The sequence below is a fragment of the Miscanthus floridulus genome, chromosome 8 (assembly GCF_019320115.1).
Source record: "Miscanthus floridulus cultivar M001 chromosome 8, ASM1932011v1, whole genome shotgun sequence".
Lineage (NCBI taxonomy): Eukaryota > Viridiplantae > Streptophyta > Magnoliopsida > Poales > Poaceae > Miscanthus > Miscanthus floridulus.
The window spans coordinates 60,869,164-60,941,252 of record NC_089587.1 but is presented as its reverse complement, the minus strand read 5'-3'; the positions used below and the strand labels follow the sequence as shown (position 1 = coordinate 60,941,252).

The 72,089-nt window shown below is 42.8% G+C and overlaps 3 protein-coding genes and 1 long non-coding RNA gene across 15 annotated transcripts; 2 read left to right on the top strand and 2 right to left on the bottom strand.

Moving 5' to 3' along the window:
- Positions 1-21,886: 21,886 nt before the first annotated feature.
- LOC136469179 (uncharacterized) lies at positions 21,887-25,494 on the bottom strand. The gene is made up of 3 exons (XM_066467479.1): positions 25,042-25,494; positions 24,410-24,961; positions 21,887-21,970 (listed from the first exon to the last, which is right to left on the bottom strand). Exons 1-3 carry the CDS (start codon positions 25,492-25,494, stop codon positions 21,887-21,889), a joined length of 1,089 nt encoding a protein of 362 aa, XP_066323576.1.
- Positions 25,495-28,004: 2,510 nt separating this feature from the next.
- On the bottom strand, positions 28,005-58,720 carry LOC136476493 (uncharacterized). 9 transcript variants are annotated; one of them, XM_066474352.1, is made up of 11 exons: positions 58,242-58,720; positions 57,385-57,694; positions 57,218-57,253; positions 57,012-57,066; positions 56,650-56,725; positions 56,490-56,575; positions 56,237-56,399; positions 55,673-55,760; positions 55,117-55,264; positions 47,986-48,333; positions 47,681-47,795 (listed from the first exon to the last, which is right to left on the bottom strand). In XM_066474352.1, the coding sequence occupies exons 1-8, from the start codon at positions 58,286-58,288 to the stop codon at positions 55,715-55,717; spliced, it is 819 nt and encodes a 272-aa protein (XP_066330449.1). In that variant the 5' UTR covers positions 58,289-58,720; the 3' UTR covers positions 47,681-47,795; positions 47,986-48,333; positions 55,117-55,264; positions 55,673-55,714. The 9 variants fall into 9 exon arrangements, with proteins under 9 accessions (XP_066330451.1, XP_066330452.1, XP_066330449.1 ...); XM_066474357.1 differs by having other exon boundaries at positions 55,117-55,195; XM_066474354.1 differs by lacking the exons at positions 47,681-47,795; positions 47,986-48,333 and adding an exon at positions 28,005-28,210.
- Positions 35,263-54,703, top strand: LOC136476494 (uncharacterized). 4 transcript variants are annotated; one of them, XR_010763600.1, is made up of 8 exons: positions 35,263-35,407; positions 35,524-35,654; positions 39,008-39,106; positions 39,272-41,172; positions 41,286-41,329; positions 46,028-46,132; positions 47,491-47,537; positions 47,669-47,920. It is a non-coding gene; the product is annotated as an uncharacterized lncRNA (long non-coding RNA). The 4 variants fall into 4 exon arrangements; XR_010763601.1 differs by lacking the exon at positions 47,669-47,920 and adding an exon at positions 45,586-45,685 and having other exon boundaries at positions 47,491-47,549; XR_010763602.1 differs by lacking the exons at positions 47,491-47,537; positions 47,669-47,920 and adding an exon at positions 46,347-46,836.
- On the top strand, positions 41,410-43,338 carry LOC136475404 (uncharacterized). Its single transcript, XM_066472903.1, has 3 exons — positions 41,410-41,431; positions 41,552-42,644; positions 42,730-43,338. The coding sequence occupies exons 1-2, from the start codon at positions 41,410-41,412 to the stop codon at positions 42,565-42,567; spliced, it is 1,038 nt and encodes a 345-aa protein (XP_066329000.1). The 3' UTR covers positions 42,568-42,644; positions 42,730-43,338.
- Positions 58,721-72,089: the final 13,369 nt, after the last annotated feature.

Sequence of the window (72,089 nt, the reverse complement as noted above, 5' to 3'; positions counted from 1 at the left end):
TAATGTTTTGTTAATATTCGTTTCTCCCTGCCAGGAATATAATCTGCACATGCTAAAGGACAACGATGGCAACACATATGTAATTAAGCTGTGGATTTATTTGTTTGTGCTCATGGTTTCTGCCTGGAGATTTGATGTCTTATTAACGCAAAACGGCATTTTGTTATGCACGGCAGGAGGATGAGGACGTTGCAGATGATGACAAGGCTCATACTACCGCTGTCAAGCAAGGACTGGTGATGCCAATTCAGAGAACAGCAAGGCTGCCTTGGGTGAGTTACCGAAGGACAGCAAAGATCCAACAGAAGAAACATGTGCGTTCACTTTTATCTATACACTGACTTCTCTGTCCCTCTACTTCCGCTCTTGTTTCAGCTGTTTACTACGGCAGGATGAGTGAGCTCTAAAGAGTGCGGATGAAGAGCACAAAATGCAAAACCAGGCTACAAATCCGTATACAACAAGACTTACTGCTGAAAAAGTAACAATGATAAATGCGGTTAGTGCTATTATAGTAACTTGTACAAGACCGGCTATGTTGCATGGAGCAGAATGTTGACCTACAAAGATTCGACATGTTCAACAACTGAGTGTTGCAGAAATACGTATGTTACGATGGATTTGCGGCCGCACAAGAATGAACCGAGTTCGGAACGATGATATACGTGATCGCCTAGAGGTAGCACCAATTGAAGAAAAGCTTGTCCAATGGCCATGTCCAAAGGAGACCTCCAGAGGCATCAGTGCATTGTGAGTCCTAAGCCAAACTAATAATGAGGAGAGATAGAGAAAGACCGAAATTGACATGGGGGAGACAATAAAAAGAGATTTGAAAGTTTAGGATATATCTAGAGATCTATGTTTGAATTGGAGTACTTGGAAAGCAGCTATTGAAGTGTCTGAACCGTGACTTGAGCTCTGGGTGGGTTTCAACTCTATCATACCCCATCTTGCTTACTGAAAGGCTATGTTTTGTAGTAGTAGTAGTATAGTAACTTGTACAAGTCTTTACCCAGTTTGTTCCATTAGGAAGTTGTTAATTTTACTGTCAGTTTCTGCTTTTTTTACTGCTTTGTATCAGAAAATGCTTGTTCTGATTGAGATATTGATACTGCTGTACAAGACATGAATGAATGTCTTGTGTCAGTTTAGACCTTGACATCTAAAATATCTCAAAGTATGTGATGTTCAGTAATAAGATTGAAGTGCTCGTCTAGTTTCAGTAAAAACAAACTAGCACCTTGAACAATATCGGGCCTATTAAATGATGATGGATTAATAGTAAAGTGTGAACTGTTGTCAAGTTGTAGTATTTCATAGCATTATTCAAATTTTAAATTTAGAAATCTTAATACCTGTTTACTTCAGTATCCTTCTGAGCTAAAACGTTGCATTTTGACACTTGTGAACAGTGAACTGCTACTTTCTGGAAATCCGCACATCTTCTGAACTGCGGCTTTCTGAAACTTTGCATCTGAAAAATCTTATGTTCACGGCCAATGCAGAAAAGACAAGTAATAAGAATGACACTTGTAAACTGCAGCTTTCAGAATTTTTACGCTTTACACTTGTGAAACTGAATACTCTGAAGCTGTACTGACACTCGATGTTTTGCGGATGCCTCGCCCCGAACACGTCGGCACCGCCGCCAGTATTCATCGCCCTTTTGTCTGGGCTTGTTTGACTTATATAACTGATTTGATGTGAGAGAAAAATATTGTTGACTGATAAATCATGATTTATAAGCTAAATACGACCGAGCGAACAGCCTGCATCCTGGCTTCCTTTAAAACATGCTTGTAGCTCTGATCCAGTTATGCTCAGGCTGTCATTTTTCTGTAATGCGATGCGTAACAATTGTCAGTCTGTTCGTTTGGTCGTAAACGATCGTGGATTATAAGCTAAAACAGTATTTTTCTCTCACACCAAACCAGCCAGCAGTAATAATCCACGATCGTATACTATCGTATCAGCACGAGCCGAACAGGCTATGTATAACTAGAATTGAAAGCTAATTTTTTTTCTGCTACTAAAAATGATAGAATAATGCAGCCAGTGATTTACGGAACTTTGAAGCAATGGTGGATCAGGCATTGGCACGTGTATCTCATAAAAAATACATTGAAAAAAAGAGAAAATTATGTGGCAATTTTTTTTTTTTGACAACAGAAATTCTGTGGCTAAGCCACAGGCTATACTACATCATACGAAGGTCACTCAATTCGCAGAGGATGCTGGAGACCAGAAAGTCCGCCCGTAGCATTCTGAGCTGAGATGGCGGATGACGTTGCGAATCTTTATACTTTATTATAGCGTAAAATGCAACTGAAGTCTTCTCCTGTACAATGTCTTTGATCAAGATGGTACATCATCAGTGCCCTTATACTTAAGTATCTGCCAAAACAAACAAAGATGGCCCGTCCTCTCGGGCATGTACTAAAGGATATCAACTTTTTTGAGTACTTTACTCCTGTCACCGCCAGTCTCACACCCCTAGTATATAATAATCCTTCATAAATGGAATGCAGCAAACCTCACATGTCCGCAATAAAAAGGACAAATAATGAATGCTTCCCTGAATAAATAGATTTCTAAAGTTATCTTAAGTTAAGCATTTTAAACTTTCAACATGTTCGCTTGTTGGTTTCAGCCAGGCTTATTCAATCAGCCAATAATGTTTTCCTCTCACAACAAACCAGCGCCAGCCAGCCCAAACCAGCTCAGAAACCAACCAGCGAACCCGCCGTTTGACCGAATTTTCAGAAAAAAAAACATTAAAATTTATGATATCAAATTAGTATCATTAGATTTACCATAAAATATATTTTTCATAAGGCACTCATTTTATATCATAGATGTTGTTTTTTTTCTATAAAGTCAGTTTCACTAGCACGGATTCTAGTAATTGATTTATTCGGAGACGGAGGGAGTACTTAGTTGTGCATCCTTTATGGAGGGCCTAAACGGTTCCAACCTCCTAGCATAGCTTTAGTATTGAAATTTCATAACCTATCAAATCAGAAAGCCGATGAATGCATATAAGGAAGGCTCAATGACACTGTCAAATGAGCCCTAATCACCCAAGTCCAGTCCTGCAGCGCAATAGCCTATTCGGTTGTTCCAGTTTTTCTCGATCTCGCTCCCTCGTCTGCAGTGTACATCGCGTTCGTTTTCTGCCCTCATCCGAGGCTTCCGAGCCGAGCTGGCTTTGGTTTGCATGCAGCATGCCGCCGGGGTCTGGTACGGTATTCTCAAGATAATATTATATCATAATAATCTACAAAAGCACCAAAAAGAATACTAATTCATTCCACCAGGGACGAAGTTAGGAAAAAATTTAGGAGGAACGCCAATTAGCAAGAAAAGTGGTTCAGCAAATCTCAGCCTCTCCTACTTCTACATCTATAGCTGAAACTTCAGACGACGGCTCTATGGGGCTTCGCTTGCTCGCGAGCGGTAGGGGGGCTGGAGCCCCCTAGCCCCACCGCTGGCTCCGTGCCTGCATTCCACTGGACAATAGATTAATCAAACGAATTCCGGATAGATTATTTCAATACATCAGTTCAGTATCTTTTCACCTGGTATCTCGTGAATACTAAGCTACTCCAAAAGAAACAAAGTGGCTGAATTATGGCACATTCAGGTCTACAAAAGTTTGTTATGAAAACCCTCAACAACAGCTCATCTTAGTCCATCGCATTGTTGCCAGTTCATTGAAGATCCTACAGCATCTCTCAGTATACAAGGAAACTGGCCATTTTAACTAGAAAAAAGGTAATAAATTCAGAAAAGAATTCATTCATGACATTCAGTTTCAGATAAACCGAACTCAGTTTCAATGTTGAGCTACATTCAGTTTCGACATGGATACTGAATTCAGAAAACTAAAACTATGTTGAGCTAAATTCAGTTTCAAAGCCTTGCACAATGTTAAGCTACTTGCGGCTTGGAGGGCTGAATGACATTGAGCCGCAAGTAGCTGGGCCAAATCAGTCAAATACTGAATGCCTTCCAATCCAAGGCTATGCAAAATATTTTGAAAAGTACGGATCCGTTCGCTTCGCTGAAAAAATAAGCTAAAATACTGTTTCGACTAATTTATTTTGAAAAAAAATATTATTTGAATAAAAAAATAAGCTAAAAATATAGATTATAAGACGGAGCTGCATGTGCTCTGTAGCTTAGCATGGAGGAGTATGGCCTCGTTTAGATTAAGATTAGGAATTAGTATTTGACACTGTAGTACTTTCGTTTGTATTTGATAATTATTGTCTAATCATGACCTAACTAGGCTCAAAAGATTCGTCTCGTAATTTACAATCAAACTGTATAATTAATTATTTTCTTTATCTACATTTAATACTCCATACATATGTCCAGAAGTTTAATGTGACAAAAAAAAATAAAAAAATTTACAATCTAAACAAGTACTAGATTTAGGATCAAAAGGGCCAGATGGTATCACGCCTGTCACGACGTGACCCCATTCCATGCTGCCTACGGTGCAATAAAAAATTAATTTAATAATACTAGTAAGTAGGTAAGTACAACGACATGACGCCATCCTATTCTATACACAGTGCAATTAAGAATTACTCCCTCTCTCCTATATTATTTGTCGTTTTTTATTTTCGTGCCACAAGTTTAATTCGATTTGTAAAAAATACGTACAACATTTATATCTTCAAATAAATTTATTAAAAAATAAGATTCAAAGATCTTTTCAATGATATTAATTATGTACCATAAATATTAATATTTTATAATATATATTTTATTAAAGTTGTTTCTCGAAAAACGAAAGCGACAGATATTTTGAGACGATGAGAGTAATTTTACATTGCTAGTCAGCAGAACAATGTGACGTCATTCTAGTGCAACCTAGAATTAATTTAATAATGCAAGCCAGCAGAACAACGTGACGCCATCCCATGCTGCCCAGTGCCCACGGCGCATCCAAGAATTAGGCCTCGTTTGGGACGGCTTCAACTGGCTTCGGCTTATCTGACAAAAACACTGTAGCAACACTGTAGCAAAAAGCCGATTTTTTCTCTCCTACTTTTTTCTCTCACTGTAGCAAAAACACTGTAGCGCGCGGGGAGAAGCCAGGAAAACTGGCTTGTGCGGCTTTGATGAACAGTGACGGCGTCAGTGAGAGGGGGAGGGGAGGAGAGAGAAAACCGGCTTTTGCTACAGTGTTGCTACAGTATTTTTGTCAGATGAGCCGGAGCCGCTTGAAGCCGTCCCAAACAGGCCCTTAATTTAACATTGCTAATTAACAGAACGACGTGACGCCATCCCTCACGTCATCCCATGCTGCCCACAGCAAAACCAAGAATTAATTTAGGCCCCGTTTATATCCAAAATTTTTTGGATTCTGGCTACCGTAGCACTTTCATTTGTATTTGGCAATTAGTGTTTAATTATGGACTAATTATATTCAAAAGTTTCGTCTTGCGATTTCTCACCCAACTGTGTAATTAGTTTTTTTTCGTCTACATTTAGTACTCCATGCATGTGCCACAAGATTCGATGTGATGGATACTGCACAAAATTTTTTGAAATCTAAACAGGTCCTTAGGTGATGCCATCGCATGCTGCCTACAGTGCAACCAAGAATTAATTTAACAATGCTAGTCCGCAGAGTGACTGAGGTGCTAATTGACTAGAGGGTGAATAGCCTAATAAAAATTTCTATAAGACATTAGAGTAACTTATTAGTCAACTAAATGACGATAACGTCTTTTGCTCTAGCTCTACTTATGTTGCAAGCCACCTACTGTAATACTAGTATATTATGATCTCTGTGGCATACACAAGAGCTATGTCACTAATTCTACACTAGTGAGCTAGCAAGGTAAGATAACTAATTATAACTAGCTACTTGCTAAGCTACACTACCAAGGAACGACTAGCACTACACAAGAGTATATGAATGTAAATACAAGGAGTGACGGAAGGGTTATGCCGCCATGGCAAGTGACAATCAATCAATATATGAATATCGAAAGAATACCGGGAGATATCCAATGAGACAAGGGACACACGATTTTTCTCCCGAGGTTCACGTGCTTGTCGGCACGCTAGTCCCCATTGTATCGACCACACACTTGGTAGTTCGGTGGCTAATTGGTGTTCCACAAATCTAGCCCAACACTTGGGCGCCACAAGAACTCACCTACAAATGAGGGTAACTCAATGACATGAGCAATTTACTAGAGCTACCTTGTGGCTCTTCGTCGAGAAAGGGGCAAGACCCCTCACAAGTCACCGAAACCGGCCACGAACAATCTCTAACTTGTGTTAGACCTCCACCGTAGCTCCAAGCCATCTAGGTGGCGGCAACCACCAAGAATAACAAGCAAACCCGCTGCTCAACGATCTCTACTGCCACTAGATGCTCAAACTCTAAGCAAATGCAACTAGGATGTCTCCCAATCTCACTTTGGATGATCAAATCACAAGCTAGATGAGTGGGAGGTGTGGGAGTATGCTCACAAGGTGTATCAACAAGTTCAAGAGCCAAGAGAGTGAGCAAAAACCGGCCAACACGTTTTTATAGAGACCCCAAGTCTCAACTAGCCATTGCCAACATCTCCCACTGTCTGCGCACCGACTGAACGCGCTGGCCGGACACACCGAGTCCGGTTAGGCTCCGAGTCCGGTCACTCTCAGTCATCCATGCGTCAACGCTTTGAACCTCGTTCGTCCGATTCCAACGGTCATCTCGCGCCCGCGCATGTGTTAAGTTGTGACCAGACACGTGCACTCGAGGAGTCCGATCGACTCCAGAGAGCATCCAGAGAGCTCCCGGAGCGACTGGACACGTCCTATCGCCATTGACTGGATGCACCCAGAGTCCGGTCCGCTCTGCCTCCACGAGCCCATGCTATGTCATCATGACCAGACGCGGCACCATCGAGTCTGGTGAAAGCTCTAGTTTGGTTTTGGTAAATTGATGAAACCCTAAGTGCTAACCTAGTTCATCAAGTGATCATGAGATAGGTAGCACACTTCAAGTAGAGAAGCAAATGAAGATCATAACATGACAATGGTGATAGCATGGAGATGATCAAGGGCTTACACTTGAAGAGAAGAAAGAGAAAAACAAAAAGCTCAAGGCAAAGGTATAACTTGTAGGAGCTATTTTGTTTTGGTGATCAAGACACTTAGAGAGTGTGATCACATTTAGGTTTGATAGCCGTACTATTAAGAGGGGTGAAACTCATATTGGAATGCAGTTATCAAAGTGCCACTAGATGCTCTAACTCATTGCATATGCATTTAGGATCTAGTGGAGTGCTAACACCCTTGATAATATTTGTGTAAATATGCTACCACATGTGCACAAGGTGTTTGTAGGGTTGAGATGGATTCGGCGCTTTCGGGAAAATGAAATGTCTATTTTCTATTGCGCCGGATGCAAAATTCTTGGGGGTTGGCACACTTGAGCAAGGGTGAAGAAGTTAGAGTTGAAATGGACTTGATCGAAATGATGCTGGCGTCGGTCTACTGACCGGACGCTGGGTCACTCAGCGACCGGACGCTGAAAGGCTGTGTCCGGTCGAGCTGTTAGATGGCACAGTGGCTAGGGTTGAGCACCGGACGCTGGCTGCGTCCGGTCAAGGTGGACCGGACACGTCCGGTCGAAAAAACATGCCTCGGGGAGCTTACTGGAAACGACCGGACGCTGGGGCTTCAGCGTCCGGTCAGTTTTATCGGAGCGTCCGGTCAGCTTCGCAGCCGTTGAAATCTGACGAACAGCGTTTGAAGCTGGTGACGCGTGGCGTCCATCGGGCGACCGGACGCTGAGGGCCAGCGTCCGGTTAGTATGACCGGAGCGTCCGGTCAGAGCGCGTTTTGCCTAGTGAAGGGGTATAACGGCTCTATTTGATGGGGGCTCTATTTATAGCCCCATGGCCGGCTCAAGGGCTAACTCTTGCACATTTTCATTGACATAGCAACCTTGTGAGCCTAGCCAAAGGACTCCCACTCATCTACATCATCGATTCATCATCATAGTGAGATTGGGAGTGATCCAAGTGCATTGCTTGAGTAATTGCATCTAGAGGCACTTAGTGATCGTGTTTCGCTGCGGGTTTCGCTTGTTACTCTTGGTGGTTGCCGCCACCTAGACGGCTTGGAGCAGCGAGGATCGTCGAGCGGAGGTGGTGATTGTCTCCGGCTCCGATCATGGTGATTGTGAGGGGTTCTTGACCTTTCCTCAGCGGAGCGCCAAAAGGTACTCTAGTGGATTGCTCGTGGCTTGTGTGATCCTCATCTTGTGTTGGTTGTGCGGCACCCTATTGAGGGTTTGGCGTGTGAAGCCAATTAGCGCATGAACCTCCAAGTGAGTGAATCGCCACAACGGGGACTAGCTTGCCGGTAAGCAAGTGAACCTCGGTAAAAAATCATTGTGTTCATCATTGACTCCGAGGTGATTGGTCATCATTGTTATTCATCTTCGTGATTGATTGGTTCATTCATCTACACGGCGGTATAACCCTCTTGATCACTCTCTTTACTTTACCGCAAACTAGTTGACAAGCTCTTTAGTGTAGCTAGTTGTGAGAGCTTGCATGCTTGGTTGGTGTGGCTCTTTAGTTAGCCTTTGAGAGCACACTAACATAGGGTAGTGTCATTGCTCTTATATGAATTGACACTATTTAAACTAGAATTTTGGTAGGTGGCTTGCATTTTTGAGTAGGCTAGCGCAACACTCGCTTCGCCTCATAATTGTCTAACCATTTGGTTAAGTGTTGTTGTAGAAATTTTTATTAGGCTATTCACCCCCCTCTAGCCATTAGGACCTTTCATCTGGTTGCGCCTTAGTGCCAGAGTCCGGTCGCATGGTCCGTGCTGCTCCTACCTTGGTCAACTGATCGGACTCGCCGGCCAGAGTCTGATCGCTTTAATAGCAACGTCCGGTCAAGGCGCACCTTCTTTTTTCTTTTTCTATCTCTTCAACCACTTCACCCTTGCTTCCAAGTTGCTAACCACAAGGTGTATAACTCATGTGCACGTGTGTTAGCATTTTTCAAAGCATTTTTCAATGGTTAAGTTAGCTCACACTAGGTCCTAATGCATATGCATAGAATTCATTCACCTAGTGGCACTTAGATAACCATCTTTGCAATGAGATCACCTCTCTTAATAGTACGGCTATCTATCCTAAACACATTCACACCCTCTATGGTGTCTTGAGTGCCAAAACAAAAGATCCTATCAAGTTATACCTTTGCCTTGATCTTTCTTTTGATTTTCTCTTTCTTCTTTTCCAAATGTGGAGCACTTGATCCATCTTTTGGTCATCACCTTCACTATGACCATCATCTAGCTCCACCACTTGGTGTGTACCAACCTAGCTTGCATATCACTCATGACAAAGGTCAGTACACTTAGGTTTCATCAATTATCCAAAACCAAACTAGGGATTTTAATCTCCTTCTTTTTGGTAATTGATGACAACCCTTCATAAAGATATGTTTTCAATTAAAACTTGAACTTGAATTGCTTGTCCAAGCATTTGATCATGAAAAGAATTGGACAACCACTTCAAATTTGATTTGGTAGTATTAGCTCCCCCTACATATGTGCTATCTTGAGTTTGGTACTTAGCCCTACACATATGTATGGATTTGAGTTGTGGGAGAGTTACTACTACCAAATGATGCTAAGATGTAAGAGATGGACCTTTGAAGCGTGATACCAATCGGAGTGCACCATTTACATTATCCTTAGCACCATCATTAGCTAGATATCCACAAATACTAGAAACCTCGTGAGATCAATATTATAAGCAAGGTTCTAGCTTTACTTGTGAAAAAATGGCATACCTAGCTAAATCCTATGCATGCTAGTATTTCATTTCATCATTCAAATCCTTATTACTAGCATACACCACATAAGCATGGATATTGAATTGAAATTTTACAATGCAAGCAAGCACATGAGAAATGCACATTCAAATGCAACAACTTTATTCATGGGCTTGCCCCCCCTACTTATGTGCTTAAATTTTAATTGATCCCCTTCTATTGTCATTATCATGTTCTTCCCTTATCTTTGTGACTTTCTCTCCCCCTTTGTCATCTATTTCTACAAAAGATTTGCACCAAATTTTAGGTAGAGTTAGTCAAATTGAGTTCAACGGGGATAAAGTAAGGTGAGGAACATTTTCACATTGGTTAAATTTTAGGTAGAGTTAGTCAAATTGAGTTCAACGAGGATAAAGTAAGGTGAGGAACATGTTCACATTGGTTCAATCTAGACCACTTGCATAAGATGAAGTACACGGTTTGATCCAAGGACAAGCTTTTTCACACATCTTGCAATGGTTATCTTGCCCATGTTGGTTAAACACCTTAATGCTCATGTTCTAGATCAAACACTAGGATTTGCAAGCCCATAAACATGTCATATGCTACCACTAGATCATAGCAAACATAGAAGCAATAGTGGCATCATATAAGCATCAAATTCATTTGATTTTCATGAATGCTCCTCAATACCACTTGATATGACTAAATGCACTAAACATGTCCTTAGTAAAGCATGGATGCATATGTCAACCAACTTTACCTTGCGTTGTTGGAGGAGAGGCATGTCATATAAGTGGGGGTTGCAAAACTTATAAAACCTCTGGAATGATGGTTGAGCAAAAGAACTTGAGACATAGTGCTTGACTTGATTGTTTTGTCTTTCAACTGCTCAAGATCCAAGTGAAGGCCAATAAGCCCCATGGTTGAAGGTAATATGAGTAAGTTTAAAAGTTGAATTGATTTATTTTAATCCAGAGGAGATTTTTTTATTGAACACGTGTGTACTTTTGAGGTGTGAAAGCATTGTAGCAACTCCTGATCCTTGCTTAAGAATAGTTTTGCTTGGGACTAGCAAAGGTTAAGCTTAGGGGAGCTTGTTAACGGTTGATAACGTTGTCGATGCAGGACCCACAGGATACCCCGCAAGGAAGAGAGAAGATCTAGTCTAACTAGGATTCTTCCCATGTAATCTTAGTAGTAGTATTATTCTATAATCCTACTAAGAACTCTCATTGTAAACCGACTAGGATTCTGACCTCCTGACTATATAAGGGAGGGTAGGGTTCCTAGAGATAGGACTTTTGAACAACATTTTACAATCAATCCAATGCAAAGGCTAAGGCCGACTAGACGTAGGGCTATTACTCGATCTACGATCGAGGGCCCGAACCAGGATAAATCGACTATCTCTTGCGTTTACCGTCGAGTTTAGCATACACCGAAGCCTGAACATACTACCCCAGGTACCCCTATGGTAGGCTATCGGTGGTCAAACATCGATAGCTAGCGCGCCAAGTAGGGGCTTTCGGCGACTTTGCATCTGAGAGCTCGACGAACCTCGACAACATGATTTTTTCAAAGGGATCAACCTTCATCTTCGGTTCGTGGATCTGCGAGGCAAGCGACGATGGCAAGCTCTAAGGCCGTCTCCTCGAAGATTCGGATCATCATGAAGATCATTCTATTTCGGCAACTACGACAGAGCAACTTGCCAAAAGATTCGCGCAGCTCGTGATGTCCGATCAGGCTCAGATTTCATGACCTTGCGCATCCGACTCAAACTCAGCTTTCGCATCCAAAACAGAGTCTTACTCGAGTTCTTCCGAGAAACCGAGTTCTTTTCCGATGGGGCTTAAGAACGCAGCCTTGGTCTATCAAGAACACAACTTGGAGTACACTCAGAGTACTTTAAAGAAGATGGATCCTTTTTCGTTCGGGCTCAGCAACATGGCAATGTCTTATCAGGCACAGCTCGAAAGATCTCTTAATCCAGTGCTTGGAATACCACTGATAGGAGCTCAGGAAGGTCTCGTACTAACCGTAACATCTCAAAACTGCATCATCCACTGGCCAGGTTCTATTCCTGAAGATAGCAGTACCCGGCTAGTTGACACAACAACAACAATAGCTCTACCCTACCAAGAAGGAGACTCGATCTGCAACCTTGAAGCCTCTACTGAAGTTATCAACAACTCTAACAGTATAGAAACCAATGCCGATGACAGAACAACTCACGCACGAGAAGTATTCATGATTCGCTATCCTCGATCACCATTGGCCCCCCCTAGAAGCACCCGACATCAGGTCATCAGATGAATCTGAGTCCAACATATCACCCCTTATCCAAGGGCACTATGGTGAGACCGAAAATAAAAAACAAGCCAGAGAAAGAAAAAACAAATTGAAACAAGGACGCCAATGTCGTGCTAGGCAACGCAAGGAAGCATGGATCAGATATGAGTCAGATCTAGCTGAGTACGATAAAAAAAAATTAGAACAAGAAGTCAAAGAAAGACGCGCGGCAAATACACCCTACGATAAGATCCGAGAAGCACTAGAAGAACTCAAAGTAATCTCACATCCTAGTGAAAAATAGGAACAACTCTGGGACTATCTCCGGTCAACAGCCCTAAGAACGCACGACGGAAGAACACGTTCAAAACTACCTACCAGATCGACATCTCATGCACAAGAAGATCAAAATCAAAGGAAGTCCGCTTTTGAGAGACTTGCTCCAAGTGGAAGTCACAACGGGGAAAGTAGAAGAGACCATAGTCAAAACCACCGAGTCGAACAACCAAGAAAGATCAGAAGCAGAGTACCCATTTAGACAGCCACGCAGAACTACTCTCGACAAGACGACAGTTGGCTGGAAGGAGGTGGCGAATCAGAATACAAAGAAGCCGGAGCGCATGATAGATTCTCCTGTTTTGTGAATAGACTCGCTTCAATACGACTACCTCACAAGTTCAAGCCGTCCAACCACTCTAAGTATGATGGCAAGACCGAACCAAGGCAGTGTCTCAGGATCTACTCACAATCAATCGAACTAGCCAAAGGAGACGACAACATCAAGACCTTATTCTTCCCAATGGCCCTGGAGACCATGCCCCTCCAATGGTTCGACAAATTGAATCCAGGGTCGATCAGAAATTAGGAAGACTTACAAAGATCTTTTTGTGAAAATTTCGCGGGTATCATTACACACCCAATCACCCACGCAGAGTTAAAAGGACTCAAGTAGAAAGGAGGCGAAAGTCTTAGAAATTACTATCGACGATTTGGCGAACTACGAGCTCAAGTACATGACATCACTGAATGAGGAGTAATTGAATCTTTCTCTCACGGAATCATGGCTAGGTGGCAATTTCAGGACTTCTGCAAAGAAAACCCGAGAAACAATGAAGAATTTAGACGCACAGTGGAAAGAATGATTACTGCAGAGGAGAAGACACGAGAAAGGTTCCTGGATAGAAACAACCAAGACGACCCGGACAAGCGAAATCATCAAAACAACAGACATTAAGAAAGAAAGCGTGGACCAGACAGCACTGTAGCGACAGCTAACAAAGCAAGGAAGTTTTCCAAACCTAGGAGGTATGATGACATTGAAAACATGCAGTGTATCTGGCACCCTAAATCAAATCATACAACCGGAGAGTGCTACACCTTCAAAGATCGATACACGAGAAAAAATAATAAGGGGAACAATAAAGAAGGCAATCAGAAAAAGATGAAGATAAGCACGAAGACAAAGGATTCCAAAAATCTAGGGGGACAGTAGCAGTAATCTTCGTCGGGGCCCTAGATTCCAGAAGCAAACATCAAGAAAAGTTAGCTCTATGAACCATCATGGCAGCGGAACCGGCTACTCCAAGATATCTCAATTGGTCACAGTATCCAATCTAGTTTTTAAGAGAAGACCAATGGACTAGCGTAGGAAACACGGGCCATTACCCACTAGTTCTAGATCCAACTATCACCGGTACGACTATCACAAAAGTACTAATCGATGGGGGACCCGGACTCAACATCATATTTTTGGAAACACTAAGGAAGATGGGACTACAACTCACCGGGATGATTACACCAACAAGCACGCCTTTTTATGGCATAGTACCCGGCAAGGCAGCAATGCCACTTGGACAAATCACTCTACCGGTTACTTTTGGGACTCCCTCGAACTACCATACAGAGTTCATCAAGTTTAAAGTTGTAGACTTCGATTCATTATATCATGCAATCCTTGGGCGCCCAGCACTAGCAAAATTCATGACAATACCACATTATCCATACCTATTGCTTAAGATGCCAGGGCCTAATGGCGTTCTTTCTCTGAGAAGTGATTTGAAGCGCGCTTTTAACTGTGATGTTCAGGCAATCCAAATTGCAGCAAAAGCACAAACCGCCAGTGGAAGAAAAGAGATAGCTACTATTGCCGTAGAAATAAGCCTAGAAGAACTAGAGATACCGGCTAAAAAGCCCAGCATCCTTGCACCACCAAAAGAAGCCGACGTCAAGCAAATCGACTTGGGCACTGGTGATCCCTCCAAAACGGCAACCATCAGCGCACACCTCTTGGCAAAATAGGAACTCGCGCTCACCAACTTTCTTCGGGACAACAAATATATCTTCACCTAGAAGCCGGCCGACATGTCAGGTGTCCCAAGGGAGTTGGCTGAGCACGGAATCGATGTCAACGAAGGCTCCAAGCCTATGAAGCAACGGCTACGACAGTTTTCACCCGACAAGAAGGCAACAATTAAAAAAGAAATCACAAAGCTAATGGCAGCAGGATTCATTAGGGAAATCCTTCATCCAGATTGGCTAGCAAACCCAGTTCTAGTACAGAAAAAAAACACGGACGAATGGTGCATGTGTGTTGACTACACAGATCTCAACAAGCACTACCCGAAAGATCCGTTCGGACTACCACGCATTGATCAGATAGTTGATTCAACAGCAGGATCTGCCCTATTATCCTTCCTTGATTGCTATTCAGGATATCACCAGATCACATTAAAGGAACAAGACCAGAGCAAGACATCTTTCATCACTCCATTCGGTGCCTACTGCTACAAAACCATGTTATTTGGACTCAAGAACGCTGGAGCCACTTACCAAAGAGCTATCCAAACATGCCTTGGTGAACAGATCGGCGAAAATGTATAAGCATACGTGGATGACGTAGCAGTAAAAACAAAGAACCCAGATACACTAGTTAAAGACTTAAAGCAAACCTTCGAAAACCTGAAAAGGTGGAGATGGAAATTGAACCCAAACAAGTGTGTATTCAGAGTTCCATCAGGACAACTACTCAGATTCTTGGTCAGTCATCGAGGAATCGAAGCCAGCGCCAAGCAAATTTGAGCCCTAACAGAGATGGGCCCTCCTCGAAGTGTCAAAGATGTGTAGAAACTAACAGACTGCATGGCAGCCCTCAATCATTTCATATCAAGACTCGGCGAAAAAGGGCTATCTTTCTTTAAACTACTAAAGAAGACAGACAAGTTTGAGTGGATAGAAGAAGCTGACGAGGCTTTCAAAAGACTTAAAGAATACCTCACCTCCTCGCCCGTCCTCACACCTCCAAAGAAAGACGAAGACATGATGCTGTATATTGCGGCTACTTCTACTATGATCAACACAGCAATTGTCGTGGAAAGAGAAGAAGGGGGCGTATATAAAGTACAACGCCCATATACTACATCAGTGAAGTACTGTTAGAATAAAAAATCCGGTACCCGCATGTGCAAAAACTACTCTACGCCCTACTGATCAGTTCACGCAAGCTTTGCCACTATTTTAAAAGCCACAAGATTACCGTGGTGATAGATTTCCCACTCGGAGACATCCTACACAATAAAGACGCAACAGGGCGCATATCTAAGTGGACAGTTGAACTTGGTGCTCTCAATATCAATTTCACACCACGGAAGGCAATTAAATCTCAAGCCCTTACTGATTTTATTGCCGAGTGGATAGAAATTCAACAACCTATGTCAAATACCGTCCTTGACCATTGGAAGATTACTTTGATGGATCACTCAAGCTAGGTGGCACCAGCGTAGGCGTCCTCTTTATTTCTCTAGATGGAAAACAACTCAAATATGTCCTTCAGATATTATGGCAAGCTGCAAACAATGAAGCAGAATATGAAGCTCTCATCCACGGACTCAAAGTGGTAATTACCCTCGGAATCAAGCGATTACTTGTATATGGCGATTCGGCAGTAGTCATCAACCAAGTCAATAAAGATTGGGACTGCACCAAAGAAAACATGAGCGCTTATTGTGCTGAAATAAGAAAGCTCGAAAAACATTTTCAAGGATTAGAAATTCTACATGTCCTGTGTGACTCCAATATTGCAGCAGACGTCCTCGCCAAACTTGGATCAGACAAGACGAAGGTCCCACCAGGTGTGTTCATAGAGGAGCTATCAACTCCCTCTATCAAACAACCCAGTGAGATAACCCCTGAAATCCTAGCTAAAGACACCCAGATTTTGGTAATCACCACCTTATGGACCTAAGTTTTTATTGATTACATCAAAGATAATAAGTTGCCAGCGGATAAAGAGGAAGCTACCCGAGTTGTTCACAGAAGCAAGAACTACGTCCTAGTAGGAGACAAGCTCTACAGAAGAGCCGCATCATCAGGAGTACTCCTAAAATGCGTCTCATTTGAAGAGGGCAAAGAGATCCTAGATGAAATACACTCAGGTTGCTATGGAAATCATGCCGCCTCAAGAACACTGATCGACAAAGCATTCCGTACCGGATTCTACTGGCCAACCGCTTTGAAAGACGTAGAAGAACTCATCAGAAAATGCAAAGGTTGTCAGATGTTCGCAAGACAAGCTCATGTACCAGCTCACAATCTCATCTACATCCCACCCACTTGGCCTTTCTACTGCTGGGGGCTGGATCAAGTTAGACCTCTCAAGAAAGCAAAGCGAGGCTTTGAGTACATCTTTGTAGCAATTGACAAGTTCACAAAGTGGATTGAATACAAACCACTCGCAAAATATAGCGCAGCCAAAGCAGTCGAGTTCATCCAAGACATTATGCACCGCTTCGGCATGCCTAATCGAATCATCACAGATTTGGGTTCTCCCTTCACAGCTACAGAATTCCAAAGTTGGGCACAGGATTGTGGTTTCGGCATAGATTACGCATCAGTCGCACATCCAGAAGCCAACAGGCAGGTAGAAAGGGCTAATGGACTCATACTAGCCAGATAAAAACCAAGATTGTATGAAGAACTAGTGGACTATGGATCCAAATGGATTGAAGAATTACCCAAAGTAGTATGGGGGCTACGAACTCAAGTAAGCAGAGCCACCGGATATTCGCCTTTCTTCCTGGTTTACGGATCAGAAGTTGTATTACCTGCTGACTTGATTTGGACATCACCAAGAATAGAACAATATGATGGAGAAGCAGAACACACCTGAAGATTAGAACTCGACAGTACAGAAGAAGTTAGAATAAACGCTACCCTTCAATCAGCAAGATACCTCCAAGGTTTAAGACGCCACTACAACAAGAGTACACAGCCTCGATCACTCCAAATCGGAGACTTAGTACTAAGAAGAATATAAAAAACTGACGGACGCCATAAACTACTCAGTCCATGGGAAGGTCCTTTTATTGTCATAAAAGTCACCGGACCGGGTACGTACAAGCTGATAACCGAAGATGGAAAAGAAGTCAACAATACATGGCACATCAGCCAACTAAGAAGATTCTACGCATGAAAACAACTCAAGGAAGAATATATATACAAGCCACAAGAGATCAACATTCAAGATCAATAGAGATGATGTTCCTTGACAACATATGTATTATTATGATTTTCATTCAAGATCAATAAAGATGGTGTTCATTGGCAACATGTCCTATTATGGCTTTCCCTGAGTAGATTTCACGAACCAAAAAGCAACACGGCTAATAATATGCCTGAGCATACCAGCCAAGAGCAAAAAAGTTGAAAGGATGCTTGAGCCTGCCGATGAGGGTAGCTAACAAGCTAACACCCGAACCAAAAAACAACACGGCTAATAATATGCCTAAGCATACTGGCCGAGAGCAAAAAAGCTGAAAAGATGCTTGAGCCCGCCGATGAGGGTAGCTAACAAGCTAACACCCGAACCAAAAAGCGACATGGCTAATAATATGCCTGAGCATACCGGCCGAGAGCAAAAAAGCTAAAAAGATGCTTGAGCCCACCGATGAGGGTAGCTAATAAGCTAACACCCGAACCAAAAAGCAAAACGGCTAATAGTATGCCTGAGCATTCCGGCCAAGAGCAAAATAGCTCGAAAGATGCTTGAGCCCGCCGATGAGGGTACCTAATAAGCTAACACCCGCTAGTCCTAAGACTTTCCAGTACCAACAAGATCAAGAAAGGTTGTCAACACAACAATCTACATATGCCGAGTTGTTTACATAGCGCAGACAAAAGCCAGACAAACACTCAATGAAACAAGAAAGTTTGTCAAGACAATGATCTACATATACCGAGTTGTTCATATGGCACAGACGAAAAGCCAGACAAGCACTCGACGAAACAAGAAAGTTTGTCAAGACAACGATCTACATATACCGAGTTGTTTACACGGCACAAATGAAAGCCAGACAAGCACTCGACGAAACAAGAAAGTTTGTCAAGACAACGATCTACATATACCGAGTTGTTTACAGGGCACAAACGAAAGCCAAACAAGCACTTGGCAAATCAAGAAAGTTTGTTAAGATAATGATCTACACATATCGAGTTGTTCACCCGGCATAGACGAAAGCCAGACAAACGACCACTAGGAAAATGCTGATCACTTGGCCAACTCATTCAAAGAATAAACAAGGAGTCCAGGCAAAGAAGACATCAACAAAAAATAAAGAGTCTCCATTCAATCTTCAAGTATAGTGTTCTATTACAGAAGCTGGAATACAAAGGTCGATTACATCAAGTGTCGTCATCAGGAGAAGAAATATCAAGGTTAAGATTATCTACAATCTTCCAGGCTAAATCTTCGACCTCAGGCTCCAACTTCTCAACAGCATCCATATACTCTTGACTCTCGGCCTCATCAGCAACCTTGGACAAAGGAAATTCTAGAGAAAGAACCCGGACCTGGGCAAGAATATTCCTGGTACATAAGCGGGTGCACCTCTTCACAAACTCCTGGAAACGGGTCGAAACTTGGGGAATAAATTGAGCCCAAGGTTGACCATCATCTGCCAGAGTCCAGAGAAGGTCGGCTACTAACCGAAAAGATTTCCACAAGGCATTCCAGTTCTCAGTAGTCGTCGCCAACTTACCAGTCAAGTCTTGAACAGTTTTTTGGGCCTGCACAAGATTGCTGTCAGCTCCACACCTAATCAACTTAGCAAGCACGAGTTCTTCTTCAGCTCGAGTAATTACCTCCTTAGCCTTGTTGTGGTTAGTGCGGACGAGTGTCTTCATCTCCTCAATACCCTCCGAGAGCTTCTGCTTTTCAACTCAGAGAGCTAGGCTAGGCAACAAAAACAAGTCAGCGGAAAGGGAAGTCAGAATACAAAAGGAAACAAACAGAACCCGTAATACCTTTGCACTCGTTCTTCATGGACTCCACTGTAGCATCCTTCTGCTTCTCTGCCTCTACCACCCGGGCACGAAGAGCCTTCTCCTCCTTTTGGTGCATTTGGCGCTCAGTCTCCATCTCGGCTCGGTAGAGATCAAGCTCTGCCTTTAGGGTGCTTACCTCAGAAGACAACTTTTTCTCATTTTCGGATGAGAAAAAGGAGCCAGTATGATCCCGAGAAAAAGACTGAACAAAGAGAGAGAGAGAGAGAGAGAGAGAAAAGGCATAAAGAACAAAACAAAGACAAACATCCAAAGAAAGAACTCCAGAAAAACTTACCTGGAGCTTTTCACCAAAGGAAGTCGAAAGGGCCCCCCAAGCAGCAGTCAACTCTGACAAACGATGAGTGGCATCGAACTGCAGCAACACATCGTCATCCAAGCGCTGACTGCTGGTTCCAAGGAGAGCAGAGGGAGAAGCCGGCGCAGGCAAAGAGGGCAAAACCAGGGCCGTATCATGGGAAGCCCCAGCTACCTCCTCAGAAGTACCCACCGCCGTGGCCATGGTCACCTTCGGAGCAATAGGATCAGCGGCAGCAGGGGAACCAGCTTCCCACATAGCCACCTCGCCGACCGAGCATTCCAAGTCCCGAGACTCAGCGCGCAGAGGCAGGTCAGAGGACTGAGAAGAAGTCAGCGAAGGGTTAAGGGAAGGCGAGGGTCTACAAGATGATAAGAAAAATCGACGATAAGAATATGAGTCAGGGAAAAACAAAAAGAGAAGCAAAGAAGCATAGCAAGGAATCACTTACTCAGCTATATTCTTCTTCATAAAACCAAAAGAAGACCTTATAGGAGGAACTATGGCAGCAAAAACGTCACCGCCACTCGGCGATAGGAGCGGCGTAGCCGGTACCAGAGCCCCAGAAGAACTCGGTATCGGAGCTACATAAGAACTTGGTGCCAGAGCCCTAGAAGAACTGGTACCCGACGACCGCTTACTACAAAGAAATCAAGACCAAAGTCAAAACAAAGGAGGGGTTCAGCAATAGGAAAACAAGAAAAGAACTCACCGACACATAACAAGGGCCGCATCATCATCCTCTTCTTCCTCACTCTCGACCAAGGTCGCCAAAGCACCAGCTGAAAAAGGACAAAAGATCTCGGTTAAAGACAAAAACAAACAACAAAAGGACAGAGCGTATTAATATGCTCACCTAAGAGCATGCTAGCTATAACTGGAGTACCTGGACGAGTACTCGGTCGGCAAGACTTCTTGGCAGAAGACAAACCAGAAGAACTTTCAGCTCGCCCCCTCTTGCCGATAGTACGAGGAGCTCAAGGAACTGGACGAGGAATATACTCAACATATACATCAAGGTTGGTGGAAGAAACACCAAGAAACATTATGGCGGTTAGAGACTTACTGGTCAAGGATGCCCCAGCAAGACTATCCCCAGTTCCCACAATGGTAGGGCAGTCATCAAGGGGGATCAGGTCAACAAAGTTACGCCTCAATTCCTACAAAAAGAATAAAACAACAAGACAAGGAAGATTAAGCAACAAATGGATAACAGCAAAAGAAATACAAAAAGTACCCTCACAAAGAGAAAACAACTTACAACTAGAGATAGGTTGTTTGCACAGTACTCGAAGACAGTAAACGGAACGACGCTTGCTCCTTTCAGCATCTTCTGAAGACGCTCGAGTACCTCCTCGTCAATCAACTCAAGGGCAGGGACCATGCGAGAAGGATCCTCAGCCCTAGAGTACTCAAAACCAAAGTTCTCTTGCTCCTTCAGAGGCTGAACACGACAGCAAAGAAAACTCAAGACGATACCGAAGCCGGTCAAGCCCTGCTATTTCAGAGTACTTATCCTCTCAAGAAACAGCTGGATCGCCTAGAGCTCGTCCAACGTCAGAGTATTCTTTTCCCATCGGTCATTAACCGAGGGACCAGATCCAGAATGAACAGCAAGAGGAGGAATCAAACTAGCGACATAAAACCAGTCGGCACGCCAATCCCTCACAGAATCACCCAGGTCATAGTCAAAGAATTTACTTTTAAGACCCTAGTGAAACTGAATCCCGTAGCCGCCAAGAACATTGGTGTCTTCGTGGTGGGGTTATGGCTTCAGACGAAAGAAGTAACGAAAGAGAGAAAGAGAAGGAGGAATTCCAAGGAAAGTTTCACAAAGATGAACAAAGACAGAAAGATAAAGAACGACATTGGGAGCAAGATGGTTCAAGCTAACTCCAAAATAATTGAGAAATCGATGAAGGAAGGCAGAAGCAGGGAGGCAAAGTCCAGCACAGATAAAGGAGATGAAAAGAATAATCTCACCAGGACTTGGAGCAGGGACCCGATGCTCACCTGGAGCCCTCCATTCAGCAATGTCCTTGTTCTGGATCAGACCATCGCCAACAAGCTCGCGAAGCTGGTCTTCAGTCGTTGTTAGAGCCGACCAAACCTTCTAGGCAGCCCTCATGGCCATGAACTCTTAGTTCTCGATCACGGAAAGTGATGACTCCTCGTCCACAAAGGCTACCTGGGACTTGCTCGCGGCTTTCTTCCTACCCATGTACTAGCGGAAGCAAAAAGGCACTAGGGAAAGATGAGGCTCAGACGGTGGCACTCAAATGACGACAACAATGGCGGTGGTGGATTTCTGAAAACCAGGGTTTCAAGGCAAAAGCGGAGCAGTGAAGAAGAAGATGATGAAAGGCCTTTAAATAGATTTTACAGCAGTAAAACGCGGCCGGCCCATCGGGCCCGTTAAAACACGGTGTGAGAACGCAACGGTCCATTTACTGACACAGCTAAAATGACGGAAGGCACAAATCCACACAACAGTACAGTTCAACAGGTAGATTTCGGACTTATCCATCCAGCAAAACGGCAGAGTTACCATATTGCCGCAAAAAGAACTCATCAGCCATGAAGCAACGGAAGGTTACCTCACAAGGAACATAACAACCCGGTCCTAACATAAAGAATTCGGGAATCTCATAGACAACCAGGACATCAGCAGAATAAAGAATGACAACTCAGAAGACAAGATTCTTTCTATTATAAATAATTTAAAAAAATAGAAGATTACACATCTTACAAGACCCAACGAACTCGATACTACGACAAGCAAGGTAGCAAAGAGGAACCTAGACATAGCTAGGCTCTGGAACGACTACATGTTCCAAATTGCTACTCGGTAGAACAAACCGTACTCGGCTACACTGTTTTCTTCAAAGGACAGACACAGTGCATCTAAGGTGGAAGTCAGCAAAACGGCGGAACAACATGGAGCAGAGAAAGCTAGTAGGCATCTGTCTACCCAAGTCCGATGTGATGCTGGATATGGTGTTGATCTGTACCGGACAGTCTTAGGGTAGATGACGAGGATCAACCCAGAACTGCCAGATGAAGGAACGAAGCCCACATCATAAGACTTCCTCCAACTACCGCCACGTACCTCCTGGTACATTGCTGCTGCGGGATTAGTCTACCTTTAATCCCTATCACAAGACTTCCTCCGGCTACGACAAGATATACAAGAACTATAAAATACGCCCGGGGGCTGCTCTACTTCACAAACTACCATATTCATGACTACAGAGACTTCAGAACAAACAACAAAATGCTCAATGAATCAAAATAGCACTCCAGGAGGGTATTTATAGACCGAAGGAGCGGTGCACATGGACCAGGAGCACCAACGAAACAAGCCTAACAAAGGACACAGTGAAAAGACAACTCAATAATGGAGGACTCAGGCGCGAAGGAGCAGTACTCAAGAACGAGCATATTCAGAAGAATATACCAATACTATACAACTCGTGAACAAACAACATTTACTATCAACCACCACCATACAACTACATCTGACATCAGCAGACTATCAGAGAACATGCCAAGATCCTGTATCCGAATTCTTTTTGGATAAAAGAACCTAGATATATGCTCGGGGGCTGCAATAAAAAAGGCTTCCAGTCATTTGAACAACTCAGATTCAAGGCTCGGGGGCTACACTCAGTGAGTGCACTTTTTCCTTCAAAAAAGCGTACATCACGCAGAAGACTTCCTCAAGACAGCAGTTTTCAAACAACATAAGATTCAAGACCCTCCAACCTTTTGATCCAAATAGCAAGAGGCTCAGGGGCTACACTCAGTAAGTGCACTTTTTCCTTAAAAAAAAGCGCACATCACTCAGAAGACTTCTCCAAGACAGACCACTTTAAGGCCACACGACAAGAACCCGGACCTATCTATATCCGAGCTCTTTTTGACAAAGAACCCGGGTATATGCTCAGGAGCCCTTCGACGAAGATTCAGAGCGATTTAAAGAGAATACCCTCCAACTTCTTATGCCAAACAGCAAGAGGCTCGGGGGCTGCACCCAAATGGGAGTACTTTTGTCTTCAAAAAGGTACACACCACGCGAAGATCTCACGAAGCGCTACACGGTTTTGCTCAAGAAAGCACTTAGACGACGCTTGTTCCTGCTCGACAAGACCTGAAGGAACAAGACGAGGCTTCCAGAGTTCAACCATGAAGTGCTCGGGGGCTTGTCGATGTGGGACCCATAGGATACCCCGCAAGGAAGAGAGAAGATCTAGTCTAACTAGAATTCTTCCCATGTAATCTTAGTAATAGTATTATTCTGTAATCCTACTAGGAACTCTCATTGTAAACCAACTAGGATTCTGACCTCCTAACTATATAAGGGAGGGCAGGGTTCCTAGAGACAGGACTTTTGAACACCACTTTACAATTAATCCAACGCAAAGGCTAAGGCCGACTAGATGTAGGGCTATTACTTGATCTATGATCGAGGGCCCGAACTAGGATAAATCGACTATCTCTTGCGTTAACCATCGAGTTCAGCATACGCCGAAGCTCGAACATACTGCCCCGGGTACCCCCATGGCAGGCTATCGGTGGTCAAACATCGATAGCCCTTAGCCATGAAGCATGATGGAGAGTCAAAGATGGAAGGCTTGTTGTTGATTGCAATGCTTGCTAGTGCCTTCTTCTTGTTGGTCTTCCTCTCATCATCACTATCATCATCTTCACTTAAGGATGCATCACTATCCCAAGTGGCCACAGATGAGTTGCCCTTCTTCTTGAAGGTGACTTTCTTCTCCTTTTCCTTCTTGTCCTTATTCTTCTTCTTCTTGTTGTCATCATCATTATCATTGTCACTATTGTAGGGACAATCCACTACAATGTGATCCTTGCTCTTAAACTTGTAGCATCTTCTCTCATATCCTTTGTTCTTGAAATGATCTCTTCTCTTCTTTGCACCATAGCCCTTCTTCATGAACTTGCCAAACTTGCGCACAAAGAGGGCTAGCTCTTCTTCTTCTTCATCATCAAGAGTGGCATGATCTTCCTCTTCACTTGATTCATCCTTCTTCTTCTTGCCCTTGTTCTTGGATGATGATGTGGCTTTGAATGCCACACTCTTCTTCTTCTTCTTCTCATCCTTCTTGACCTCCTTATCACTATCATCATTGTATTGCTCTTTGGTCATGACATCTCCAAGCACCAATTTGGAGTCACATTGTTCAAGCCACCTCTAAAGATGATTGTGCGCAATGTCTTGAATCTCTTAGGCAAGCAACTCAAGAACTGGTGTGTGAAATCTTCATCTTGCACCTTCTCACCCAAAGCCTTAAGATCATTGATGATGACTTGCAATCTATAGAACATCTCTAGAATAGACTCATCATCCTTCATCTTGAAGTTGGATAGCTTGTCCTTGAGCATGTATAACTTGGCGCTCTTTACCATTGAAGTGCCTTCATATGTTTCTTCTAATCTTGTCCACACTTCACTTGCCTTCTCAAAATCTTTGATTTGCTCAAACACCTTTGGATCAATGCCATTGTATATGGTGTTGAGAGCCATAGTGTTACATTGCTTGTTGATGGACTCATTTGGTGTTGGATTGGTAGGATCAAAAATCACAAAGTCATGCTCTACCACATCCCATACTCTATCATTGATTGAACCCAAGTACATCTTCATCTTTGTCTTCCAATAATCAAATGATGTGCCATCAAAGAACAGTGGTTTGCCTCTAACATGGTTGAACACAATTTGAGCCATTATTGACACTGAAGGTTGTTAAGCCTTGATTAAACGGTGACCACAGCTTCGATACCACTTGAAAGGTCCTAAATGGCTAGAGGGGGGTAAATAGCCTAATAAAAATTTCTACAAGACACTAGAGCAACTTGTTAGTCAACTAAATGGCAATAACGTTTTTTCTCTAGCTCTACTTGTGTTTCAAGCCACCTATCGCAATACTAATATATTATGATCTCTATGGCACACACAAGAGCTATGTCACTAATTCTACACTAGTGAGCTAGCAAGATAAGACAACTAATTACAACTAGCTAGATGCTAAGCTACACTACTAAGGAATGACTAGCACTACACAAGAGTATATGAATGTAAATACAAGGAGTGAAAGAAGGGTTATACCGCCATGGCAAGTGACAATCAATCAATATATGAATACTAAAAGAACACCGAGAGATATCCAATGAGACAAGGGACACACAATTTTTTCCCGAGGTTCACATGCTTGCCGGCACACTAGTCCCCGTTGTGTCGACCACATACTTGGTAGCTCGGTGGCTAATAGGTGTTTCACAAACCTGGCCCAACACATGGGCGCCATAAGAACTCACCTACAAGTGAGGGTAACTCAATGACACGAGTAATTTACTAGAGCTACCTTGTGGCTCTTCACCGGGGAAGGTGCAAGACCCTCACAAGTCATCGAAGCCGGCCATGAACAATCTCTAACTTGTGCCAGACCTCCACCGTAGCTCCAAGCCATCTAGGTGTCTGCAACCACCAAGAGTAACAAGCAAACCCACTGCTCAACGATCTCTAGTGCCACTAGATGCTCAAACTCTAAGCAAATGCAACTAGGATCTCTCCCAATCTCACTTTGGATGATCAAATCACAAGCTACATGAGTGGGAGGTGTGGGAGTATGCTTACAAGGTGTATCAACAAGTTCAAGAGCCAAGAGAGTGAGCAAGAGCTGGCCATCACATTTTATAGAGACCCCAAGTCTCAACTAGCCATTGCCAACATCTCCCACTGTCTGCGCACCGACCGAACGCGTCGAGTCCGGTCAGGCTCCGAGTCTAGTTGCTCTCAGCCGTTCACACATCAACACTTTGAACCTCGTCCATCCAATTCCAATGGTCATCTCACGCCACGGTGTGTTGAGTTGTGACTTGATGCGCCTCATAACCAACCGAAGACGTGCACTCGGGGAGTCCGGTCGACTCCAGAGAGCATCTAGAAAGCTCCCGGAGCGACCGGACGCGTCCAATCGCCACTGACCGGACGCACCCAGAGTCTGGTCTATTCTACCTCCGCATGCCCACGCTGTGTCATCACAACCGGATGTGGCACCATCGAGTCTGGTCGCGCCCTGGTGCAAAAGTCTAGTCACACGCTCCGCGCTGCTCCTACCTTGGTCAACTGATCGAACTCGACAGCTAGAGTCCGATCGCTGCAACAGCAGCGTCCGATCAAGGCGCACCTTCTCTTTTTCTTTTTCTATCTCTTCAACCACTTCACCCTTGCTTCCAAGTTGCTAACCACAAGGTATATGTTGGCGGTTCTTATCGATAAAATATAACCGCCAATTTAAGTCCAAAAAGGAGGAAACTAGCATGATTTACACATATACATATATTATTGACATAGTTCCACTTGTATTGGAGAATTACTATTTTGCAAGACTTATACATGAAATACAAGGGAATTATGATCAAAAGGCGCCATTGGATGAAGCGTAAAGCAGACTCGGTCCAAGAAATAAGAAGGAAGACCCATCCACCTTGAATATCTGGGCCAAACACCACCATGGTAGCAACCTAGGCCCAGCTAGGAGTCTACTAGAGAAAATCGATGGTGAGGCAGCCCAGCCAGGGGGTGCAGCCGCACCGCCCCTAGCTCCGCTCTAGCCCAATCTTCTCTGGTGGTTGCATGCCTCCATGCAAAGGTGGTTTAGGGGTGTTACCATTTTTATCTCAGCCAAACCGACCTTAGCCTTATATAAGTAGGAGGGTAGAGGTACACACACACCACATTTGAGTCTACACATCTCTTGAGCAACACCTCTCTCTCTTTTACTTTTAGTAGAATTTAGAGCAAGGCAAAGCTACCTTGGAGGGCTTGACTCCTTGGAGAAGAATATTGGTATGAATAAGATGAATCATTTCTCCAAAGTCATGTCTTTAACTTATACATATAGTTATGCTTATGAACTAGAGTATAGTTCATATGATATGATCTTGGCATATGAGCTAGTATATAGTTTCTATGTTATGATCTTACCATATAGAAGCTTATGCTTAAACATTCATATCATGTATATCAGAATGGATATAGCTAAGGTGATGTGCCGGTTCATCGTGTCTTCAGGTATGCCCAAGTCTATTGCTTGTCGATCCGTAGGGTCAGAGTCTCAGGGGGACTTGGGTAGTTTCTCTATATGCGAGCATGGTGCTCGGGTATATAGAAGCAGGTGAATGCATTGTCCTACTCCACGGTTGAGGAATAGGCGGCATGTGGTGACAGCCATGTCCGTCCTTCATAATTCCCCACGTTCGGGTAGGGTGTATGAGTTTAAACTGTCACATGAGGTTGTGTCGGCACGAAAACGTGTATCGTGCCGGGCACATGAGCAAGTCGGAAGGGTCCACTCGATGGAGCTGGAGATCCGCCTGGATTCAACTCAGGGATAATCGATCCTATGTACTCCTCCCAAGACGTGCCAGTCAATTTGACCCTGTAATTAACAAGGAGAAAAAGTTTATCAGTAATTTAGGGCAGAACATGCCAGTCTATGCCCAGACAGAAAGTGATGAAAACCAAAGTTGTATAACTCATCAAGATCTATAACTTTTATTTTGGTCATTTCTTCATCTGACAAGGTGATAGTAAACATTGTTCACAAATCAATGTCTCTCGTATAATTCATAAAACTATGAGTGATATGTGAATTTATGAACAATGTTTACTAATACTTTGTTAAATGAAGAAGTGACAAAAATAAAAGTTGTAGATAGTGATGAGTTCAACAACTTTTATGTTCACGACTTTTATAGTTGAAATCATTTAAGGTTTCAAAATCTTGTTTGAAGTTGCCATTTATTGAAATTCAAAATTTGAACTGTTCAAATTTTGTCAAATGAAAAGATGACCAAAATAAAAGTTGTAGATAGTGATGTGTTCAACAACTTTTATGTTCATGACTTTCTTATTTGAAACCATTTAAAATTTGAAAATCTTATTTGAAGTTGACATTTACTAAAATTCAAAATTTGAACGGTTCACATTTGGTCAAATGAAAAGATGAACAAATATAAGTTGTACATCTTGATGAGTTCTACAACTTTGATATTCATGAGTTTTTCAGCTGAAATCATTTTGTGTTTCAAAATCTTGTTTGAAGTTGTCATTTTCGGAAATTCAAATTTTGAAACGTTCAAAGTTCATCACATGAAAAGATGACCAAAATAAAAGTTATACATCTTGATGAGTTGTACAACTTTTATATTCATGACTTTTTCAGTTGAAATCATACTCTTTCAAAATATTGTTTCAAGTTGTAATTGTTTGAATTTCAAATTTTGAATCGTTCAAATAAAGTCACATGACAAGATGACAAAAATAAAAGTTGTACATATTGATGAGTTATAAAACTTTTATGTTTACAACATTTTTGTTTTAGGTCATTTAATGTCCTAAAATTATAGTTGAAGTTTTAAATTTCAAAATTTTAATTTTTGATTTTTTTTGTTTTCTATATTGTTTTGAATATCAGTAAATTGTTTTTATATATTTGTGCATATATGGAATAATACAAAATATTATATACATTTACTTTGTGTTTTTGTGATATAAAAAATACAGAATCAATAATTTAATAAAATGAAAAATATTTATAGGGCGACTAGATCAGGAACCGCCCCTACAAATACATTTGTAGGGGTGGCTAGATCATGAACCGCCCCTACAAATCACAAGTAGGGTTTAAACTCTTTTAAATAGGTAAAAATTAATCCTTGCTAGAAAAAGATCAAATACTTGTTAATGGTGATGATGTTCATGAAATATTGTTGCTTGAGTGCTTTGCATGAACCTAGTTTAAATGTAACACCCTCGGTGTTACGCCTTAATCAAAACACTAAACCATGTCATGAGGATCATGTTTATGTATTATTGCATGTGGTCCATGACGTGGTTATTTAAAGAATGAATTTTTGTGATGCATTGGTAGAAGTGTTAGCCCTAAAAATTTTACAGTAGGCTCATGGTAATATTAGATGCTCTCTGTAATTTTTGTAGCCTCTGAATAGCTAAATTATTAAGGTAACTAATATACCCTAATTGAAAGCATATTAAATCATTTAAGAATTTAGTTGCGAAACTATTCTTGTTAATAAAATGATATTTAGTTGGTATGTGATCAGTAGAGCTAGTTTGTTAGCATGATAAGCGTGTTCTTATTTTAAGAGTTGTTGTTGTCTAGATATTAATTGTTGCATCATCACCATCGCATGCATATAGAGAATGAGTCAACGAAGGTGGTGGTCCTCAACAAACCTGAATACGAGGAAATCATTGAGGAGTACGAGGAAGAGGTCCTCATGCCAGAGGAGGTTCCAGAACTGTCGCTGACTGACCACACTGACACCCCGCCTGCCCAAGGCAAGCCCCGGTGCATAACCCCTACTTTCTGCACTATATTTTATGTGATATGCATTACGTTTAAGGAGTTGAATAAAAACCACTTGCATATATACCCTTTTTCCATGAGTCTTACTAGTATGATATGATCGTGTATATTGCCATGCTATAGGACTCCGGTAGAAGTCGAGGGATTGCCTGTCACTCCCGAGAAATAGGATTATAAATTGTTATTATTACAATCTTATTACTATCACATGAATTATATATGGATAATAAATGGAGACCGGGCGGGACTGTACTGTGGACTTTGGATGGACTTGGACTTGGTTAGGCAATAGAGCGAGGCTCTGGTTGAGTTGTCCCGCCTGTGTTGATTAAAGACCGTCCGTTACTGTGAATGGTAGTCAGGTTACTCTATTATCCTAAGCACATACTTGCTTATGGGAGCGGAAAGACTTGTTACTCTCTTGTCATGGGTTCTGGCTCTTTTCGGACCAACTTTTAGGGGTGGGCATTAGGTGGAGGTCTAAGCACCATACCGAGACTAAGTCTCAGGTGTTGGGGGCTTGGAGTCCAAGTTTGGACGAGGACCTAGACCCCTTGACAGGAGTGAGACGAGTTGGTTCCATTTGTGCCTGGGGTACAAACGGGGCATGTGTTTCGGGGTACCCAGCTAGGATGCATTGATTCATGAATCGCCACATGATGCGGTACGACTAGGCTATGGTCTAGCACCGTAGTAAGAACTGGAACATGAAAGATGGTAAAATGGTCCTGATTGCTTATCACATGCTTGAAAGTAACATAGGTGCTTACTTAGAATGGTTAGCTAATGAACTAAAATGACTGCTAAAACTTTGAATATAAGGATGCACTATTAGTAATGCTTCCTGCAACTCAATAAACCAGCAAGCCAAATGAGCCTTGCATATCCTTAGTCTTTATTTTTCTCCTGTCGAGTAAGTCTTGCTGAGTACAATCGAGTACTTAGGGTTTTATTCCCCCCTATTGCAGGTTAAAGGTGGATGCTAGAGCTGACTCTTATGTGTGGAAACCTCCTAGTGGGCTCAGAGAGGATTTCTTTTACGTTGCGAGCGTAGTGTTTATTTATAACCCTTACTAAATATTTTTATAAAGAAAAAGTTTTATAATCTGCTATCATATCTTGTATATAAATGTTCACCAGGTCATGAAATAGATTTTATTTCCGCTATAATTCTGATCATATGTTTATTTTTCGCTATAAGATAAAACTTGGGGACCTAAAAGGTATAAACTCTTTTGCATGAAAACTGTTTTAATTCCGCTGTTGCATTCAACTTGTGTAATACTCTGATATTGTAATAAAGTGATGTAAGAAATAGTTAAAAATGTTGCAAGCTTTATACTCTCATTTATGTTCCTGATGGAAAAATATGGAGTTTTGAGTTCTCCCTCGGGGTGTGCTCGACAGAATTTGTCCGATTTAGTGCACTCACTTGGGTACTTAGCCTCTAATGAAAGACGAGTACCCTTGGGAGTGTATTAATTCAAAAGGTTTTGCCACAATCTGGTACCATCAGCATCCATCTACAAAAATTAGTCAATGCACTCAGTTATTTTTGTTGTTGGGTATGCAATGTTGGCCTCAAAAAGTGCTCCATGTTCAGGATAACATAAAAAGTGGACACATAGGCCACAACCTTGGCTGCTTGTTCAGCCACAAGCCTCCCAAAGGATTGAACCATACATCATCGACAGTTAGCACAACACCTCCTCTAAGCTACAGTGCTAAAATGAACTCTATACATGCAGTCAAAATCAAGCAGCCAGAATCATCGGCAAGATGGTGCTAGAACATGTATGACCAATGAGCACGAACAGTACACAATCTCAGCTATGGTGCTACAGTAAACCCTAGCTCATGAATCGCAACAATAGTGTGACGGATCTAGCACCACAAATCTGACCATTTTCATCATTTCCCCAAACGACTAGCCTCAAGGCCGCCCAAAATCCAACGAAATCGATAGCAAATCGAGCACCGCAACAAGCCCATAGCGGAACACAAAGAAGAAAGGCCGAGATTTCACCTTGCTTTGAGCGTCGAGAAGGGGATCTGAAGACGAGGGTCGGAGGCAGGAAGAGAAAGTAGAAAAGGCGATGACGAGCAGACAGCGGCCAACCACCGTCCACCACACTCGTCGGTGATGTCTAGGAAACAAACACGGCCACCAACACCAGCCCTTGGGGGAGCAGCGACCTCTTGGCAAGGAAGAAGAAGAAGAAGAAGAACAAGCTCCGGATCATGTCACCGCTAGCGAGATGGACGAGGGAGAAGCCACGTGCTTGAGAGCCGGAGCCACCTACGACCGCGCCGCCACCACCGACCACCGAGAGCTTGAGAAGAGGAGGGAAGCGGGGACTGGAGAGAGCGGCGGAGAGGACTGAGAGCGAGTGTGGGAGAGCAAACCCTAGTGTCACAACGGTGGTTATAAGGGGCGACGAAAATTTCACTTGGAGCGTGTGCCCACAAGAGCCAAGGGTCACCAATGGAAATGGACCGCGGGCCAGCGACAGGACCGCGCGCGGCCGAGCCCGTGAGAAACCCAGGCTGCAGGCTCAAGGGTGCTTTAAGCACCGCGCGACCTAGGCCCCCAATGCGTCCAGGCTAACAAACAGTACTACAGAAATCTTAATGGAGGCGGGCAACTCAACTACCTCCAATCAAATGCCTCGGTAAATCACGAACTACTGAGGCGGTTGGTATGCCCGCCACCATTAATAAAAAAAATCCAGCAAGCTCGTCGATGAGGCCCGTTGAGCCCATCCGCGCGTGCGCCGCCGTATTCACGCGTGAGCCGTCGCCGCTCGCTGGATCCGCTGCACCGGTGCCGGATCTGCCGCTCTAGAGTCGTACCTCCGCCACGAGCCGTTATCGGTGCCGGATCCACCACTCCTGCCCCACGCCGCCGGGATCCGACTCGCCGAAGCCTGGAGAACCTCGGGTAAGCTAGATCTGAGGAGCGCCACAGCCATGCTTGGATGGGTTGTCACCCTCCACCGGATCCGCATGGTGGAGGCCGCCTCGCCCGCGCTGCTACCGACCCTCGAGCTGGCGCCGTGCATGCTGCACGTAGAGGTGGAGGAGCATCGACGCCGGAGGAGGTATGCCATAGCCTCGCCCGCGCCACCGGGCCGCCTCGCCCGCGCCTACACCCACGCCGCCGCCTTGCTCCGAGAGGGGTAGAGAGAGAGGGGGGCCGCGCCACGCCGCATGGGAGAAGAGGGTCGCGCCACATAGGACTACGGGAGAGACGAGAGAGAGAGTGGGTGAGGATGAGAGAAAACCCTAAGTGACCGTATTTATATTCGGAGCACGATATTGGGCCAACATAGGCCAAGCAAACATCTAATGGGCTCGACCTTATTAACCGAGGCGGGCCTCTTTAAGAGATCCGCCTCCATAAATGGTCTGATTTTTGGAGGCGGACTTCTTTAAAAGGCCCGCCTCCATAAATAGATTTTGCGAGGCAGGCAATTGTAAATGCCTCCATAAATAAAATGATCGCCTCTGTTAATCGTCGGGTATTTTATGAGGCGGTTAATTTTTGTGACCGTCTCGGTTAATAAAAGGGCACCGTCTCATAAAATCTTGTGTAGTAGTGAAACACGGCCTCCTGTAGCTTGTGGGCCTATCCTAGATAGTCGTCCAGGGAAACAAACACGCCCTCCCCGTCCCCGTCCCTGTTCTTATTTCTTCCCTCTCTCCTCTTCTCTTTTCTTAGAGTATCTCCAAGAGTTTGTAAAACACTCTCCTAATCTAGAATTTTTAGTAAGATTGAAAAAAAATCCATCTCCAAAACTCCTAATCCCAACTACTAATCTTTTAGGACTTGCAAAATATCGACGCCACACGCGCAAAGATAGGCGCACTCGCGTCGTGCGGATACTGCTCGATGTGCCCGCGTTCCCATCCAATGAGCATGTCACATCTAGATGCGTGCCAACCAGGGCCATGCATGCATGCCTTGTCATCGTGGTCATGGACGCGCGCATGGCCGGCGCAGGTAGCTGTAGCCTATAGTAAAGATGGCAACGGGTAATATTCGTGCGGATAGTGGCTTCGCACGCCCGCGCCCGTGAGAAAAATCTCATGCCCGCACCCGCGCCCGCCACCCACCACGGACAGCAACATGTGCCCGTGCCTGCTATCCACGGGCATGCCCGCATACTCGCCAAAACTTGCGGCGTGGAAGACGATGGTAGCCTACGAGGCAGAGACGGTGGCCCTGCGCGGCGGGGAAGACGATGGCGGCCTACACGGCAGGGTCGGAGCAGGGAGGCGGCCGGCGTCGTGGAATGAAGGAGCAGGAGGCATCGGTCCATCGAAGGAGCAGAGAGTGGAGGAGGCGTCGGGTAGGGGACTACGCGGGAGTAGGGAGGCTGGGGCCAGAGGCACGACGCGCGCGAGCTCGATGCGGGGTCGATGGGGAGGCGTTGATGCGGGGTCGTAGTCTTGCCGATGCGGACTCACGAGTCGCGTGTGGGCGGTGGCGGCGCTGGTGGGGAAATGGGGAGTGGGGACTGGAAAGTTGAGATGGAAACCCTAAAACTGAAGTATATATATCGCTTCTGCTATGGCCCAAATGCCAGTGCGGATTTGGCGGGTTTGCAGGTGCGAGCATGGTATTTTTTTTGCCCGTGTAGGTTTGCCCGTTGGGCACAACTCTCTACCCATGCCCATGCCCGCAGGCACAGATTCACGCCCGTATCCGCGTCCGCCGGGTCGGGTGCCCGCGGGTACGCGGGTTTTTTCCGCCCGTTGCCATCTTTAGCCTGTAGAGAGACTTCGAGCGATGGAGGCAGGAAGGCAAAAAAGGAAGCAGAGGTGGTTGTCTTTGGTTTTCTCGATCTGGGTGTCGGGCAGCTGGTGTAGGGCTGGTGTTCATCGCCCTCACACGAAAGAACGCCACGCGCCGCTAGAAATTTTCCCGTGGACCAATATTTTGATAAGTTAGCAGTAAAATATGAGAAATTATTGAAGATGGTCTTATTTATTACTTTTAATATTTTTGGCGAGTTAAAAAACTCTTTAATTTTAAAAAAAAATATTAAGTACTCTTAGAGATGCTCTTATCAAAAAGAAAAAAGAAAAAGAAAGATATGGGCAGCTTGGCGAGCTAAAATCCCGGCGTGGGATGGCGTGCGTGGCGCGGCCCACCGCAACGCGCTGCAGGGAAAGCAAGCGACGGCGGCAATCACAGGAGTGGCGCGGCGGCACGTGGAGAGATGGCCCTGTGGCGGCGATGTTAGTTCTGGCTACCTTCCCACCATCCTTATCTCTATCTCTTCTCCCAGATCCGGAGTTTGCTCTACGTCTCAGATCTGAGCCACACGTGCTCCGTGGTTTGGGTTTGCTCTCAGACGAGGCTTCTTGGCGGCGCCAGGGGGTGGTTCCTCGACAGCACACGGCGGTGGGGGGCCACGGCTCTGCAACGGCGCGGGCGGTGGCACTGGAGATTGAAATCGTTGGGGGTGATGGATCAACTACAAAGGTATTTCACAACACCGTCAAATGCACTGAGCATTTCTATATATGTGAGCTTCAGGAATTTATTCTGTCAAAAAAAAAACATTTGTTGCTGAATGCTGGGCATCCATCATCCATTTTATTTGTCAATCTATTGAGGCTTCTCCAGTTTAACTTACTCATTTCCAGTTACCACCTCACCTGAGCCTCACTTAATTATTCATATTGGCAATCCATATCTCTTTGTAAAATGAGAATTAACATTTGAAAGTCTTAAATTAATAAATTTTCTATACCTTATTAATATGTTGGAACAAAATGGTAATTGCTTGTGACTAGAGGGATTTTGGTGGGATTTCACTGTTGTAGTCAAATATTTTTCTGTATGAGGTTTCTTGCTTCCCTATAGTTAATCAATGTGCTGTCAGGGTATGGGCGGGGAAGAAAGTGGGTCAAAAACCAGTTAGGCCCCGTTTAGTTCCCAAAAAATTTTGCATAGTAACCGTCATATCAAATCTTGCGGCACATGCATGGAGTACTAAATGTAGACGAAAAAAAAACTAATTACACAGTTGGTCAAGAAATCGCGAGACGAAACTTTTAAACCTAATTAGTCCATAATTAGACACTAATTACCAAATACAAACGAAATGCTACAGTGAGTCAAAATCCAAAAAATTTTGGATCTAAACGCACCCTTAGCCACTTTGATTTTTGCAGCTAGATTGAATTACAGAGTTTGGCTTTCTGTGGGGCAGCAGCTTCCTTAGATGTGCCCTTCACAATTGATGCTGAAGGACTAACATCTGGTGTTACTTTTTTTATTTTTTTGCTTGCATTATTTCCTGTTCTCAGTGCATGTGATTAATAAATTATAATTAATGTGGCATTGATCCTACACTATTCTCTATTTTATATCTGATATAATAATCCTTTCACTAATGGATGATTATTAGTTATATCTGAAATCCATGCCATGCATTCAGCATTTCTTCTTATTAAGCTTGGTGGCCACCGATGGTTTCCATGTTGGTATATTTTCTCACCATCAGCAGTTTCACGTCCCTAATTCAGCACACGCTGTTTCACAGGTTTTGTGGCACTCCTAGGTTGGCTGGAACAAGAAAATGTTATCAAATCATCTAGCGGTCCAATTAATCACGACTAATCTAACTAATCGTAGTGCATAACTGATTGCCATTCGTATTGAGCAACGTTTTCTGGCAATCTCTGCTTATTAGGGTGTCCTCTACTCAAAATCTTGCTCATACGCCTCGCAAGATTAAACATCCGGAAGACTCCTTCTGACTGCAACTTCTTGTGCTCATCCAGTTGCAAAATATCTGGATCCAGCTCCCCTTCTCTCTCTTTCCTACATGCGGCCATGCGTGCTTGTCCGGCTATTCGTTGTCACCTCTCCTCAGTGGTCTACAATCCCGTTGTCACTTGGCTACATCCCTCTTGGGCAATCCATGTGCTTACTTGCATCGATCCGTTTTCATGGCACACCTCTCCTCTCTGCCTCCATCTCTCTCAGCATGGGTCATATTCTCGTCGCAGGCAGCTGGACCCCTCCACCATGCTCTCAGCGCGTCCCCCCTTGATCTCTGTAGCACCTCTCCAAGGCTCCAATCTCTCCACAGGTTTGTGTTCCACTTCCACACAAAGAACATTCCCCTCCCCCCTCATCTCACCGTTCATCTCAGTATCTTACTTCCCACCGATTGATGAATTGCTGTCGTCTCACCAACCATTGAGGGGAGGTGAAGACACTGGGCAGTAGTTGAGTGTTGTTGATGGTAACACCGTGAGAGCCAGGATCAATAGAGGCTTCAAGGGAATAATTGAAAAAAGGTCATATTCGCCCTTATCACACTTGCTTGTATCATGTGGGACGTAATTTCATACAAACTCATTTGTTTCAGCTACAAGCTGACTTCCCTTTTTTTCTTAAAAAATCCTAGACTCTGGTATTTGATTTAGGTTCAATAGTTAGACTACAGTTCTATATGTTGATAGCAACACTCAATTCTTGACACGATTAGATTATCTAGATAGCTCTCAAACATATATATATTGTCGCATGTAGGGATGGCAATGGGTACCCCCTACCGCAACCGCAGCCTGATGGTTTTTTACCCCATTAGGGCATGGGTGTTGGCTAATTTCCTTGCTCATGTGTATGTTAATTAATGGGTAAAAATCCTTACCCATCAGGTTTGTGGGACACTACCCAAACCTATAAACCCATGACTATGTGTATACACTATATGCACCTGTAGTTTAGCTATTCCTAAGGCCACCTAGCGCCATATAAAAAGGCGCTACTTATGTATTGATTTTTTTTTGTTATATTTATTACATATTTGTAGATTCATTTATTTATAATCTGTTCGTACAATCATAGTTTAGGAAGATGAGCTAGCTCAGCTGGTCAAGCCCTCGTCTAGGTGAATTTGGGTGCCTATTTTCCTCTTAAAATAAAATGCAACCTAGTTCCTCTTAGGTTGGTCTAGTTTTTTTCATATAGTCATAGTTTGATGCATATGACATATTTCTTTTTGGATATGGGCAAACCCATGGGTACCCACTACCCACTGGCGGAGCCAGAACAATGGCCAAGGGGGGGCTAGATTGAACACTTAGGCTGATTTCCACTGTCATTAATAGTTTTTGTCCCGATCAACATCAATAGCCACCTTAAATCTTCATAGTTTTGTGCAAATCAAGGGGGGGCCAGGGCCCAGGTTGGCCTGAACGTGGCTCCGCCACTGCCACTACCCGCATGGGCATGGGTATGGGTTTCTTTGTGGGTGCAAAAATTGGTGTGGGGTAAAGGAGGCCAGCATGATAGGGAATGTTCACTAGCAGCGTGTCTGTGCGCTGCAGCACTAAATGTCGATGCAGCTAACAGGTGGTGTCATTTGCTTGTGTTGAACAGTCCAGGTGCCTATTGTGGCCTCCATTGGGAGGTGACAGCAGTTGGCAAGCCATAGGCAATCATTAGCTATGAGTAATAATCCAGCAGATGCTGGACTTTACGGATTGGCTTCCTAATTTTATTATAGGTTGCTAGCTTCCAAGAATTATGCTTAGCAGTTTCCTCCTCTTTGCATGGCCATTTTTTCCATGCCGGGTTAGTGGGTTATATTTGCAGCTCCCAGGTTCTTGCTTTTTTTTTATCAATTATCACATCACTCTATAAAATGATAGGCTTACAAGATTACATGCTCCTAAAATTTTACTGTTCATGACTGACTTGTGGTTCCGAATTTCATTTATGTAAATTGATGTCCACATGTTGCAACATGGGTGTCACAAGGTTAATGCTAGCATATTTTGCTGGGCTTTGTTTGATCAGTGGTATTCCATGCGTAGGTTCTAATGTGTACAGCCATGTTGCAGTGAAGTTTTGTTTCGGAAATGTTTGTCTTCAATTGAAGAATGTTTTTGATGCCCTGAAATAGAAGAGCAGAGGTTGATAAAGTTTTCTGATTTATTTTACGTTAATTAATAGAAGGTGTTATAAATTCTTTTTTTTAGGATTATTTGTAAATTCAACTGCCAACAGATTGATGGTTTCCTGCTATTTGATGGAGTAGGAAGGATCCTGATGATGCCATTTCTTTCTTTGATTTCCAGTTTGTCTGAAGCATACTGACAAGTCAATCAAGGTGACTCAGGTGACATCATATTTTTATCAATATGCTAAGTTGCTAACTACAGTGAAATTACTTCAAACACCTGATTCACTATCTTATCTGATACATTAATGCCATGTTTGGAAATCCAGTACATCAGCAAGCCAAAGCAAGTGAAGTACTATACAATATAATAAATAGCTATTTTTTGTTCACTCTGTTGTGTAAATAGTCATTGTATCACCTTGTTCTAGTATGAAGTGTGGATACTTCGCAAAACTCATGACCGGTATCGCCTAGGACACCCCACTGATGGGATACCTTCAAACCCTATCATGAAATGTTGGTTTGTATCCTCTCATCCCCATCAGCACAGACGCAGCTGCCTCTGTCGTCCCTCTGAGCTGCGCCCGCCGTTGGCGCTGCCAGCGCCAGCCTCCTCTTCTGCCGGCCACCTCCACATGTACCTCCTCCCTCTGCACTCGCTGCGGCCACCTCTGCCAGGCCACCTCCTGTTCCCCGCACGAGGGAGCTGCTCCTTCCCCTTCTGTGTTTTGAGTTTGTCTTTCCTTGTCCTTAGTCTCGTTTGCTGTTTCTTGTCAGATCCAATGACAGCTCGTTATTGTTTTATCAGTGTCGTAGTGTCAGTGTCGTTAATCTAGCTATGGTTTGAACGTTATGCCTGGCTTGATGACCTGAACTTGAACGTTATGACTTGATGGCCTGAACATTATGCCTTGAACATTGCTATGTAATATTTATGGTCTATATTAATTTTGTGGTCTATTTTTTTTTATATATCAGTGTATCCATGTTTTTGGAGAAATGGCGTATAGGTGTATCACATACCGGTTATCCATACCCACGTATTATATCCTAATTCCTACGGAACAGTATGGTTGGGCAGAGCAGAGCATATTTTAACAGGGCATCCTGAATGTTGTTACTACTACTATTTGGTTATGCGAAGTTTTTTCAGAAGGTAACCTAAAGTAATTTTTTCTTCTGACTTCAAATATTGGAGTATGACTATGGCAATCTGAACATGGTGATTATATGTTGCTTGCTTATACCTTTTTCTTTACCTTTGTTTTTTTTCTCGAATACACAGGTTTTCTTTACCTTTGGGTCCTGTGTCAAAAAAGACAAGCATTTGTACACAAATTCCTTCCCGTATGTCAATAGGAGATTCCAAGCTAATGCATTTTGTCCCTCAATTCCTAATTCATCCCACCTCAATTTGTTACTTTGATTGGTTTTTCAGCTTAGGTATCAAATTTGTGGATTGGTCTATATACTGGTATTTTTTGGGTCTTTATTTATGATCACTGCATGTCCGTTTGCTCATTATCCATTCCTTATTTGTAAATATTCACATCAGTATATTAATGTGGAATAATATTAGAGACCTAACTGGCTAACTGGCTATCATGATTGACACAATCTTGTAGATCAATTGTGCTACCCTGCAGGGCCGGAGCTTGGTTAAGACCAATCTGGGCCATTACCACTATCTAAACAGTAATTTCGGACTGTTCATGGTTGTTTAGTGCTCCATTAACATAGGCTTCCCCTACCCTCAAAAAGCTGATTTTTTGTGAGACAAAAATACTATAGATTTTAGCTGATAAGCCGGCTGATAAGTTAGTGAACAGGCCTCTGCCACTACTACTACCAAGGAACACATGCAGTATATGTAAGCATGATCCATTAAACAGTGCATGTCAAATATGTGCATACACACCTAGCGTGCAAACAATCCCAAAACACAAATATCTTGGCATACCACATGATTTTCGGCAAGGAATTTGTAATTTGAATGCATGCTTTTCCAGTGCAGTTCAAAGCACCCTCTGACATGAACCTACAGTAGAAGGAAACAACACCACCAGCTGTATACAGGTGTGCTCTTATCATATCTTAACATTGTTGCTTCTTAGACAAATTGTTGTCACACAGTAACATCATAGTTAACTCATTTCCCTTCCTCTTTCATATGTATAATTATTTGACAGACAAAGAAGATCGTGAAGAAGCCTATGAGAAGCAATTCAAAAAGGTAAAATGCACATCTACCTCGATCTTTTACCAACATGCATATAACCCCTCCTCATGCCATTCCTGTTGTCTATAATGGCAATGGCAACCATCCCTTGCATAAGTACATTTTATGTACTGCCTAACAACACCTACATGCAACTTTATTGCTTCTATTTACCTATACAAGCCGGAGGTGCACGCCCGACAGAGAGTTGCGCCACGTCGCCCTGAAATCCTTCAGCCGTTCGATTCCCGATCGATGCTCCGTATTCGCTCCACCGCCCGCTACAGTACGCCGCCCCCTCCCCCCTCCGCAAAAATATCTCCGTCTCTCCCCCTCCTCGTCCTAGATCGAAAAAAAACTCTTCCTTCGTCTCCCTCTCTCGGTCTCTCCCGAGGCCGCGCCCCTTCCTCACGCTACCCGCGCCTCCGCCGCTTCCGCCCCGTCGTCCCTTCCTCTCTCCCTCCCTCTCCCTGCCCATCTCGGCGGCGGCCGGCCCTCGGCGCGGCGGCGCCCACCCTCCTCCTCCTCCTCCTCCTCGCCCCTCCCTCCTCGCGCCGCAAGGGCGGGGCGACGGCGGCACCTGCCAGGGTGCTGCGCCGGTGCAGCGGGTCACCGCGGCGCCCTGCGTCGGCCCTCGCGGCAGCCGTCCTGGGCGACACATCGGCCTAGGTGGCTGGCGCCCGTTGCTTCCGCGATGCCGACCTAGGGTTCTGCGCGGCCGGCTGAGGCGCCGGTGGAGGCAACCCGGCCATGCCCCAGCGCGGCGCGCGGGCCCCGCCGCGACAGGACGGCCGCGGGCAAGCTCAAACCCTAGGTTCCGCGGTCACCGTACTGTGGGGCCCGTCCGCTGTCGCCTTGCTCAGCTCCCGACGGAGGCGGGATCCGTTGCCGTCTCCACGCGCCGGGGGGCCTGCGTCTTCTCCGCCTCACCGCCGTTTCACCGTGCCTCCGCCGACCGCACCCCCGGCATGCGGTGCCACGGCATCCGTCGGCTGCCAGCGCCGGCGGATCCCTGCTGCGTGCGGCCATGTAGGTGGCGCCACCCTGTGCGAGCGCACCGGCTCGAGCTCACCCGGTGTCTGTGCCCCCGAAACGGCCGTGTGCACGACAGCGGTGTTGTAGCAGGGCGCCGTCAGTGCCCGCGGCTCCTCCGCAGGGGCTGGTGCAGGTGGTCTACACGGCTCCACTGTTTCCTCGTGTTGTTCGCTCGCACATTCGCTCCCAGCTCCCTCCCTTGTTTTACCTCTCTTTAACTCTCCTCTTGCATGATTTTTCGCTGCATGTGACATTTGGAGCTGGGAATCTTGGTCAGAGGAGACAAATGAGCAAGGCAAGGTCATTTTCAGCCTAGATCTATTGTTGTCTCCTTGTCTTACCAATCTGCATGCTACTAACGATTGTTTTGCGTTTTGTAGGCTGTGGCCTGATCGGTTCTGTTGGATTTTGAGAGCGGGCAATTATTGTGCCATACAACTGAGAATGTGACCTTCTACCCTGTAGTCCTGGTGGTTTCTGGTTCAGTGTTTGCATTTTGGTCACCTTCAGTGATGGATACACTTTTCTCTTCCTGCTACGTTTTACTTTGAGGGAATGGGCTACTGCAGTGATGATTATTGTAGTGTTTGATGCAATGATCATGGGCTATCTTTCCATGGTCTACATCTCCTCCTCCTTTTTCATAACTAATAAGGCGATGCTCATGAGCTATGATGATTCTTCCTTCATTTTACATCTCTCTGCTATCTCCATAACTCAGGCAATGATCTGAAATGTGACAGACCTAAATAAATTTTCACATTTTATAGTTTGTACTAATACTGATTTCATATGATATGTGGTTTGATGTATGCCTTCCATCAGCTTTGTATATTAGTTAGCTGGTATACTGACTACTGCATTCTTCAAATTAAATGTAAGCTACGTACTATTGCACAAGGTTCGATCTGTTCCTGGATTTCAATTTTATAGCATAGAAAAGCTATGGGTTCCGAACGAACTAGGCCTGAATATTTTTCTCGTGTTTTGTGGGTGGCTGAGGGGTTTAGGCAGCAAAGAAGGAACTTCCATACATTTGTAACATCTACCTGATAATGTTTGTTCCTTTCTTGAGAAGATTCTAGGTTTTCTCTACTTATTAGTTTTTACCTTCTTAAGTCACACAGCTGGTCCCTTTGCAAATTATTATGGAGTTGGATAAGAGTTGATTCTCAATTTCTCACCCCGGGATTTTTTCGGAAGAAAATAAAGTGAATTCAATTATAAGGGGTGTCCCTTCCTTCAACTGTTCTGATTTCTCTACGAGTTTTGTCATATCTAGATCATAATATAATTTTCCTGCTGCCCTCAACTATATGCTGATCCATGTCGGACTGCGGCAAACCCACCAGGTATGCTGCACGTGATTTTTGGGCATTACGTTTTTGGGTCACAACACTTCTATTTCTCCTTGCATTTAAATATCTCTTTCTTTTGCATGATAGGATGCAAATTAGGTATATGCATGTCATATCTTTCTATGCATTACAATTTAGTCTGTATAGACTATAGTGTTGTGCACCGTTACATCCAATATTTGACATAGCTATTATCATCCCAAACACCTTCCAACGTCACTTGATTGCGCAATTGCCGTCCCTCTCGCCTTGCTATTGTTTCCTTCTTGAGCCTGTGATGAAAATTACATGTGCATTGCTCAATGATATGATCTGATGTTCGCTCGCTTGTGAGGTACTGGGCATGAGTGTTATGTTACTGATATCATGCAGTTTCTAAGGGTAAACCAATTAGCACCATGCCTTTTTTTGGCCATCAGTTAACACCATGCCTTGAGGCTCCAAGTTGATGAACAAATGATGATTGCTATGTTTCTGAGGCCTCTAAAAATCATGTCTTCGTTTACAAAAGATTCTTATCTTCTTCACTATGACAGCATACTTTTCCTGTCGCTGTCATTTTACATGTTTGTTGTCAGCAAATGATCTCCCTCTACAAGCAGTGCGAGCTACGCGTTCAGTAAGTCACAATTGTATTTGCACATCCAAAATGATTCGATATTTAGGGGAACGAAATTTGGTGGTGTTTGCTGCAGATTTGCCTCTTTTTTTTGGCTATATCATCTGCTGCATGCAAGCCTTATTCTTTGAGAAGTCCTGTTTACAACCTTATCTAGCATTCTGCACTTTTTTTTGCATCTCCTTTTACCTAGGTCAATTGGTTATTCCTGTTTTTTCCCTATCTCTTCGTACCTATTCTCTTTTCTATATTTTTTGGAAGGCGCCAATGAGAGTTGTTATTTGTTGGCTATTCAGTCACAGACTATGAAGCTAGAACTGCCTCTTACTTATGAAATCTGAACTCCTGAGGTCATTGCCTGTGATGATTTCCTCATTTGTCTAATCTGAGCTCTGCCTTTCCTATTTCATTGCATACTTGCTTACATTTTTTTCCTTTCTTCGACCTGTGATAAAAAGTCCATGCCCGTTCCTCCGGGATATGACGAAGATGTTCGTTCGTTTTGAGGTACTGGGCATGACCTGTTAGTCATATCATGTAATTTCTCAGTGTAACTGATTCCTTAGCATGCCTTGAAGCTCCAGGTTAATTAACAAATAATCATTGCCATGTTTTTTAGGCTTCTAAAAATCCTCTTCTCATTGAAAATAAATTCTTACCTACTCCATTACTGCGATAAAGATTTTGCAAACCTTTAAAAGAACGTGTTGGTTTACAGAGAAATATCAACGGGAATTGCTATTATTTATGTAGCGCTCTGCGCTTTTTTTTTTGCATCTCCTTCTACCTAGGTCAATTATTTATTCCTGTTTTTTGCCATCTTTTCCTATCTATTCTGTGTTCTGTATTTTGGAGGCACCAATGAGAGTTGGTATTTGTTGCCTATTCAGTCGCATACTATGCGGTTAGAACTGCCTACTTATGAAATCTGAACTCCTGAGATCGTTGGCTATGATGACTTCCTCCTTTATCTAATCTAAGCTTCGCCTTTCATATTTCATCGCATGCTTGCTTATTATTTTGGTAGTTTCACCGCATCAGATATGTGAGTTACGTTCACTAAAACATAGATCAGAGTGGTCTTAGTTGTATAGGCTGTATTAGCATTTGTCTGACTGAGAATTGAGAGAATTTTCAGACTACACAGCAAAACAGAGGGTGCCTATGCTCCCTATGATATGTTAGTTTATTCGTGTTATTATATTTGATGATCTATTGATCTGTCCTTCAATTTTTTTTGTTATTTCTGGCTGTTCCAGTCACTACATATGTAAGCTTCCGTCTACTTCACATGTGCTCTCGTCAAAACTATGTCACCTCCTGTTTTCTTGGTAACCTTTCCTATCCGTGTGACTTCAGGTACGTTGCAGTAGTGTATTCTGCATTCAAGTTTTCTTGGTATTGTTTTTGCAATTTAGTGACCATCTGCTACCTCGGAGACATAAGCCATTGCAAAGTCTTGAAACTGCCCCACTTCAAATTGATTTCGAACATATTTTTTTTAGTTCACAAACCATCGATGTTGCCGTTATCCGGTCCAATCTAACATTAGCTCGAGTGTGCTCACAGTCGCAACAAAAGACATTCATACAGTCATGTCTTGCTGTTACCTTTAGTTTACTGATACTATCTTGCAACTTTTAACTATGTGTTCAGTTTGCCTACACCTGCTACATTTATATAATCTACATGCACATGTAGGTCAAAGTGATAGCTGACAAGGGTGACCCAATAATGAATCTGCTACCGCAGTGAGCTTAGACTCCTATGGAAAGGAAGAAAAAAAAGATCTGGACAAGTACCTAGGTAATCCCTTGGTCATCTCTTTCATGTTCCCTTTGTCTGATTTAGTGATTTCACAGTTTGGTTCGCATTTGTTTGGCAGTGGAATTTATATCAGTTTGTAGTATTTGGTTGCTTCAAATAGATAAGTTTCTGCAACGTCCTAAACAGTTTCCTAAGGATTGACAACTTTTTCTAAGGGATAGTGCAATGTATAACTGAATTTTTTCCTGCACAGAATGTCGCCTTTTCTTGTGCTCCCTTTTGTTTGTCGAGTATCAGACTTTATCTTAGATGGTCATGATGATTGATCAACAATGGACTCATGAGGGAATACCTAAAGAGCTAAAATCCGTTATGTTAGCAGATTCGAGATAAGTAACCGTGATTGTTCTCGACCTTATCAGTTTTCAAGAATACTTGACTGCACACTACAGATGTTCAGCAGAGTCAAATTAGGAAGTGTGCTTGCATGCTTTGTATTAGGTGTTTGCATCAGTCGATATTCAAGGGAAATGCTTGTGGCTGCAGTGTATGTTATGTTTTAGTAATAACGCAATTTGATATCACAAAAGGGCAACTACACTACGCTTATCAGGTACTCAAATTTGGCAATCGACGTCTCAGTGACATACTTTGGACATGTGTTCATTTTCTCCCTTTAATTTCCCGTCATTGATTCCCACCTCTTTTTTAAAATCTTTGGACCTCTACTAGACAATTCTGTACATGGCAGTTTTTAAGTTCTTTTCGTTACGATCTAAGTGTGTCATATATAAATGTCTCAGTTTGAGCTGTACCATGATGATCCTATTTTAACTTATTGGGATCATATATCTATTCTGATTGGTGTTTCAATTCTGAGGTCCTGTTCGATTACTTTTTTATATTTGTATTTACACTGATTTTCTATAGCTTTCGATTTGCTGTGTGCAACTTGATATTTTTGGGTGAACCAAGTGTTCTTTGCAACATGTGTAAGTTACTATTGAATATGGTCCTATTTTCACAAATTTATATTGTAATATGAGCTATAAGAAATTTATGCAGGCTTAGATTTTCTTCAAGAGTAATCTGATCTAGGCTTTTGGTTTTCTTTTCTACCAATAGTCAACAATAGCGCAATTACACATAGCAAAATTAAAGCTCCTCTATGAACAGCAAAACTACCCCAGAGACGAGTAGCTTCCTGATGGCTACGGCCAAGAGATGGCAAATAGCCTACAACCTTCTTCCCCACCTTGGCTATACATTTGCCAAAGAAAGAAAGAAAGAAAATGAAACTGATATGCCTCTTATTAGGTAGCATTATGCATAGGTAGCTAATTGGGTAACTAACTTGGGAGCCCTAATGAATCCTGCATTGTGCTCTGCCATGGCAGGCCTCTATAATTGCATCAGCAGCGACTGAGGAGGAGATGAGGAACTGGTAACACTCTTAGCCCTCTGCTTCTGTTTACCAAGAACCAACCATTCCTCCCTATCCTACCTGAATTAAGAAAGATCACGCTGGTCTACCTACCTACTATTTTTAAACTGATTGTCTTTGCTGCTACATAGACTGACAACATGGAACAAGATGGCTGCTTCGTCATTTGGCGAGATGTGCCAGGTTATATTTATCACATCAGACGCGGCCGTGATTGCCTTGCCATCTCAATCCTATGTACATATATAGCAACGGTTCCTGGGAAACACACATCAATCTCATTAGAAACTTCGTCGTGTCACTCCGTATGTACTCATTATGTCGTTACTTCAACTATGCTTAATCTACTATGGCTGTGTAATGTTACCAAATACTTACCTATCTATTTTACTGCTAACTCAGTTTCTGCATTGAAAGATTCAATATGTATTTTCGAATGTGAACTTACCTGTGTCTACCGACGCGCGCAAGGGCGCGCGCCTTCCACTAGTAACATACAACTGAGAACCACCCGCATGACACCAGGTCGTGATTAGCATATATCCACTATAGAATATATCCACTATAGAACCATCTTTTATGATCTCATTGTCCAGCGGCAAAACATAAGACTTTTCATCTTTAGTGTGCAAAAGCCAGTTCTAGCCACTACATTAACCCATTAAAGTGAATAATCTCTCATTCTCTAGTGGTATAGCTTGAAAGTATCAATCGTCGACAAGGTTGTGATGAGCTTCAGTAGCAGCAGATAACGGGGCATTGAGACGCAGTCACTCTCATTGTGCCCACGAAAAATCTACAAGTAGCAACAAATCATTGAGTAAAAAAATACATTATAGCATAAAAAACACACTTGTCATGTTCTTCAAGAAAAATCCCAAGCCCTTGGTATAACCACATTGCACATAATTATACGTACTTTATATATGACTCATGAAGGTTGCCACACAAGTTATACATAACAAAACTAAGGGACTATTTGAGTTGAGGCTAAAAATTAGTCAAATTAGCTATAGTTAGCTAACAACTAGTTGAAGACTAAATTATTCCACCTATTAGCCCTCCTACATTAGAGCATACATGATTAAACTAAGGGTCATGATTAATTACTAATTGAGGCTAAAAATTAGCCAAAGTAGCTCTACTGAATTAGCCCTCCTTTTTAGGTGCATTATTGTTAATTTTGGCCAATAAATTAGCCCACCTATCCAGCTAGAAATTAGCCATTGTATCCAAACATGCTCTAAATTAGATCCCAAATACACCTTCAAATGAAATAAAACTAATCGATAATAAGCATTTCTAGTCAATCTATATAATTAGTCTTGTCTCTTGCTGATTAAGATAAATAAGGTATGTATTTTTTCAATTAACATTCTCTCTCAATTTATTGACTCATATCAAAGAAGTGTTTATCATTAGTATACCTTTCTATGCTTAAGTACTTTATTTTTGAAATACTTGCCACTCTATTATCCACTTATCTATATATCATTTCTTTTATCATAATTACACTTAGGTGGGTCAAGAAAGCTAGGCTACAATCTATATCACTGTAAATTCTTTTTTTTATTAAAGATATTTAATGCAATGAAAAATTAAAACACGATATAAGGGGTATTATAGCTGGAGTTTACCTAAATACATATTAGGGAAACATTTATTCTTCGTCTATTTTATTATGCCATTCAAAATAATGTGTATGGTACAATTGGCAAAAAATGACTTTTCATGCTTGATTTGTATGGTATAATTGACAAAAAAACTCGTATTTTAAATCTATTGTACATCTCAATGCTTCAACAATCTGAAATTTGTGTTTTTCGTTTCTCAATGCCTCAACAATCTGAAATTTGTGAATTTCTACAACTTTAAAATATAATACACTAGAACTACTCAAATATTGATATATAAAAAATTAGGTCAGAGTTTTGTTAAATTTGTAAGCAATCAACAAAAAAATGTTAACAACTAGCAACTAAAACTTATTACACAACTAGCAGATAATAGCAACTACAACTAAAAATAATAGCAACTAAAACTATATATGATTTAACACTAATAACAACTGCAACTAGCTAATATGAACACACTTAATTACAGTGATCTAATATAAACACACTCAATCACTGAATGCAAACAAAATAAGTTTTACCTAACGAAAATAGCCTAGGTGAAATATATAGTAAGTATAGGTGAGATATACAGTAAGTTAAGTTATTAAACCAGGGGAGGACAAGCATTTTTTATGCACTTTATTTTTTTATTTGTACTGCTAGACTTCATCTATTCATAAAACTTAGTCATAACAAAAAACAAAGGTATTATCTATTCATAAATTTTGGACATAAAACTTGGATAAAACAATAAACAAAGATATCATCTATTCATAATACTTGGACATATTAATAATACCATACATCAACTAATTGTGTTTTTTGGATTTTTTTCTTTATGACAACCATTTCTGAGATTTTAGGAATCAGATATTGTTTAATGTCTCCATAATAATCTATCACAGCACCAATATTCATATTATATTTATTCTTAAGCAAATCAATAAATATCTCTACTTGTGTGCGTTTGCTTTTGTTTGAATGTTAAGATAATGAAGATTCTTCAATGTTGTACGGTCTCGTAAACTCACAGGTATTGTTAAAATATGTTTCAAACCAGTCACATCTGATGAAAGAACACCTATCCATCTAATTGGTGGAACAGAGAGGCCTAGATTATCAAAAGCTCTGGTAATAGAGGTAATCATAAATGTTGATAAGATCAAGACAGCAGAAAATTTAAATCCATAAGACCGTAAATTGGAAACCCCTAGTTGCTTCCATAATTTCCTTAGAAGGATCCTAGCTATAACTGTAGCAAAACACTGTGGAGTGATAACAATACATTTGTGTTTTATATGAAATCACATCTTTTTTAACTTAAAATACATCGTATACTTCTCCACAATCAGTATAAATTTAATCACTTCATTTTTTTAATCCTGTTGATTTTGAATGTTTTATATGTTATGACTCGTCCATCCTTACACGAAAAACGCTAACCATCATTTATGTACAGTTTTACTTCTCCAATAATATATACCTTGGGTGTAACTAATATATTGAGAGAAAGTCTCTTGGTTTTAAGAAGAATACCAATTTTCTTCATAATGGGCATGAAATTAATCTTATAGTCCTTGTTCTTCTCTTTCTCCTCCTCCTTAGGGTCCTTAACCTTCTTCTTGGAGTCTCTCTTAAACAGACCTGAATCTTTGTAAAATATCTTTTTTTATACATTGAGGAATTTTTTCTTCTTAAGTTTTTTAAGATTGTTTTGATGATAAAAAATATTCTCATTGTTTTTTTTTTGCAGTTGCAAGGTCTTGGGTTGAGCGTCTCTTAGATCTGCCTGTATCCTAGATAGACAGAAGTGGCCTCTTTAAGTATTTTAATGACTGTTTTGAGACACCGATTTTGTACTATAATATATCACTCATTTATTTTGTTTTTGATATATTCTTAGATAGGGTCCGAGTTATAGATAGCATACCTAATATAAAGAAGATCATAATGCTATAAGAAAATATAGGAAATTTAAAAATTCCAAATGCTGGAGGAAGAATTGCTATCGTACCCGTTCTGGTCCCCTCCACTTCATGTTATTCTTGAGAATGTTCTAATTCATGTTATTCTTGAGGTGCTTCATGTTCTTCTTAAGATGCTTCAGAAGTAGTAAGAGGAGGAGCAACAGAAGACTTCAAAATAATAGTAGAAATAATAGTGGGTTAGAATTTAGCGCTAATGCATCTTTCTTACTTTAAAATAGCGCTAGCGTTAAATCCTAACCCACTATTGTTTTCACTATTATTTTGAAGTCTTTCGTTGCTCCTTCTTATACTACTTCTGAAACATTTAAAAAAGCACATCAAGAAGAATATGAATTAAAACATTCTCAAGAAAAACATTAAGTAGAGGGGGCTAGAACGGGTACGATAGCAATTCTTTCTTCAGAATTTGAAATTTTTAAATTTCCTATATTTTCTCATTGCATTATGGTATTCTGTCATATTAGGTATGATATCTAAAACTTCTTTGTCATATTAGGTATGCTATCTACAACTCGGACCCTATCTCAAGAAGATATCAAGAACAAAATGAATGAACGATATATTATAGCACAAGACTGGTGTCTCAAAACAGTCATTAAAAAAATTAAAGAGGCAACGAGGTTTTGTGATCCTAAAGAAAGAAGTATCAGTTTGAAGTGCCTTCCACAAAAACACATGTATATGATCCTCGCATGGGCCACTTCTGTCTACCTAGGATACATGGCAGATATAAGAGACGCTCAACATAAGACCCTACAACTGCAAAAAAGTAATAAGAATATTTTTCATCATCAAAACAATCTTAAAAACTTAAAAAAAATCCCCCAATGTGTCAAAAAGAAATATTTTACAAAGATTCATGTCTGTTCAAGAGGGGCTCTAAGAAGAAGGTTAAGGACCTAAGAAGGAGGAGGAGAAGAACAAGGACTATAAGATCAATTTCATACCCCTTATGAAAGAAATTGGTATTCTTCTTGAAATCAAAAAACTTTCTCTCAATATATGAGTTACACCCGAGAGATATATTATTATAGAAGTAAAACTGTACATAAACGGTGATGAACGTCTTTCTTGTAAGGATGGGCGAGTCATACCAGATAAACATTCCAAATCAACAGGTTTAAAAGAAAAGGAATGATTAGATTTATACTGATTATGGAGAAGTATACAATGTATTCTAAGTTAAAAAAGATAGGATTTCATACAAAACACAAATGTATTGTTATCACTCTCTAGGATTTTTCTACAGTTGTAGCTAGGGCTCTTCTAAGGAAATTGTGAAACCAATTAAGGGGGTTCCAATCTATGGTCTTGTGAATTTAAATTCTTCTGGTGCCTTGATCTTATCAACATTTATGATTGGCTCTATTACTAGAGCTTTTGATAATCTAGGCCTCTCTGTTCCACCAATTAGATGGATAGGTGTTCTTCCATCAGATGTGACTGGTTTGAAACATATTCCAACAACACCTATGAATTTACGAGACCGCATAACATTGAAGAATCTTTATCACCTTTACTATTCAGACAAAAGCAAACGCATACAACCAGGGATATTTATTGATTTGCTTAAGAATGAATATAATATGAATATTAATGTTGTGATAGATTATTATGGAGGCAATGAACAATATCTGATTCCTAAAATCCCAGAAATAGTTGTTATAAAGAAAAAAAAATCCAAGAAACATAATTAGTTGAGGTATGGTATTATTCTTATGTCCAAGTATTATGAATAGATGGTACATTTGTTTATTGTTATGTTCAAGTTTTATGTCCAAATTTTATGAATAGGTGATACCTTTATTTATTGTTATGGTCAAGTTTTATGAATAAATGAAGTCTAGCAGCACCAATACAAAAAATTAAAAAATTAAGTGCATAAAAAATGTTTGTTCTCCCCTTGTTTAATAACAACTTTAACTTACTGTATATTTCATCTATAGTTACTATATATTTCACTTAGGCTATTTTCGTTAGGTAAAGCTTATTTTGTTTGCATTCAGGGTTTGAATGTGTTTATATTAGATCACTGTGATTGAGTGTGTTCATATTAACTAGTTGTAGTTGATATTAGTGTTAAATTATATCTAGATTTAGTTGCTATTATCTTTAGTTGTAATAGCTATTATCTGCTACTTGTGTAATAAGTTTTAATTGTTGGTTGTCAATAATTTTTGTTGATTGCTTACAAATTCAATAAAACTTCGGCCTAATTTTTTATATATCAATATTTGGGTAGTTCTGTTGTATTTTTTTTTAAAGTTGTAGAAAATCATAAATTTCAGATTGTTGAGTCATTGAGAAGGGAAAAACACAAATTTTAAATTGTTGAGGCATTGAGAAGTAATGAGACGTACAATGAATTTAAAAAACGAGTTTTTTTACCAATTATACCATACAAATCAAGCATAGAAAGACATTTTTTGTCAATTGTACCATACACATTATTTTGAATGGCATAATAAAATAGACTAAGAATAAATGTTTCCCTAATATGTATATAGGTAAACTTCAGCTATAATCCCCTTATGTCGTGATTTAATTTTTCATTGAATTAAATATCTTGAATAAAAAAAAGGAAATTTGCAGTGATATAGATTGTAGCCTGGTCTTCTTAGCCCACCTAAGTGTAATTGTGATAAAAGAAAGGATATGTAAATAAATGGATAACTAGATTAACAAGTACTTCAAAAATAAAGTACTTAAACATGGAAAGACATGCTAATGATAAACACTTCTTTGATATGAATCAATAAATTAAGAGAGAATGTTAATTGAGAAAATACATGTCTTATTTATCTTGATCAGCAAGAGGCAAGACTAATTATATAGATTGACTTTTGCTTATTACCGATTAGTTTTATCTTATTTGAAGGTGTATTTGGGATCTAATTTAGAGCATGTTTGATATAAGGGCTACTTTCTAGTTGGCTAAAAATTAGTCAAAATGAACAATAATGCACCCAAAAAGGAGGGCTAATAGGTGGGCTAATTTATTAGACCTTCAGTATAGCTAATTTAACTAATTTTTAGCCTCCAAAAAGGTGGGCTAATAGGTGGAGCTAATTCAGTATAGCTATTTTGGCTAATTTTTAGCCTCAATTAGTAATTAGTCATGACCCTTAGTTTTATCATGTATGCTCTAATGTAGGAGGACTAATAGGTAAAATAATTTAGTTGTTAGCTAACTATAGCTAATTTAACTAATTTTGAGCCCCAACTCAAATAGTTCCTTAGTTTTGTTATGTATAACTTGTGTGATAATCTTCATGAGTCATATATAGAGTACGTATAATTATGTGCAATGTGGTTATACCAAGGGTTTGGGATTTTTCTTCAAGAACATAATAAGTGTGTTTTTTATGCTATAATGTATTTTTTACTTGTAATAATTTTTTTATTCAATGGTTTGTTGCTACTTGTAGATTTTTGGTGGGCACAATGAGAGTGATTGCGTCTCAATGCCCCGTCATCTGCTGCTACTGAAGCTCATCACAACCTTGTCGACGATTGATGCTTTCAAGCCATACCACTGGAGAATGAGAGATTCTACACTTTAATGGGTTAATGTAGTGCCTAGAACTGACTTTTGCACACTGAAGATAAAAGTCTTATATTTTGCCGATGGACAATGAGAAGATTGTACGTATGATGTGTGATACATCAATCGAGCTGTGAACCTAATTAAGCTACTGCTATGATCATGTAGAGTTGGGCACCTTGGGCATGAGCCCTTGGAGCTTTGAAGCCCCTGCTGAACACTAGAGACCACCTCCACGCTCACCGCCCTATTTGTCACATGTGAAACATACAGTAGCAAAATATTCACCTATTTGTCACATATGAAACCTAGAAGGCTGAGATATGTTTAAGATGTGTTCTATGTTGCTTGTTCCTTGATTTGCAATTAGTAATCATGTCAAAGAAAAAAGAAATCTAAAAGCGCATAAACAAGAAGTGCACCAAACTTACTTTGCACATTCCGAAGTAGGAAGTTTTTCTTTTCCTAAAAATAGCTCCAAGCCTTCTTCCAATGATGCACAAATTTTACCTTCAACTCCAAAAACCGATAGTCAAATGGTGTTTCTTCCCATTTCTCTTGACAGTTCATACATTCACGCTGTCATGCATAATTTATAGTTAGAGGTGAAATATTTAGCAAAGGAGTTAGAGGTGAGAAAGAATAGACAAAAGGACGTGAGGCCACTAAATTGTGAAATATTTAGCAAAGGAGTGTTTATCATTAGGATGAGATGAGTGCGTATGCTTTTCCCATTTATATGGCGATTGATAACTTAAAGCGCTAACAAATTTATATGGCGATTGTTATGTTAAAGCGCTCAACAAATTTAACATTAACTACTTTCTAATCTTTTATTCTTTTTAAGCTTTAATAATGCAAACTTCCATGAAAACTTCCCTAATGCCAACTCCCTTGTTTCTTAAAACTTCCCTACAAACTTTCCTTATTTCTCAAAACTTACAAACTCCCTCATCGAAACTTGAATTTAAGTGTGGAATTACATACCTCATAAACCATCTTAAAAGCATATATATCTTCAACAATGTTCTATCCATGCTTCTTTGAACTTGTCTCCATGAGTTTATTTGTTGCACTACACAAAAACACACCATCACATCAGTCACATCACAAAACACATAATAAAACCAATAGACCGACCAAGCAAAAGACATATATAATAAGGGGGTGTTTGGTTCCTTAGTTGCTCCTAAAATTCATGTCACATCGAATGTTTAGATACTAATAAAGAGCATTAAATATAGATTAATTACAAAACCAATTACATAGATAGAGGCTAATTTACGAGACGATTTTTTAAGCCTAATTAATCTGTTATTAGCACACATTTACTGTAGCACCACGTTGTCAAATCATGGATTAATTAAGCTTAAAAGATTCGTCTCGCAAATTAGTCGCAAGTTGTATAATTAATTTTATAATTAGTTTATATTTAATACTTCATGCATGTGTCTAAATATTTGATATGACATTAGTTTTAGGAGGACCTATAGAAACCAAACACCCCCTATGACCCATAAGGGAACCGAAAAGGGACATGCATTATCTTACATTACAAATTCATGTGGGTCCTGTTGTTGGCCAACCTTGTTGAATTCTCCTCGAAGGTCTTTGATATGACGAGTAAGATCTTTGGGATCTATAATTTCTTCTGTCCTTGCATCTTCGATAAGGCGGCGTAGGTCACACAAGAAGCACTTGCTACTCACACCACCTGCATGCAAATGGTGCATAAATGTTCTAAAATGTTTGTATATTTATTTATTTGATATGAGTGAAGATATAGTGAGTAAGAGAGACACACAATCTTCTCCGTAGTCATCCCTAAACAAATATGAGACAAGTGGTTCTGTAAATGAATAGCATTGGAATACCAAATTTGCATAACATCTGCATGTGGAGAGGAGAGGTTAATCATTGAAGAAAGCTAATTTCTAATTGAAAAAAGCTAGATAGTTACTAACATCAAACGTTGATTGACAAGCCCACAAGCCTCTGATAGCTGCTTCGATACACTGGCTTGTGTTTTTTGTCTTTTTTCTGTGCCACACAACACACAGAATACAAAATAGAATAAGTATACTTCTAAATTCTAAAGCTAATCCAAGATACTAATCCTGGATACATAGCTAATCCAAGATACTAATCAGATACATGTATGAATTTCTAAATTCTAAAGCTAATCCAAGATACATAATACATATATAGCTAATCCAAGTGATAGCTAATCCAAGATACTAATCAGATACATGTATGAATTTCTAAATTCTAAAGCTAATCCAAGATACATAATACATATATAGCTAATCCAAGTGATAGACGATACCTTTAGAACTCTTCTTTCTAGTCTTCTTACTTGTTATCTCATCGATTTTTCGCCTCTGCATATTATATGTATATAGGGAAGTAGGAAAGGTGCAAACATACACAGTTAGGATTTGCATATGTATATAGGGCATATGTATATAGGGAAATAGAAAAGATGCAAACATATAGGGTTATGATTTAGTGCGATTAGATATTTATGCATACCTTTGTGCCTGCATCAATATCCCCAACACTCATGTCCTGAACAAAAGAAAAAAAAAGAAGAACATTTGTTAAGTGTCTTCTCAAGTGAAGCAAGAATGAAAAAAAACATTGTTATTGTTAAGTTGCATGTGGCTTGTGATCAGATGCTAAACTTGCACCTCACTTACCATTCCAGTTTTCTCCACCACCTTGATATGGAGGACAATATCTTGTCCCTCAAAGTTTGAATCATGTGGAAATACTAAATCATCGCGAGTCTTGACCTTCATATCTTTACATTTCCACATCTTGACTTCAATATCCACGTCACTAGGAATCGTAGCATGGCCCTCCAATTCATTCCAGAGCCTTCTCCAAGCGAATGTTGTGATGTCGATGTCTCTCCCAAGGTTGAATTCACCGTCATCCACCTTGAAAGATGTGTCGTCTTCACGCTTCCAAGTGAAGTCATCCAATACAACACTCAGTTTATATTTCCTGACATAATGAAAACAAAGAAGATTTGTGTTAGGTTGCATGTTGAGGCATCTGGCTTGGTAGATCATATATCCAGCGGTGATATATATAGACATTGATTCCGACTGGACATAACTTGAAAATTGTAATCAGGAGCCATTTGGTGTACAAGACTCGAGCACTAGAACATACTGCTATTTTTGACAAGGAAAAAGGGCAAGCATATCAAATCAAAGCTTCCAAAAAAAAAGGGTCTGCATCTTCTCTACTACCAACAGGCATTATTAACGAAAGCATATAAAATCGAAGCTTGAAAAAAAAAGTCTGCATCTTCTCTACTACTACTTGTAGTACTACACTGAGTAACATGTGTGGAAACATTCATACTACACAGGGCAAGCAGCCAAGCACACAACTTCACACTCTCCAAAACATTAAACTAGTCACGAACAGAAAAAAAAAAATCCTTTGAATTAATTTCTCCTCAAAACCCCAAGTCCCCAAAACCCCAACTAGTACTTCTGTAATTGGTGAAAAGGAAGATATGTAAGAGCGAGAGAGCACTTACCCCGGCCCCGATTGGTCATCCGGGTTTCCCATTTCTTCTTCTCCCATTTTCTTCTGGGGCAGGAGAGGATGCCACCGCCACTACCTACTGTGGTCGACGAGTGTGAGGACGACCTAGCAGGCGCGGGCGACGGAAATGCCGAGAGCGGCGGAGAGAAGGGCGGCGCGGCCGGAGAGAAGGGTGAGAGAAGGCCTGCTAGCTCCATCCGGCGGAGAGCTCTGACGAACGCGGTTGCTAGGAGTGGCGTCCCCGGAGGGGCGTGAGGGCGAGCGAGCTAGCAAACGCGGGCGGCGGAGAGGCCGAGAGGGGGGCGGGGAGAAGGGTGGCGCGGCCGGAGAGAAGGGTGAGGCGGCCTGCTAGCTCCATCCGGCAGAGAGCTATGAGCGGCGGCCGGCGCAGGGGCGACGGCTAGGTGTGGTCTGAGACTGAGGGTCCGTTCGTAGAGCTCCGGCTCCGGTGAAAACAGCTTCAGTCGTGGATTCAGACTAGATTTATTGGAGGAGCTTTAGTATTTTTTTTTGAACCGTATGGTTATATCGCTTCTCCTGATAGATAAAAGGATGAAACGACGATGATATCATTTTCTTTTTTTTTCCTTCTTTTTTCCTTTAACTTTCCTTTCTTTTCTTTTCTTTTTTCCTACCTTATCCGTCGCTCGCAGTCCAACCAGCGCGAGAGACGCGACCTCGTCCTTCTACCTCCGGTCGCCCACACGCCCATCGACGCCCGCGCCTGGGGTTGCCGGGCGACCCGCTCTCCCATGACCCCCAGTGAGCCCCTCCTCTACCTCCGGACGCCGCATGCCATCCCGCCGCCGCCCGCGCCTGGGATCCCCCGGCGACCTGCGCTCTCGCAACCCCCGGCGTCCGGCGCTCCCACGACCCACGGCGACCGGCGCTCACGCGGTGGCGGCCCCCGGCGACCCGTGCTCCCGCGGTGGCTGCCTCCGGTGACCAGCGCTCGCTCAGTGGTGGCCTTCGGCGACCCTGCGCCTGCTCGGCCAGTGGGGGCAAATCTGCCCATCGTCCTGCACTTGGACCCACAGCAGGTGACGGAGCGGGGGGAAGCTAGTTTTTCTGGCTCCCTCTCTCTCCCCCATCTCCTCTCAGCGCCTTTTCCGGGGCTCCGCGTGAGGAGCGCCTCCGTTTTTTTGCCGTTTGGTTGCGAGAGCCGAAAAACAACTCCTCGAGCCGTCCAAGAATCCATACCAAACGGCCCCTGAGAGCCTGGGAGGGAGAACCGGGGCAGCAGCAGCAGAAGCTGACCCTCCCTCCCTGCCTCTCCCAACGTATACTTGCTAGTGGTAGAAACTGATTTTTTTTTGTCACAGCTGGGCAGCCAGACGGACGGACGAATCAGCAGCTGGTTTGGCACTGCGGACGGACACGGACCAATGGACTAGCGAGGCAACCATCCCATGCGAGCTACTCCCTCCGTCCCATAAATAAACGTAATTTTTTTTGACTTCTACGATTACTGTTTGACCATTTATCTTATTTAAATTTTTTATGCAAATAATAAAATAAATAAATTATTATGAAAATATCTCTAACGATAAAATAAATCATAACAAAATAAATAGTATTTATTTAAATTTTTTAAATAAGACAAACGGTATCGTAGAAGTTGTGGGACGGAGGGAGTACTCCGTAGGTGCATGAGACTGTATCCTATAGCACGTAGGAGCATGGCACGGACCAATGGACTAGCGACATCCCATACTAGCTAGGCGTATGACACTGTGTCCTATAGCACGTAGGAGGATGGCAGGGGATAAGATGATGTTACGGTAGCCAGCAGAACGACGTGACAATGCTAACCGTGCCGCGCACACACAGACCCTTCCTTCTTCCCTTTTGCATAGCAAACACTGGCAGCGGCCGCTTTGACCGGTGGGAAGGAACGTAAAATGAGTTTGTTTTGTAAAAAGTAAATAAACACAGGCAGCGGCTTGATGGTAATTGTGCGGCGAATCCTGCCTCCCGTCTTGAATTTTTTTTTATTTTTAATATTTTTTAAACTATTTTTAAATATAATAATGTTAATTTTTTTAAAAACTAATATTTTTTGTCGTATCTATTTAAATAGCGCGGTAAAATCACGTTGCCACGATACGGATGTTGAGACGGTAGGAGTGCAGCGACAAGACCCGGCAGTGACACGAATGGCGTGATAAGGCGTAGGACGTGATTGATTTGACGCATGACGCTGAGCGAGCAAGTCTCTCTCACTGCAGCCTCGTGCCTCCCGTCCACTACTCTGCACCGAGCGAGCGAGCGAGCGCACGTCTCTCTCTCACTGTATGCACCTGCAACGTGTCGTCCTGTCCCGTGTCAGAGGGAACGCGGTGTGGTGTGTGAGCTCCGTGACCGCTTGCGCGCTCATCACATCCGTTGACAGCACCTCATCCAACGGTCACAGAATCGAGTGAGCCAAGAAGAAAAAACACTCGAGTGATTGCTAGATTTACCTCATTAACGTACTTTATGAGACGGATGGAAAAATAGTTTTAAAAATAGTTTTAAAAAAAATTAAATACTGTTATATTTAAAAATAGTTTTAAAAATGTTAAAAATAAAAAAAATCGTGAGACGAAGGCCGCGCGGCAGCTTTTTGATCGCAATAAGCAAACCAAGACCTTATTTAGTTACACCTTAACTTTCAAAAAGTTGCTACAGTATCTGTCACATCGAATGTTTGCGGTCTGTGCATGGAGCATTAAATGTAGACGAAAAGAAAAACTAATTACACAGTTTGGTGGGAAATTGCGAGACGAACATTTTGAGCCTAATTAGTCCATATTTAAACACTATTTATCAAATAAAAACGAACGTGCTACAGTAACCCAAAATCCAAATTCCTCCGACTAAACACAGCTCAAACCGAAAGCCACTAGAGGCCCGGATGCGAGCGCTCTGGTAGCACTGCTGCCGCTGCAGGCACAGCCTCTGCCGCCCCGTCTCGGCATGGTCCGCGTGCAGCGCCGTGTCGTCTATTATCGCCGTGATTCCCTTTGCTGTCTGGCTGAGCTACTATTCTTGTTTTTTGTTTTTGTTTTTGTTTTTGTTTTCGTAGCCGGTACAGTACGCAGGAGTAGGCATCATGATCCGGATGGATCAAACACACGACACGAAAAGCTGGTCCAAGCTCCAAGCTCAGCACCGTAGCGTTGCTCTCTCTAGGCAAAGCAGTGATCACATTCAGCACCGTGTGATGCCCGCTCGTGGGCTCGTGGCAGCCACTGCGAGCCGTTGCCTCCGTGAGGAAACCGGGAGAGCGGGAGGAGGCAGGAGGACGACGCATGGGCGAGCCATTAAGGCCTCGTCTAGTTCCATCCAAAATTCAAAAAATTTTACGTAGTACCCATCACATCGAATTTTGCGGCACATGCATGGAGTACTAAATGTAGACGAAAAAAAACTAATTGCACAGTTATGTGAAAAATCGCGAGACGAAACTTTCGAACCTAATTAATTCATAATTAGACACTAATTACCAAATAAAAACGAAAGTGCTACTGTACCCAAAAACCTAAAAAAAAAAATTTGATCTAAACACGCCCTAATTGCCGGCCCAGTTCCATCAACTGCCGCTGACGCCACCCTCGTTCAGCCAGCAGCGGCCAGTTCTTCTCACCCTACTGTGGCGCCACCCACCCACTCGGATGGAGACGGGGCGGCAGAGGCTGTGCCTGCAGCGGCAGCAGTGCTACCAGCGGCCAGTTCTTCTGACCCTACTGTGGCCTCGTCCCGTCTACTCACTCTCGGCACCCGTCTTATCCGTTCTCGCTTTACCATGTGGGTCTGGATCACTTTACAATTTTTTTTTAACCTGATGAATAGTATTATTTTTGTCTTATTTGGCAAATATTGTCCAATCGTAGACCAACTAGGCTCAAAAGATTCATCTCGTGATTTCCAACTAAACTGTATAATTAGTTATTTTTTTTATCTACATTTAATACTCCATGCAAGCGGCTAAAAATTGATGTGATGGAAAGAAAATGAAAAAACTTGGAATTTAAATGGCATCTAAACAATGCCGTGATCTCCGCACCCGGCCCTCTACTGGCTTTCGGTTTTGTTCGTTTGTTGCGATCAAAAAGCTGCCGCGCAGTCATCATCTCGCAATTTTTTTATTTTTAATAATTTTTTAAACTATTTTTAAATATAAACTGTTTACATTTTTTTAAACTATTTTTTAACAATTTTTGCATCCGTCTCGTAAAGTACGTTAATGAGGTAAATCTAGCGGGCACACGAGTGTTTTTAATTCTTGGCTCACTCGATTCTGTGACCGTCGGATGAGGTGCTGTCAACGGATGCGATGAGCGCGCAAGAGGTCACGGAGCCTACACACCACACCGCGTTCCCTCCGACACGGGACGGGACGGCACGCTGCAGGTGCATGCAGTGAGAGAGAGACGTGCACTCGCTCGCTCACTCGGTGCAGAGTAGTGAACAGGACGCAGGGTGGCAGAATGGTGCAAAAGAATACATTTACGATGGCGCTCGTCTTCCACCAGAAACTAAACACCTCGAAAGCAAGCTACAGCGGACGGTATCCGTCGGACACACCCCAAAGGAGAATACGAAAGATTCATATTTTTCTCAAAAATCCAATAATGAGAACGAGTTGCAATACTTGTTCATTTCATACATCAGAGTTTCTTAAAAGGTACATTATTACAATACCAAATGCTAGAGTACGGAATGATAAACAGCGGAATTTAAATAAACATCTAGTAATCGGAGCGAGGATACCGTCTGAGCCCACCAGAAGAATCCTCCACACAAAGGTACTTCTCATGCATCACCTGCAATAGGGGTAAAATAAACCCTAAGTACACGATGTACTCGCAAGACTTATACGACTAGTGAGAATAATTTCCCGACTCCAAAGAATATGATAAGCTTTATAGTTTGCTAGTTTTCTTTTAGCAGAAAGCAATACTAATAGTGAGTCCTTATTTATATTATTATTATCAGTGGCGTTAAGTTATTATCTATCCGGTCTATATAAGCACATGTTCTACTTTCAAGCAAGAGTTGAGCAATCAGTTCTATTTTTTCTCCTTTCAACTTTCAATTCTTACTACGGTGCTAAACACGAGACAAGCCGCACCGGATCGCCCGGCGATTCGTGAATCAATGTGTCTAGCTGGGTGTCCCGAAAACACACGCCCCGCTTGTACCCCAGGTACAAGCAGAACTTATACATTGCCCTCCTGTCCTGGGTGTCCAGGTCCTCGTCTAAACTTGGACTCCAGGCCCCTACTCCTGAGTCCCGGACTCAGTGCGGTGCAAGGACCTCCACCATCCCACCTCCCATCAGTCGATCCGGAAAGAGCCGGATCCACGACAAGAGAGCAACAAGTCTTCCCTGCACCCATACCTAAGTATGCGCTCGGGACAATAAATCTGTGACTTGCCCACGATACCTTATGCAATGACCGGTCCTTAATCGACTCAGACGGAGAAAAAATATAACGGGGCTATGCCCTGTTGGCCGCAGGACACAACCCTTTATACCAACCAATACCCAAACCATATCACTGCCCGGTCACCATTTACCTTTACCATTTTATCATGAGTGGTCATGTTTATCATCTACTTATGAGTAACGGCAGGTTACTCACGTTATCGATTTCCTAAACATAGCAGCTACTCGACCTGTATTAGTAGGACTCATAGGTAGATATATTTATACATGTAGTTTTTATAAAATACCTGTAACGTAAATACACATCATAGATATATATTCAGTGATCATTTAAAATAAGGGCTATACACCGGGGCTTGCCTTGGGCAGGCGACGGGTCAGTAAGGTCAGCACCAATAGGCTCCGGGGCTTCCTCCTGTACGAGGATCTCCTCATCGTACTCCTCGATCACCTCGTTGTACTCCTGTTCGTCGATGGGCACGAACTCAACCAACTCATGATCTACATGTATGACATGATGATGCAATACTTAGTAATATAGCAACAGCAGTTCTTAAAACAAAAGTACATCTATCTAACTACTAAGCTAGTGCTAGCAACCATGGTACTAAGCTATCTCTTGTTATCGATAACAAGTTTGAAGTACGACATTCATTATTATCATAGCAACTACAGGTATTTTTACTCCTAACGCTGATTTACTCTATATACGATAAAGTAAGGACAATGGCTACTCTATTTATCATCCAACTCTAAGGCTACAAAATTTACAGCAAGTACATAATAATCTAGTGAGGCTACTATAAAATTTTCATATCTATAGCTATCACCAATTTTCTACAAATATTCCTACAAATATTAATCTACATAATATTAGCTCTCTAGTTTTGAATTTATGACCCACTACTTTCCACAGCTAACTGTAATCTAACTATACTAACAAGTAGATGGTATTTTTGTGAACCTAACAAACTTGGTTTCACTATTTTGAACATCTACAAGATTTACCACAAATTATCAAAGTTTACCTCGAAAACTAAACTGAATAAGCATTTACAATTTACTGGAAAATGGAAAACGCAATTCACAGCGCGGCCCAACCCGCATGCGGCTTGGCCTAGCAAAGCGGGGCGCACGTGCGAGTGGCAAGGCGGGCGGGGGCACGCGCGAGCGACACGAGCGTGGCCTGACGCGGCAGCGCGGCCTAGCAGACGGAGCGCAGACCGCGACGCATGGTCGGCCCAGGTGGCGGCGCGGACGCAGGCGCGGCCTAGAGCGGCGAGCGCGGGCACGGCTGGCCCAGTGCGATGCGCAGGACGCGAGCGTAGCCCAACCAGGCGGGCGCGGATGGCCCAGCACGCGACGAGCATGAACGGCGGGCCAGGCGCGGGTGCGAGGCGCGCACGGATGGTAAGCGCAGCCTAGCACGGGGAGCTGGCCCAGGCGGCTGCGCGGACACGCCCAACAGAGCAAGGCGGCGTATTTGAATGCATTCAAGGGTTTATTTTTCCACAAGAAAGCGGCCCTATAACCTGTGTGACGCAAGGATGACGTAGAGATGACGTCAACAAGCTAAGAGCAACAGTACGCACCGCCGGCTGCTCTACTTGCTCTGCTTGTGCAAGGTTGCCCGGTTCACGCTGGCCGCGGAGAAGATGTTCCCGGTGGCCTGCTACACCGTCGACAGACCACTGCACGGATGAGGAAAATGAGTCAAGGAGAGGCAACTGTCGTGCCCGATTGAAACAAACGAGCAAGAGCAGCGCCCCGGCCGTGAACTCTGTCTCGCCGGCCATGGCAGCCCGCCGAGGGGAAACGCCCCGTCCTACCTCGCTGAAGGCCAAACGAAAGCTGGGACGGCTTCACTCACACGCTAACGATTTGGGCTCGCAGTGGGCACGGTGAAAGATCCTGATGGCTAGAGGGGGGGTGAATAGCCTAATAAAAATTTCTATAACAACACTTAACCAAATGGTTAGACAATTATGAGGCGAAGCGAGTGTTGCGCTAGCCTACCAAAAAAATGCAAGCCACCTACCACAATTCTAGTTTAGATAGTGTCAATTCACACAAGAGCAATGACACTACCCTATATTAGTGTGCTCTCAAAGGCTAACTAAAGAGCCACACTAACCAAACTAACAAGCTCTCACAACTAGCTACACTAAAGAGCTTGACAACTAGTTTGCGGTAGTGTAAAGAGAGTGGGCAAGAAGGTTATACCACCGTGTCGAGGAAGGAGCCAATCAATTACAAGAATGAATAACAATGAAGACCAATCACCTTGGAATCAAATGATGAACACAATGATTTTTACCGAGGTTCACTTGCTTGCCGGCAAGCTAGTCCTCGTTGTGGCGATTCACTCACTTGGGGGTTCATGCGCTGATTGGCATCACTCGCCAAACCCTCAATAGGGTGCCGCACAACCAACACAAGATGAGGATCACACAAGCCACAAGCAATTTACTAGAGTACCTTTTGGCGCTCCGCCGGGGAAAGGTCAAGAACCCCTCACAATCACCACGATCGGAGTCGGAGACAATCACCTCCTCCACTCAACGATCCTTGCTGCTCCAAGCCGTCTAGGTGGCGGCAACCACCAAGAGTAATAAGAGAAATCCACAGCGAAACACAATCACCAAGTGCCTCTAGATGCAATCACTCAAGCAATGCACTTGGATTCACTCCCAATCTCACTATGATGATGAATCAATGATCTAGATGAGTGGGAGGGCTTTGGCTAAGCTCACAAGTATACTATGTCAATAGAAATGGCCAAGAGTATGAGCTTGAGTCGGCCATGGGGCTATAAATAGAGCCCCAATCAAATAGAGCCGTTATACCCCTTCACTGGGCAAAACGCGTTCTGACCGGACGCTCCGGTCAGACTGACCGAACGCTGGCTCTCAGTGTCTGGTCGCTTGATGTCAGCCACGTGTCCAGACTCAACGGTCATCAGCCTCGACCGGACGCTGCTCCTTCGAACTGACCGGACGCTGAAGCCCCTGCGTCTGGTCGTTTACAGTAAGCTCCCGAGCATGACCGGATGCATCCAATAAAACTGACCGGACGCTGAAGCCCCAGCGTCCGGTCGTTTCCAGTAAGCTCCCCGAGGCATGTTTTTTCGACCGGACGCGTCCGGTCCACCTTGACCGGACGCAGCCAGCGTCCGGTGCTCAACCCTAGCCACTGTGCCGTCTGACAGCTCGACCGGATGCAGCCTTTCAGCGTCCGGTCGCTGAGTGACCCAGCGTCCGGTCAGTAGACCGACGCCAGCATCATTTTGATCAACTCCATTTCAACTCTTACTTCTTCACCCTTGCTCAAGTATGCCAATCACCAAGAATTTTGCATCCGGCGCAATAGAAAATAGACATTTCATTTTCCCGAAAGCGCCTTATGCACATGTGGTAGCATATTTTCACAAATATTATCAAGGGTGTTAGCACTCCACTAGATCCTAAATGCATATGCAATGAGTTAGAGCATCTAGTGGCACTTTGATAACCGCATTCCGATACGAGTTTCACCCCTCTTAATAGTACGGCTATCAAACCTAAATGTGATCACACTCTCTAAGTGTCTTGATCACCAAAACAAAATAGCTCCTACAAGTTATACCTTTGCCTTGAGCTTTTTGTTTTTCTCTTTCTTCTCTTCAAGTGTAAGCCCTTGATCATCTCCATGCTATCACCATTGTCATGTTATGATCTTCATTTGCTTCTCTACTTGAAGTGTGCTACCTATCTCATGATCACTTGATGAACTAGGTTAGCACTTAGGGTTTCATCAATTCACCAAAACCAAACTAGAGCTTTCACACGGTTAATTGGAAAATGGTGGAGCAGTTGAGGCCAATTGCAGCGGCGACTCCTAAGGACTTATGGCGGCCGGCGGCGATAGAATTCCAAATTGGTGTCCTTTCCTTGTACCACCACCACAGTGGCTAGTTTGTCACGACGCCGTCCTTCCACGTGACTGCCATACGTGCACGGTACATAGAAAAGGGCAGCGCATCGATTCGGTTGCTTGGCATGGCTCGACCAGCCGACAACCTTGCAGGCAAAGTGACTGGCGCCTTTGGCGTGGCCTTGAGCGAAATCGTGAGAACACGACAAGCCGGACGAGCCCACGCGCGCGCACAACCAGCGTCAATGGGAGCAGTACCAGGACAACAGTGCTAGACAGCACACCAGGTGAGCGACGCGACATGATGCGACGCGAGCAGTAGCCATGGCGGACGCGCTAAAGGGGGAGCAGAGCCGCCAGGACCTAGGCGTGGTGCTCTTGCGTGCAAGCATGCGGGTGCCGGGCAGATACGTTCGCCCACAGCAGCAGCGCAAGGACCATGCGCATGCATACATGCACAGGCATAGCAGTGGGAACACGGCTGGCATGGCAGTACGTGCTGGCAAGCCAGCAGCGGTGCCAGGCCAAGCAGAGGGTGGTGACCGTGCTCGGAGATGAACCATGTGCCATGCACGCTTTTTAAAGTGGCTCAAAACTCAAACCCGAATGCTACAACCGCCAAACCAGTCGTTCTACACAGAAAAGGGTACCTAAGGCTAGCCAATCGTGCCAAAATGTCTCACTAGTTCTTAACCCAGTCTCTCTACAAAAATTGCCAAAAGTGGCTTCATCGACCCATTTTTAAACTTACACGAATTGACGTAACTCCGAACGGTTTCGCGTCGAATTCCAATTCCGATCTACTGGATGTACTAGCTAGCTACCCTCGTCCTCAACCGCACATATTTCATCGTCGCCTACGAAGTACGTACTACAAACTTTATCAAAGTTCGCATAAACGTCTTATAGCATTTTTGTTTGATAAAAATCCGATTAGGATACTAAACGATATCAAGCGACATGAAACATAACGTTTGTTTCTTGTTTCGGAGAAACATTTCAAGTACCGTATATTGATTTATACTTTATGTTATACACATTTGCACATAAGTAAGATGCTCATGCAGTGTCTAAGCAAAAACAATACAATGTAACACCGAGGGTGTTATAAATCTACCCCCCTAAAACAAAATCTCGACCTAAGATTTCATGTGCCTAGTGTGAGAAAGAGATAGGGAATACATTTTTGGTGCAGCAACTAACTATCCAAACCGGTGAGAAGGTGGAGGTAATGCTACAATAGGTAACTCTATTGCTCCCAGGTGGCTTCATCCTCTGAATGGTTTTGCCACTGCACCTTGTAGAACTTTACCACTTTGTTCCTGGTCACTCTTTCTTTCTCATCCAAGATTTTGATAGGATGCTTAATATAAGTCAAATCTAGCTGGAGGGGAAGCCCTTCAATTTCCACAGCTTCATTCAGAACCCGCAAACATCTCTTTAATTACGATACATGAAACACATTGTGTACCATAGATAAAATATCTAGAAGCTGGAGACGATAAGCAACTGGGCCACACTGCTCCAACACCTAATAAGGACCCACATATCGAGAGGCTAGCTTGCCATGGACACCAAATCGATGCACCCCTCTCATAGGAGACACCTTGAGATACACATAATCTCCAGCTGCAAACTCCAAGGGCCTTCTTCGCTTATCGGCATAAGCCTTCTGTCGGCTTTGAGCTGCTTTTAAGTGACTCCGAATAATACTCACTCGATCTCAAGCCTCTTTGATGAACTCAGGCCCAAAGTACCTATGGTCTCCCACTTCAACCCAGTTGAGTGGTGTCCTACACTTTCTTTCGTATAGAGCTTCAAATGGTGCCATGCGGATGCTTTCCTAATAGTTATTATTGTAAGAAAATTTAGCTAACTTCAGGCATTCATCCCACTTCTCCGAAAAAGAAATGGCACAAGCTCTCAACATGTCTTCGAGCACTTGGTTCACCCTTTCTGTTTGGCCATCAGTCTAGGGGTGATAAGCTGAACTACGGAGGAGACTAGTCCCAAGACACTCCTAGAGTTGCTCCCAGAAGCGAGAGACAAAAACTGATCCCCTATTAGAGATGATAGTCAAGGGAACTCCATGTAGGGTCACAATCTGATCAAAGTATATCTCCGCATACTTCCTGGCTGTATATGAAATCTTCACTGGAATAAAATGAGCAGACTTTGTGAGACGGTCCACAATGACCCAAATAGAGTTATAACCATTGGTTGTGCAGGGTAAACCCACAATGAAATCCATGGAAATATCTTCCTAAAAGCATCTAGGCCCCTAGATTGGATTTCGATGATTAATGACAATATAAGATTACTGTGACAAACGTATGTTTTGCAGAGGCAAATAAGTTAGGTCATGGTAATGGAGATTGATTGGGCGATCATGGATGTCATGCCCCTACGATGGAAATCATTTCGGTTTTCAAAGGATGGATGACAAGGTTAAGGATAACTAGTTCTAAGTGTCGATTGGAGTTGAAGTGACACTTAGAGTAGTTTAGGACTTTGTTTTTCCTTTGGCCATACTATTAAGGGGGGTATGGACGGGTAGCTTGACCTAGATGAGTCTAGTGAGTAAGGTGTGGTGCACACTTGTTAAAACTAGCTCTAGGTAGCTCCTATGAATGCCTCAGATCCTTTGGAGCAAACTTTATTCACATATGATCGAGAGTTAGAAGTGAATGGAGGGTCAAATACTGACCGGACGTTGGCCCCGGTGCGACTAGACGCTAGCCGTAGGGTCCGGTCAGTTCATTTATCAGCAGATTGCGTTCGATGCGACCAGACGCTAGAGAGGTCGAGTGACCGGACGCTGAAAGGCAGCGTCCGGTCGACTCCAGTAAGGTTCCAGAGAAGGGAATCTGTGACCAGATGCGTCCGATCAGTACTGATCGGACCCTGAGGGTTCAGCGTCCGATTGAGTCCAGTAAGGTTCCAGTAAGGGTTTTATGCGACCGGATGCATCCGGTCAGTGCTGACCGGACCCTGCCAGCGTTCGATCAATACATTTTTATTGGTTCACGGGTTGAACTGACCGGAGCATCCGGTCAACACGACCGGAGCGTCCGGTCATCCCGCAGAAGCTCATAACGGTTCGTTTTTCAGGCTGCCTTATAAATAGAAGCTCCACTCGTGTGTGGAGTCACTTTTGCTCATTCCAATAGCTGAGAAACACGTTTGTGAGTGCCAAGAAGAGCAAGGTCCTAGTGAGGTGTTTGTGATTTGAGAATCCAAGAGTGAAACCTCATTAGTGAATCAAGAGTAGACAAGTGTGCATCCATCTTCTCATTAGGCTTCGCATGGTCAAGTGAGAGTTCGTGCTTGTTACTCTTGGTGATCACCATCACCTAGACGGCTTGGTGGTGATTAGAGCTTGGTGATCACCCGGCGGAGCTTGTGGGTGACCCAACTCAAGTTGTGAGCGGCTTTGGGTGATTCGCCGTGATAGAGTGTCGAAGAATCAACCCATAGAGAGCACTTGATCCTTACGCGGATCAAGGGGGAGCTACACCCTTGCGCGGGTGCTCCAACGAGGACTAGTGGGGAGTGGCGACTCTTTGATACCTCAGCAAAACATCACCGCGTTCCTCTCTCTTTACTTTGAGCATTTACTTTGAGTATTTACTTTGAGCAATTCAATACTTGTCTTTACATTCATAGAATTGCAATGCTAGAGTAAGTTTGGAACATAGGTTGCAAGTCCTTTGTGCGCTAGTTTGATATAAACACTTTTATAGGCACAAGGGATTAATTGGGCTATCCGTAGGATTTGATTATTGAAAGAAAATTTAGAATTAGCCCAATTCACCCCCCCTCTTGGGCATCTTGATCCTTTCAATTGGTATTAGAGCCTCGTGCTCATGTTTTTAAGCTTAACCGCTTAGAGCAAGATGTCTCACGGGGATGGACCTCCTCCTATTTTCGAGGGGGATGATTTTCCATATTGGAAAATTCGCATGGAGGCGTACCTAGAAGCTCTAGACGTAGGAATACTTAAAGCCGCCTCTCAAGGGTTCCCAACACCTAAGAATCCCGCACAACTTCAAGGTGATGAAGTGAACTATGAAAAATGGAATGCAAAGGCTCGCAACACCATCTTTAGAGGCCTTTGTAAAGATGTGTTCAATCGCGTAAGAAACCACAAAGATGCCCATGCACTATGGTCGGATGTTTGTGCGCTCCATGAGGGAACTAAGAGTGAGCGTGAGGAACGCTATCATCTTGTTATTAAAAAGCTAAATTCATTTGAGATGCTTCCTAAAGAATGCGCTAATGAGATGTATTCACGTTTGAATGTTCTTGTAGAGGAAGTCAATGGGCTTGGACTAACTCAAATGTCACCTTCTGATGTTGTGAGAAAAATCTTGAGTGTCCTTCCCATTGACAAATATGGCCATATTGTGACCGTGCTACACTAAGGTGATCTCTCCACCGCTACACCGACACAAATCTTGGGAAAGATCAATGCTCATGAGATGTACATGCACA

What these genes read in the sequence shown, in the direction of transcription:
- LOC136475404 (XM_066472903.1), top strand. Translation starts at nt 41,410, where the DNA reads ATGGCAACCATCCCTTGCATAA. An exon ending in GGCAACCATCCCTTGCATAA is followed by an intron (nt 41,432 to 41,551) that starts GTACATTTTATG and finishes GAAATCCTTCAG; the next exon opens with CCGTTCGATTCCCGATCGAT.
- LOC136469179 (XM_066467479.1), bottom strand. Translation starts at nt 25,494, where the DNA reads ATGGCTCAAATTGTGTTCAACCATGTTAGAGGCAAACCACTGTTCTTT. An exon ending in TTAAGGCTTTGGGTGAGAAG is followed by an intron (nt 24,962 to 25,041) that starts GTGCAAGATGAA and finishes AATCATCTTTAG; the next exon opens with AGGTGGCTTGAACAATGTGA. An exon ending in GGAAGACCAACAAGAAGAAG is followed by an intron (nt 21,971 to 24,409) that starts GCACTAGCAAGC and finishes TGCTTCCGCTAG; the next exon opens with TACATGGGTAGGAAGAAAGC.
- LOC136476493 (XM_066474354.1), bottom strand. Translation starts at nt 58,288, where the DNA reads ATGGGAGAAGAAGAAATGGGAAACCCGGATGACCAATCGGGGCCGGG. An exon ending in ATATTGATGCAGGCACAAAG is followed by an intron (nt 57,067 to 57,217) that starts GTATGCATAAAT and finishes TATAATATGCAG; the next exon opens with AGGCGAAAAATCGATGAGAT. An exon ending in GGATGACTACGGAGAAGATT is followed by an intron (nt 56,400 to 56,489) that starts GTGTGTCTCTCT and finishes ATTTGCATGCAG; the next exon opens with GTGGTGTGAGTAGCAAGTGC.